The following is a 72,089-nucleotide window of genomic DNA, read 5'->3' on the forward strand; positions in this document are numbered from 1 at the left end:
GTTGATCCACTTTATGTGCCAGGAATCAAGAAGAACCTTTTGTCTGTATCTGCACTTGCAAGACTTGGTCTTGTTGTCAAATTTGTGGATGATAGATGTATAGTTTATGATCTCAGTTTTGGTGATGAAATTTTTGCATTTGGTATTTTGTGTTGCATGATGTATAAGCACACTTTGTATGACAAGTGTGGTAAAATTTTGCAAACGCAACTGTGGATTCAAAGGCTATTTCATATATGAAACTTTGATGTGCACGTTTTGGGCATCTAAATTTTGGCACTTTGCAATGTTTACAAAGATTTGATATGGTTGCTTCTTTGACACCTTTTGAAGAACCTTCTAAGTATGCTTGTGAAGGCTATATGTTTGGATAAGATGCAATGCTCAAAGTTTCCAAAGGATGGTTGAATAAGGACTACATGTAGGTTTCAACTTGTGCATGGTGATGTTTGTGGGCCTATGAGAACTCCATCCTTGGGTAATTACCTAAACTTTGTGAATTTCATTCATGATAACTCTAGGCATGCATGCGTATATCCATCCTTGGGTAATTACCTATACTTTGTGACTTTCATTCATGATAACTCTAGGCATGCATGGGTATACCCTCTTAAAGCTAAGTTCAAATCAAGGAGGGGAGTATATGTCTTTCTAAAAGAAAAAATAGGTTGCTTATAGATATGGCACAATGTATGGTCAAGATTCAAGCTTTACCACATTTGTTTTGTCTTGAGGCTAACAATTGTCCTACCAAAGCTTAGCAATCTATGACTCCTTATGAACATGGCTTGATAAGAAGTTATCTATTGATCACATTCATATCTTTGGTTGTTTAGATTATGCTTTGGTGCCACCAATGTAGCACAAAAAATTAAATGATAAGGCTATCAAATGCATTTACGTTGGTTAGAATCTTGAAAGCAAAGGTTACAAGTTATACCATCCACAATAAAATGTATCTAGGTTTCACGAGGTGTTGCATTTGTGAAAGATTTTTTTCAGCCTTTGTTATCATGTACCAGGGACAATAATGTAACCTCACATGACATTTATGATAGTTCATTGTGTCTTTTTAATGGTGTAACTTGAACATAAGCTCCAATGAGGAAAAGTACAACCTATGTGGGTTTTTGAAAATGTTACGGATCAGCCTAATACTGATACAGATGTACATGCTGTACTTGATGTGGAAAGGGTTGAGAATGAAAAGGCTAGGGGTAAGTCAAAATGACTGGTGCATACTTTGTGTGATAGTAAATTGGATGCACCTATATCTAGTCGTTCTTGTCTAGGTTTCTTGCCATGCATCATATGTGTCAGATTGTTATGATTTGGTTGTTTCTAGTTTAAGTGATGAAGAGGGACCTCGTTCTTTTAATGAAGCACAAAATTCAAAAATTTAGATGGCTGCAATGCAGTCAAAATATGATGCACTTATAGAGAATGAAACATGGACTTTATGTGATTTGCCTCCTAGCAGAAAGGCCATTCAAATGAAGTGGGTTTACAAGTTGAAACATAAGCTAGATGATGGTGAGATTGATAGCTACAAGACTCGACTTGTTGCAAATATTCCACAAAATACACACCTTTATTTCTAACCCGTATCTTACTCACTATAATTTTGGCATGAAAAGCACTCGGCCCAACATGGAAGCTATGGAGTCCACATAGTCATGAAGCTGGAGAGGGAAGCCCTTGAGTGTAATCCACATCGGGTAGAAGTTCTATTAAAACATGCCTCCAAGAAGTTTAGAAAAGAAGAGAGCGGAGGAAGTAGCAGATGCAAACAAGATGTGAGGCCACAAGCGGATGCAAGCAAGATGTGGGGGTCATATATGGTTGCGAGCAGCAAAATCTATGAGTGTGTAGGAGAGGAGCGGTGGTAGATAGTTCAAGGGTGGCATGTAGATCTCGGATCTAGGTTGCACAATTATGATTGTTGGGCTAAGGAACTGTGGAACATGTGCAGTTTAATAGCCCTTGTCTAGCATCCGAAAGCTGTCATCTGCATGATAATAGAGAGGGCAATCCTGACTTTGTAGAGCACTTTCATTTTGCAAGTGCTAAGTGCACCTATTGGGTGCTTCTTGCAACATGCTTTTTGTTGATGCAAGCATGATTACATACTTTTTCTTAGCCCTCTTTGTTTTGGTGATCTTGCAAGTGCAATTTAAGGCCTTATTGAGCGCACTTATAGTCTTGGAGCTTAGGGGGAGTTCATACAAACTTATTAGCGTACATTTTTGTTGGTAGCTAGGAGCCTTTGCTTCCACTTAGCACATCCATTCTTGCTTAGTTGCTTATAGAGCCTGACTTGGGGGGGGGGGGGGGGGGGTTCATTGCTGGTATGTACCCCGATGGGGTGATGTCAGAAGTTCAAGACGACGTGTGGGTTGGGGGGGGGGGGGGGGGGGATGTTGTCGGCGGATCCCACTGGTCAGGGTAATTTTTTTTCTTCATATAACGAAGGGTAAGAAAAGGGCTTCTAATCTATACGTAAACACCTCCAATCTGGAAAATATTCTGAAGCATTCTCACTTTGGAGCTTGTACATTGTCAAAGGAAGTCTTGCACGGGTCAACTAGGCCAACTCAAAATAAAGCTGAAGACGAGTACATATTGTAGGGAAAGTTCAACCCAAAAGTAGCACTATAGAGCATATAGACATGCTGTGCTCACTCGACAGTGCTCTATTTTATGGGCTATTGAATGAGACAAATAATAGAAGCGTGATCTCTCGAAAAGACTTCTATGTGGTAGGTTGTGTGTGTGATCAAACTGTCCAATTGCTGGTTATGAGAGGAGGCATATGGGGTGCCCCCTGCTTCACTTGTACTATGCCTTTGACACCCATGATTTTTGTCCTGACAAAGAGTTCAATTAAACATATTTTCCTCTAAGAGTAAAGTAAGTAATTAAAACTTTAGCTAGCTTCTTTAATACTTTGTCATAGGTCCTTTTTCTTTGTGCATTGTTTTCTTTTTTTGTCTTATTGGTAGTCCTCAAGGAGGTTCCTACTCTTCGAAGTGTCCAAAGAAGTCAATAGTCCCTCCCACCCCCCCTTGGAAGGCAATGGAGTCTTGTTGGATTAGAACATGTCCATCAGGTAGGTGGTGTGTGATAGATGCTCATTCTTGTGGCAACAAGCATCAGAAGAAGAAGGGGCATGGCCCCCTGATGGCCTATTTTGCCTCATGTTGGTTGGTGGTTGTGATTTTGGTGGTAGCATGGGACATTGACCATGATGCATGGCTTCCCATAACAACCTATTGATCACATCCCAGGAATTCTTTGTTGGTCGCTCAGATTTGGTGATCTATGGTTGATGGATTCCTTATACAAATGGTGGTAGAGTGCTCAGCTCCCCCCTTATTGTGGTGGTAGACTCCTCTAGTCATCTTCTATTTTTTTGGCAGGGTGGCTCCCTTATTGGCTAGGTGATGGGCTATTTGAGGATTGTATTAGGTGTGGGCTCCTTGTAAAACCCCAAGACTTTGTGTTGTTTATGATCTTCTACGAGCTGATTGTATCTCATGGAACTAATGGTGCATGGAGATTGTTATATACCTTTTTTGGTTAATTAATCTAGCACTCAAAAGTTGTGAGCATTGCCAAAAAACAACTCTCTAAAAAAGATGAGGGGATGGTTTGTAGTACATTGTTAATAAAGTCAGCCAAGTGGTTGAGACAAAAATTGCAAGAAAATGATGACATACTAGGTGAGATTGAAAGTCAGCCTCCTACAAAGACTGTTACACAATGTGAGGTCAATATTCCTGCCAGGAACAAGAAATCGTGCCTTTTTTTAAAGACCGAGGTGGAGAATGATGACACCAAAGAAGCTAAACGGGGAAGATAATGGCTCGTGGTACAAAAAGGATTGTCTTTAATAGTACCTTTGACAAATTTTGCGATATAGTTTATCCAAGTTACATGAAAAACTACCTATCATATTACATATCACTATATAGATCTTTGAAAGAAGAACCTAACAAAAAATTGTTCCATAAGTTTTGGCCCAAACAACAAAATGTTTATTGATCCCCCCTCTTTCATTGGTATAATTAAAATTGATCCTTTTTTTAACCACAAACCACGCTTTTACTCAAACTTCATTTGTTTACTTATCATGAATGTTTTCTAGTCCCAATTTATAGATAGATTTCTCAGGCCAAGGAGACGCTTGAGAAATGAAGTGAGCGGTTTGAAAACAACATTTGGCAGCAAGGTTTGTAGAAAAAGGGATCAATGTGGTCTTGTTTACGCAAAGAGTGTTTGGTGACTCCAAAGATCATGAAAAATTGCAACCCTATTTGGGCAAGAAATAAAAGTCAATCCTCATGTTTGTTCATTCTTTCAAATAGGATGTTTTATGGAATGGCAATCATAGTCTTTTTTTTTTTTTTTTTTTGGCAAAAGTCACAATTGTGAGTGATTGTATTATAAAGTCACCAACATAAATACAAATCAGTCTCAAGCTTAGGCCGAGCCTTGAGAGACAAAGCGTTACAACATACCTTAATTACTAGTACCTAGTGGCTAGCTATTGCGTTGAGCTCAACCGGATGGCGAGGGATGGCAACCATAGCTTAATGGCATGGACAGTGCTACTAAAGAATGGATTTCTCATAGTATGGAGAAGCAAGAAAGAGTGGCTTTCTGATAGTTGGGAGAAGCAAGCAAGGGTCTTGTATACTATCTTTGATCCTTGCAAGGTACTATGGATTGCTTTATTGTCAACACTTCGAGGTATGAACTAGTAAGTGACACATTAAGGTCCTATGGATTGCATTATTGTCAACACTTCGAGGTATGAACTAGCAAGGGACACATTTTATGCTGGGCATTGCTACTCAAAGCTAATTACTTATATTTTTCTCTAATTTTTGTAGTTTGAATACTCATGCTCTTTTCCCTACATCGGTCTAAAAAAGCAAAAACTCAATTAATTTTTTCAGAAGATTCCAAAGGAGGAATCTTCACCTTGCAAAGGAAAAGTTTTACTCTAGTCGTCGCCATCAATGTCTCTGCATAGCCAACACCCCGTGCGTTCATATTGCCTCTTCCTTTCACCCCTTCTCTCTCGTGAGGTCTGAGTTCCATCTGCCATAGAGCTCCTCAAAGTCTTTTAGTGGAGCCCCATCGCGATCCCTATGATCTACTTCGCTTGTGCTCCCCGTCTGCGTGCACCGCTATGTCCCTCTCCCTCCCTCCCTCTCTCTCTCTCTCTCTCTCTCTCTCTCTCTCCGCCTGCGATCTCCCTCTCACCAACTCGTTTGTGTCTCTTTGTACGCAGCTTGCCGCCAACACGAATGTGCTCCTGCCGCCTCCGACCTCCTCTGCTCCAGCACCACGTGACAAACTGTCGCCTACAAATTGCTATCCGCTAGGGAAACACTTTGGCCCACTCTACTTGAGCAGGTTGTGCCCTTAATAAGGGCGTGGTCACACGAGTCATAGTTATCTGTAATAGATAACTATGCCAACTAAGGGCATTTATATTAAAAAATTAAGTTGCTTTAGGCTTGAGTGGTCATGCGAGAGTCTCAGCATGCGGAGAACTGCCAACTTGAGGTTGCAAGGCGGCGACTAGCCGGTGGCTCGGTAGAAACTGGCGACAACTCTGAGGAGCTATGCTTAGGCATAAAGCTGCACGCTGTTGCATGCCTTACATGGCAAGAGCAGAATGGAATCTGGGCTCCGCCATTTTTGAGGCAAAGCTGGAGAAATGTCTGCTTCACGGTTTTGCTTCTGCACGCATTAATTCACTCCCCTTCGCATTTTGCAACTATGCCAATTTTGGCATAGTTGGCCACGGCATGCATAGTTGTACTAAGCAGGCTTAGTTATTAGCGTGTGACCAAAAAGGAGGCTTAGCAACGAGTGCAGATAACTGGAAACTAAGCCTCACGTGACCACCGCCTAAGCACCTAAAAAAGATTGGCACGGCCTACTCAGGCTCTTTCCCTACATCATTAAAGGATGAAATTGAGAATTTCATGAGTATATGTGAAGTGGATCATAATTCATTACACAAATTAACTATACAATTTGGCTCTACATACACATTATTAACATAAATCTTTCCAGATTCTCTCCCCCTCTATTTCACCCTTTTGCAAGCGTGGCGTCTTGCACGCTCCGCACCCCCTTCCTCTTTCACTCCTGCACTATCGAGCTCCGACGCCCGCCGATAGTCCACTACAGCTCCTGTCCACGCCTTGCCAAGCTCCTCACACCCCATTGCACAATGCTCCACCCAAGATTCTCCCTCTAGACCTCTCCGAGTGCACTTGGCATCTTCTGCGCTGCAGGCAACTTGTACTTTTCAACTATAATCACCCCCTACATATCTCCTCCCGCTCCATATACATCCAACCGTCGTGCAAGTGAACTCTAAAGCAAATGGTGTTTCCCTGTCCCTTCTGCACAGACCCCGTCCAACCCCCTTCTCTAGCACCTTTGCATTGCTCCGCTGTAAGCGCCCTCTAGGAGATACAAAACTCTAAAAGCCCCTTTTTTCCATGCATACAAACTTGCATTCACCCTTGTCCTTGCCATGGACAAATTAGCACCATTAAAACTGCACTAAAGCTTAGATACAGTGTTGTGTGTTTTGGTTGCTTCCGCATCACGGCTCTTGTCGTGCCTGGTACAGTGCCCTTCCACCGCGTCGTGATAGGGTTCATTTTGGAGCTGTTGTTTCTCCCAATTTGTTATCATCTCATTCTCGATTTCACATGTTATCTGTACACAAATAGCAAGATCTTCCAAAAAACATTAATTTCATACATAAATCAAAGTCATCTTCGGGAATTCCTATTTCAAAATTATTCATTCATAAATTCATAAAACAAAATGCTATCTCTCATCAATATCTTTTTTGTCAATTTTCTATTCACTATATGTTCTAGAGCGAATATCTCCTCGCCCAGTTCTATTTTCAACCTGCCAATCGTTCTCATTCTTGTGCCTTTTTTGGGCTCTGCGTAGATATATGTCCTCTTTCCCCGCATTCAAAACACTTTTCCGTTTTTAGATATTCGTCTTTATGTTCCTCTGTCAACTGGGGTCGTGTATCTTTCTGTTTTCTTCTTCTGTCATCCACTTGTAATCTCGTAACTCTTTGGGTAGTCCACAACAGCATCGCTTGATTTGTTGCTTAAAATTGATATTTTTAAAGGATGGATTAGGTGGAAAAAGATCCCAAAATCTCTCGGAATAAGTATCCAAAGTATTTGCCTTCACCATCCAAAGATGATTCCAGGCGGTAATCGGGTCACGTTCATACTCTTGAGTGAGCCGCGAAGAAATAAAAAGTCTCTTGAACTTTAGCCACTTTGTCGGTGCTTCTTTTCTTAACAAAAGAGTGGACCACCATGTTCGTCATTTCCTTCAAATAGGATGTTGCCCTTCTAATTTGGCGTGCTCTATGTAGCGCCCTTCAGAAAAAGTTATGTCAAATTGTTGAATAAAAGAGAGCACATTGTGCGAATCTCAAAAACCTAAAAAGCTTTCAAATTTTATTGCTTGTCCACCCTCCTTGAATTGTTTCGTCTTCTTGCTCTTATCTTCAAGAAAGTCGTATTGATTGGCTCTATAAAAGTGTTTCCTCTTAGAATAAGACATCTGGTCATCTAAGTCCGAACTCTTAGAAGAGGATGAATCCTTGAATTTCCAAGAACTGCGGTGGGATCTGCTTTTCTGGGTCTTCTTTTTGTTCTTTGCATGTTTTTGGTTCTTCTGTCGTTCCTTGCCTTTTTTTTCCTCATCGCTGGAGTCAAAAGAGGAAGAGCTGTCGGAACTTCAGAAGAGGATCAGGACAAATTGCACAACCCTTGAAGCGTACACACTTCTTCTGTTTTCGTGCATTTGCAAAAGAAGATCGTCGACCCAAATAACCGGGGTAATCTGTTCCTTGTTGTGTTTGTTTGGAGGCTTTGTGGCTTTCAATATTTGGTTGACTCCTCATTCGATCACATCATCAAGTTCATCTTCACCGTGGAACAAGTGGTTTCTTCAATGCCGACTTTAATGGTGACTCGATGGCCGTACGCCATCAGGAATGCACCTCGTCAATCAGGTCAAAAATTTCACATATTGGAGATCCTTCAAGTACTATAGAATCTACTTGGCAAAGGCATCAACCTTCTATTGACGTTGCATTTCCATCCAATCATACTTCACAGGCCGTGGAGGCTCGTATTCTTGTTCCGATTGTCCATTTGAATTTTTTGTACTTTCACCCGATAAGTTCATCTAATTCTTGCGGGAATCGTCATTTGAATCGATGTGTGTCGCGATAAAAGGATTAAATTTCCCGGTAGAAGAGAAATCAATTGAGCTCTAATACCACTGTTACAAACTTGTGCACCCCAAGTTGGGGATCTAAAACGACACACGAGAAAATCATTGAAAATACGTCACAACCATTAGGAAGAGGATGGGGTCTAGGAGGGCCTCTTTATTTTCCATGAGATTATGGAGGTGATTAACATTCTGACGAATAGATGTATGTCATGTGTGCAAGAATAGTGTGTGTGTGTGTGTACGAGAGGTGTAAGGATGGTCAAAGGATGCACTTTTCTCCCCGAAAAGAGGATGGACAACTTTATGATTTTTGACCTTCCATAACTCCTACATATGATCTCCGATTTGAGCAGAGATTATAGATTTGGAATCTACACACCGAGCTCTTTCCATAGGTATGCTACATGATATACTTTTGCCCGCTAGATTTTAAATTTCATTTTGGGGGAGAAATTTGAATTCAAAATAAACTAGCCGTTTTGCCTATTTGAATTCAAAAGCCATCCTTTGATTACTTTCTTAATACTAAAGGTTTGACTCCCTTGAGCTACCAAATAAAGAGGCTCTCCTAGACTCCATTGTCTTCCTAATGTCTTATCACACTTTTTAAAAATAGAGTTGACACGGTCCGGTGTAGTTCCGTGCCTAGAGGTATTGGCCCCAAAATCTAGCGTCCCTTTTGGTATTTATTCTTATATTAACGCTTGAGCAAAGCTACAACTTCCATGAGACCTCTGCTCTCGGACTCTGCGTCCAGATGCTTTGCAGAGTGAGGCCCCAAAGGCTCTATTTATTCTTACAAGGAATGCCTCAAAAGAATTAGTTTAAAAGCAGACAATCCCAAAAGCATCTGGTCCAAAAACTGCCCCCAAAAGCAATTAGCACAAATTGCAAAAATCCATACAGCCTGCCACATGGCATGTCAACACAAAACGGGGGTCTATACTCCTGCTAGGTTAGCATGCCAACATGAAGAGCCATGAGTTAGCCCAACTCTTTGTGGAACACTTATACAAATTATATGCTTTGCCCGACGAAATTGTCAATCATCGAGATCCAAAACTCACAGGTAATTTTGGTAAACGATCTTCTACAAATTGGAGACCCATTTGTGCATGTTGTCCTCGGATGGACAAACCGAACGCACAAATTAAACTATGGAGGACATGTTAGTGGCGTATGTCTCTTGATGTCAATCTAATTGGGAACGATATCTCCCACATATTGAGTTTGCTTATAACAATACAAAGCACTAGGCTACTAGCGATAGCCCGTTTATGCTTATGTACAATTATGAGCCAAAAGCACCAATTGCCATTGGATTCAAGGGGATCAAGATGCGATCATTAGCCGATTTATTACATGATATGCAAGAAATGCTGCAGATTGCAAAAGAAAGCACTGAGACAGCAAAAGATCGTGCCATTTTTTACACTAATCAGCATCGACAACCCTGCAAACTCTAAGAGGGTATGTGGGTGTACCTGAGGATATCGAAGGATTTTGAAACGATCCAAACTGGTCCTTGCTCAATGTTATCTTCTTGTTATTTCAGATCATAAAGAAGATAAGCGGGGCTACTTATAGGTTGGATCGGCCTCAAGCCACTATTGTGCGGATGGCTAGGATAGGATGACTTAGTCATTCCTCCTGAGAAAATCTCGAACTTAGAAGATACCATCCGTTACATTGGACTTGAACCCGAATCGGTTCTTGATCAAAGGGTCCACAAGTCTCGCAAGTCTTCATAACCCGAATATTTGATCAAGTGGAAGCATTGTCAAGAATCCCAAGCCACCTAGGAGTCAATTAGATTGTTAAGGAATCATTCCTCCGGTTTTGTAACCAAGGACATTGGCGAATAAGCAGCTTCTTACTTTCGCTGGGGCTTCCCCTTTGGCTTTCCTGAGTTTCATGTGTAAAGGAAGATGGTCTAATAGGCCCTTCGTTGTCAGCACCTTCATCTCAAGAAGCAACATGACCCAATCATCTTGGTGAGAACAGTAGCACTTGTCAAGCGGAGAAGCCGTGCAGGCATATTGTAGGCTTGTGTATATGAATACCAGTGTGTTGTTCCAAGGACCCATCTCCTATATGTCCATCATAACCCATTTCTCATAGAGACCCAACCATTTAGTTTTTTCAAAACCTGCCAACAAACTGACTGTGCCTATTCTATCCTTGCTCTTGTCCACAATATTAAAGTCACCTATCAATAGCCACTCTCCTTCAATAGGGGAATCCTTAAGATGCATCCACAATTTGTCTCTATTCTTGGAATTGCAGGGATGTTTACTATAGTGATAGGTTGATGTGCCCAAATGACTCTCACTCCTAGGACTCTCCCAGGGGGGTGATTAAGGACCACTTTGGGCTCTAGATCCTTGTCCACAACAGAGAGTATGCCACTGAATCCATCCACTCCCTCTCCATAGAACACCAACTTCTTCCCCAATGCCTATTTTATTTTTCTACAAGCATCCAGATGATGTTCATGGATGGCCCATCAGTTAACATCCTTATCCTTTCTAACTTCATCCCAGAAGAGGGGGGGCGTCTTTTGGGTCTTCAATCCTTTCATGTTCCATGATTGTATAGCTAGGACTATTATCATTGGGAGAGAGGGACAAATTCCTCTACAATTGATCCTTGCTCGGAATTTGCATTCGTGGCCCCAAGGGAATCTGAAGGTTCTTCAGAGTCGGGGGATATCTTTTCTTGTAGCACCTCAAAGGGGTTGTGAAGTGGGATGACACAAGTCACACTTTTAGCTGAGTGGGGAGGGGCAGAGGAGCCTATCCATTTCAAGGATCCATTAGCCTCTAGTGGTATGGATTATCTTGCCACCGCCTTCACCCTTTTGTCTCTCTTCAATCTTGAGACTTTCATAGACGATGTAGTTCTTATTGTCAAAAGCTTAGGTGCAGGTGCAGGAAAAGCAAACCAATTTTCTTTCCAGGGGCGGGAATTTGCAGTGTGAAATTATGTACCTCAATAGACTTCTCTTGCAATTTGTTGACGTCATTGTCACAAATCATAACCTCTTTTGCCTCCCCTATACTTGTCCTTTCGCAGCTCTTTACCTGTTTCTCACCCTCTTCCACTGTTGACTCCTTGATAGTGGGGTGATTGACTTCCCCTAAACTCGAGGCCTCGGATGTATAGTTGGATTTAACTTTAGTCCTCATGGGGATTCCTTAGCAAAGTGCCCAAATTTGTTACACTCAAAGCACACCGCAAATTAAGTCCTAAAATTGAGCAGAATAGTTACAAGTCCAACTCCAACATTGATCGTCATGCCTTTTTGGTGGTATCTTAGCCACATTCGAGCCTATACAAACCCAGTTAGAGAACCTTCCTAGGCCCCTCTTGCTAGGAACAAACATGAGGGTGCCCAATTGACTTGTGAACATCCTAAGATTATCCCAGAGACAACTTGGCAACCCCGTGAACTTGATCCAAACTGGATGAATCCCCTAGAGGGATTTGGCTGAATCAAATGTAGACTCCCATGGTACTACACAGATAGTTGTTCTGATCGGGGGGGCCACTTAATAATTATATGAATATCAGGTGAGTGGACCAAAAGGGGTTATTAAGTTTTTCTTTCTCTCACATTTTCACATACATAAGGGTACCATAAAATGAAATTGGAAAAAAAATTACAGTTTGAATAGGAAAAGGGTATATTTTATTTGAAAAAAATCACAGACAAGGAATTTTAAAAGTAGTCCTTGAACGCACGTGATATACACAATTAGTACATAGTGACCCCCACGAGTTGTCTTGTTAAACAACAAGGAATCTTTATCCAAGATCTTTGCAATGTGTGAGTAGTCCTTAAATCTTACTGACCAGAAGCCCTTAGCGAGGTATGTATTACTTTCAATTGCCCCTCCATGCCGAAGAATTTGTGGTCCGTAAATCAATTTTGTCAGCTTCTATCTATTTGGATTCTCCCATTGAAGCCAAACACAAGTGTAAGCTTTGCTTGCATGGATAACTGTTTTTGTATAAGTGCCGGTGGATCTCAACCGTGATAGCCTCCACTTGATATGCTCGATCGGCAAGCCCATCTTTGAGTAACCCACTAGATTCGGCATGTGAGCTAGTTCTTTTTCTACCACTAGGGCCAATCTCTGTCTGTCTGTTATCTTCTTTTATTCCATGTTTGAACCGCGTCTTTACATCCATCAATTTTTCATGCCCTTCAACAGTAGATGCCTCAATAGTTGTGACTTTGTTGTTGTCCATAGGCTTGGGACCCTTGAGAATGCTCACAAATGAGATGCCTGGCCTAAGGGAAGCAAAGCAGGTAGCACTTGTTGACATTCGTACAAATGGTTCCTTGAGGCACCCCTATCTTAAGTGTCTTTACCTTAAAGTTAAATCCTTTAGTGTTAAGGTCGATCGCTTTATATTTTTCTTTAATAGGGAAGATCTTCTAAGCCAAAAATTCTTTATTTTCTACATGTGTTAAACCCTTTGTCGATGTTTCACCTATCGTAATGTCGATTCTTGTTGATCGAGATGCCGACCCAACCCTTACATCCATCCGCACAATACCTTCCTGCAACATCAATTTTCGAACCGCAAGCATCTAGGAGACTTTAGAATGTCCTCCTCCAAGGGCACCATCTCTGTATCCATGTTAGAATCCACAAGGGAGCAACACTTAGTGGTAGGGGGGGGGGGAGATGGTAGAAAGAGCCCAATCAAGTGGGGCTGGTCTCTTCCTAAGCGCACAATAAGCAAAAGACTAGTGCCGAAGATAACAAAAAAACCAACACCAAAGATAACTTAAAGATTCACGTCAGAGATAAATCAAGACTAGTGCGCAAAAGACAAAATACAATGAGAGCGCAAAAACACCTGGCAGGGGTGTGTGAAGGGGGAGCGAGGGCGAACTCACGCTACAGGCACTGGCGGATCCTGATTTGCATGAGAAGGAAGGGCGGTAGGGTTCTCGAGCGAGCTTGTGGTGGTGTTTTTTTAACTTATCAATGGATGTGAGCCTTGGGGGCTTTGTGTGTGTTTGTATTGAAATAATAAGACTTTTTTGCCACTTTATTCTTTGATAATTGTGTTTTGGCAAATTCAAGTTTTTTTTTTTTGGCAAAACTCACAATTTGTGAGTGGATTTATTAAGCACATCATAATATTACAGAACCAACCTCAAGCTCGAATCAAGCCTTGAGGTGCAAAAGTTTACAAGGTGGACGTTTACCATCTCGTAGTGAGGCCTATCACCAGTGAATGTGAACAAAATTTCTAGGCTTTTCTTACCGTCCGTTGACAACAAGGCATGAGAAGTCCTAGACCAATCATCCAAGTTTTTCTTGCACCCAAGCGTCCATATTAGCACTTTGCTTTCTTGTATAACCTCTACGAAGCTTGCCACCTTAGGATCTCCTTCAAACACCCCGGCGGTTCCTTGTCTGCCATACATTATGGAAGAAGAAGTACATGACAGTTTGAGTGCTGATGAGGAGGGAAGGACTCCCAACTTCTTACCTCCAAGGAATAAATCAGTCTTGAAATAACCAATTTTCCATGTTCTTTGGACCCACTTTCATATTTTCCATGTGAGACCTCTGATAGGTGGGCATTCCAAGAATAGATGGGCCAAATCCTCACTAGCTAACCTGCACCCCAATCATTGATTTGGCCTAATCCCTCTTTCTTGTATCTTCACCCCCGTCGGAAGATCACCCCACATTACCTTCCAAAGAAATACCTTCATGTAGTGCGAAAACTTTGGCTTCCACACGTTCTCCATTACTTGCTCCCACCATTCCTTCGGCCATTGTTTTTTCCATTTCTTGTTAAGGGGGCTAGACCAATTCTTCTTTTGCATTATTGTATGATATATGCCTTTAGAACGAGGTTTCCATAAGAGACTACTTCTGGGACATCTCCAGGCATTCCATTCAAACTTTGATTCACAGATTGGCATCACTGCATTGTTAAGCTCTTTCATCACTTTGTTGACTAGCAATACCTCCAAGCCATTAAGTTGGAACCGGGTTACCAGAAGGTCAATGGTTTTCCATCTCTTGCTGTCACCATCCCAGAAGTGCCCAAGTCAATTCAGACCCTTATTATTCAGTTTCCTGGCTGTTTCTATCCACTAGGGACTTTGTGGTGGATATACAACTTTAGAGAGCCAGGGGACTACTGCAAAATGAAGTTCTTGAAGTATCTGGTTTCTTCCCCCCCACTCTAAGACTCCCTCTGCTCTGTTGCATTTCCTTACCAATTGAGATGCCCCCCTAGACTTAGGGTAGACCACGTCGGGGCTACTAGTTTGTCATGAACCTCTACCCCTTTTCACTCACCACCTTTTTTACCAAGTTTAGCTACTTCTATCATATCTTTGATCATGATAGCCCAAGCTTGATCCTGTTAGCCAATAAGACTACAAATTTTTTGCAAAGAGCTTCTGCATGGGCCATAGGGTTGAGAATTTTGAGGTCTCCTTGATCCACTGGCCGGGCGACTAACTCCCAAATGGCCCATTGCCATGGCCTAGAGGATTTTGTGTTTTTTTTCCATAAAAATCTTTTTAATGGTTTTAAGAGCTCTTTCGAGTGGCACTTAGCCATCTTGAGAAGCGGCTAGTGAAGGCAATATAAGGGAGCATAAATGCATCAATCACTTTAATCTGGCTTGGGAATGGGAGAAAAGCATAGTCCCACCTACTCATTTTTGTTCTGATTCTTTTGAGGACCCACTGAAATCTTTGTTTGTGAGCTACTTCCACCCCCAAGGGGGTCCCCAAAAGTCTAAAAATATTCCCTTTTGTGACAATCTCCCACAACCAGTCAGAAGGGTCAAAGGAGTCATTTTCCAACAGGGAGATCAGACTTGACTTCTCTTTATTACATTGGGACTCCGAAGCCACTAAGAACATTTGCACAATCTCTTTCCTGACAACCTAGGGGCACGTCTTCAAGAAGAGGAGAGAATCGTATGTAAATAGTTTTGCTAGTAGTTGGCTATTTCTCGATAAAGCTAGGACTTTTAACTCCCCTTGCTCAACACTAGCTTCAAGCATCGTGATTAAAGGATGTGATCCTATGGCAAAAAGTAGGGGGACCAGAGGGCATCCATGCTTAATAGACATTTTGACTTCAAAGGAGCCCACTCTTGTATCGTTAAATAGGAGGTCTGATTGGCTACCGGCCCCCAATGTACGTATAAGGTGACATAAGCGAGGCCCAAAGCCAAGAGCTTTTATGACGGCTTCTATATATGACCATGTTATTATGTCATAAGCCTTATCAAAGTCTAGCTACAACAGAATGAACTCTTGCTTTGTGTAAGTTGCATATTCAATGCCCACCATTGCTGCTAAGATGTTCTCATAAATGGACCTTCCTTTAATGAACACATGTTGATGGGGAGAGATGATCTTGTTAAGTAAATGGGCTAGTCTAAGGGCTACTGCCTTGGCAATAATTTTGTAGGCTGCCAACATCATCGTAATAGGGTGCCAATTCTTCAGTTGAGAAAAACATGTACCTATTTGGGGATGGGTTTGATAAGCCCTCTCTTCACACTTATCTCCAACGACCCTTTGCAATGGTTTTGTTGGCTAGACTCGTGATTGGGACCTTGAGATCATCCCAAAATTCTCTAAAGAATTCCGCCGTCATTCCATCCCAACCAGGGGACTTTTTCTTGCCAAGGGCTTGCAATTATAGTGAAAATTTGTCTTCAAAAAATGCCCCTACCAGGCTATTGGCTTCCAGGCTATCTCTTTGTTAGCTTGCCAAGCGGCCTTTAGAATGCTGAAAATGGTGAATCTAGTTTCCTTGCTTATTGGAGGTTTGAATACTCAAATTGGCAAGGGTTTATATTGTACATATGTAGGCATCATGGTTTGGATATCTAACCTAATGATTCCATTTTGTAAAGGCTCTTGAAAAGAATCTTAAATGAGTACCTTGATTAGGGTAAAGGAGCCAGTTTAGGGTAAAGGATCCAGTTTAGAGACACTCAAGAAAAAAAGTGTAATTTTGGGTGGGATTTTGCAAATTTGGTCAGATTTGAATTTTGAAATGTGCATGAGATTCCTCATGCAAAGGCGGATTAGGTAATACCAAGATTGATATTTTTTTGATTTAATTTGGGCAGTCAATTTGAGAAAGTTTAAATTTTGAGGTCTTTTAGGGGTTAGAAACACCCAAGGCCCAGTAGTGGTACAGTTTTCAGCAAATCACAAGTTGACACATAAGCAAGATTCCTAGCATATTCCAAAATTTGTCTCTAAATTGGGGCATGCATAACTTTTAAAAGGCACATGTGTTACAACTGGCTCCTTTACCCTAGAGCGGACCACACCTTGTTTGAAGCCTTTTTGGCTTGCAGAAGGCAATAGGGTTGTTTGTGGAAGATTGTTGTAACAACGAAGCCGCTTGATGTTTTGGTGGGATGATTGACACATGGATAGGGTCACTAAGGATCCTTTGCAAACTTTAGTGAGTCCTTTTTGCCCTACTCTTGATAGAGGAGGTGGCACATGCAGGTCATGTTCATGTGGCTGTAGTCTTGCAACGACCTTTTAACGCTTATGGCGGGCGCCATCTAGAAACTCTTCAAGATTGTTTGAACCACCTTCTATTATGAGTAGTTGCATTCAATGGTGGTGTTGTGTAGCCTCAACCTTTACTTATGTGTGGTGAGCTCTGGTTTGTGCGATCATGCTAGCATTGATTTCGTGTTCATTGTTTGTGGCCAACGGGGACGTGTTTGGAAGGTAGCCCAATATGTAAATTAAAGTTTAATAATCCTCCTTTGCAAGTCCACTCAGTCTTGCAAAATTATGTTTATGAAAATTTGTGTCTCATTCCTGCACGATGTTCTCTTGAGGCTTCTCTCTAAGGTCTCCTACAGAGGGCTCCACGTGCTCTTGTACCTGAAATAGAAGGCATGAATCAGCTATATTGTAATTTGTAAACTGCACTGTCTAATTTCAACCTCTCCCAATAAAGTTCTCTTGTGTAAACCCTTATCTCGGTTGGTTGTGATCCTACCAAGGATGGTGAATCAAACATTTGGTGTGCTGCTTTGGTAAGTGTGCTAGCAAGTCATCTTTTTTAACAACTAAACTTTGAGGTGTTGTTGTTTCGTGAAAACTCATCTCTATAGTCTTCAATTTATCTTGAGAATGCTTGTCACCGGTATGCTATAAAAGGTATATTTAAAGTGACTCTGGTTAGCATATACAAGCATGTGGGTTATTCTCTTGAATGCTGCTAAAATTGCCATGGTGGCTTGTGTAGATTTGAAGGCTTGTGAGGATTTGGTGTGAATTCATCTCAGAACTTGTATGTTGCACCTTCAAGTGCCTGCCTCAAATTTTTTTTTGGAGCTCCTCTATTGTCATGGCATGTTGTGGTGGCATTGCTAGTGGTGAGGGTAGCGCAAGAAATGGCTCACCGAGTGATGGTGAGAGCATGGACTCCTCCGGAGGTTTGTTCTACTGACTTGTTGATGGATTCTTGTCATGCTCTTTTGTATGGTGAAATCAATTTGTTGCTTTTCTGATAAAAAGACTTGTCTATGGTATCGGCTTGGCCCGTGCTAGTGTTAAGTTTTTGTTGTTGGTGCTGGTCTTATTTTTTGCCTGCATGTGACGCGTTGAGAATTTTGTGTTGATACAGTTTGCTGTTTTCTTGAGGTGGTCTTGGCTGCCATTGACGAGTGTTGTTTTGCTTACTTATGATGCATGAGAGGTAACACTGGCTAAATTGGTTGTTTTTCACATGGGGACCAGCCGTGGCATGTTTTGAGTTGAACTATGCTGTTGTGAACTATGATTTTGGTTTCTGATTGGGTTTGAAGTACGCATGATTTGTTCTAAGGGCTCGCTCATGCTTGCCGATTTCTTGTTGTGCTTCCACTACCTCGTTCTTCGCAACAGCCAGTCAACCAGTCCCCTTGGGTTTTGTTCCTTGGGATTTTTAGCTCGGCCTTCTGATGTGGTGTCGCAAGTCATGCTCCATACCTTCGATAGTTTTGTTTATGTGGCCGTGTTTTCCTTCACTTTGGCAAGTGTGCTGTCTGTTGGTTGTTTTTAGGGTCTCTTTGCCCTGCTCAACCTGTCAATGTTTTGCTTAAGTTGTGGCTTCATTTTCTTGTTCTCTTGTAGAGTTGCACATATTCATTAAACCTCCTCTATGCCCCGCAAGCAAGCGTTCGTCGCACTCGACACTAGCGAGCTCTGCTGAGTTGCCCCCTGAGCCCGGACTTCAAACAAAGTGCAATTGGAAAGAGGTGTAGGTGTGCCTTGTTTGAAGAAATCCCTGCTAGCCATTTAGTTACTAGCACAAGTATGGCCAACGTAGGCATTTACTCTTTGCGAAGCAGCCTTGATGTGTCTATGTTGTGGTCTGTTGCAGTCCACTCTTCAATGTGGAACCGCATTAAGATGGTGTTCTAATTTTTTTTGTGGCCAAAGAAGATTTGCCACTAGGAGAGGAGTGCAAACCAACACCATCTTTGTCTCTAGAGTAGCTTGCTTCTCCAACTTGTGAATTAAGCACAACTCCAACCTCATTGCCTAAAGTCGACCAATCTTTAGCTATTCACAATCCTTTTGATGGTTGCAAGCTATTGGACAAAGGGAAAAGCCTGGTAATCAGGGAAGCCTTGCTGTTGTTTGTGATTGCTGATATAGATGAGTATAATAACTCTTTCTCCATACAGGGAAAAATCTTGAATTGGTACGACACATTCCGTTTTATCTCCCTCGGGAAAAATAAAAATGCACGTTACTTCAAATTCAACATCGTCAATGCGGTTTTCATCGACACGATCATCATTGTAGGTCCCTTCATTGAGACCTACACTAAGGGGCTTAGGATCAACTTATTCGTCAAGATTGACTATCCGCTTATGAGGGCTAGAAACCATAATGCCATGGTGGCTCAACTTTATTTTCCTTGCATGTCGATGCATCAATAACCATTCGAGCCTATGATCCATTCCTTGTATCTTTACCTTTCTAGCCTGAGACCAGGATAAGCACATTTCTTTCTCATGCTGCAATTTTTGAGACTACTAGCACACATCCACCTTTGACCACACTAGTGTTTGTTGTTTTGAAAAATTGCAATTTCCATGAGAGATTTAGAACTAAATTCTGAGGTTTTCTTGTGGCTGATGGCCCCCAAAAGACAAAGAAGTTGTGCATATGAGAAACATTAGTTTTATATGTCCTTTCTTTCAAAGTTGGACAAGCCTTTTGTTGCATGTAGGTAGCTATGTCAACTCTTGGAAGCATGACTACAATCAAGTCATGGTTCAGATGGCTAGGGAGGACATTGTTATGTTTGTGGCTAGGAATATTGGTCTCTTTGTTGGCAAAGTGTGCACATTGTCCGTTTTAGACATCACAACTTTGGTTCCCATGCTAGGATTGTGCTTAAAGCATGAACTGACAACAGTATTTCACATGCAATGTGAGATTCTTGGGTACAATAGAGAGGTGACTTTGCATGCTTTATATTCAACTAGATAAAGACATCCCTAGTGGTCTTCACACTTTTGTCTTTTGTAGGTGGTGGGGAGTACAAGTGTCAGGGTCTATGGTGGATCATCTCCTAACCTTGCCAAGGAGCTTTAAGGAGATCTACATGGAGATCATTTCAAAAGGCGAGGGATATTTTATCAATGCCTAGTGTTGAGGGTGTGTTCAAAATTGGCACAAATGGGTCTATAATATCTTTCACCCCTCTGTTGGAAACCTAGATGCTTTAAGAGCATCTGTTTGCCATATTTTTTGGCCTTCTACCACGAATAACTACACTTGCTTGTCTAGTCCCCTTCAAAGTCAGTGAATCAAATTTTGCCTTGTCCATTGTATATCCCAGTTTCATATGAGAATCCTTTGCTTTTTTTGCAGCTCCCTCTCTCTCTCTCTCTCTCTCTCTCTTTCTCACACACACACACACACACACACACACACACACACACACACACACACTTACTTCACTACTTGCTTGTAGTTTTTTCAAGCATCAAATTAGGTTGTATTATGCCATAGATTGTCGACACTCTGGGTTTAAAAAGACCCACACCTTTTTGCTAGATATGGGATAGGACCCTTAAAATGTTATGATAGTTACAAGGTGTGGCTAAATTACTGCTTACTATCCTCATTTACTATGCCGTGAGGCGCTATGGTAGCCCTCCTGTGCCGGACTGCATCGGAGGCGGCTACTCATCTACAATTCCCCAAGGGGAGCTCGATCTACTCAATACACTTTGCAAGCAACTTGCCATGAGTGATGGCGGCCTTCCTTCTTCTCTTGAAAGAGGTGAGGGCGCATTCTACCCCTCACTTAGCTTTGCATGTGTTCTACTTGTGTTAAGTGTGAGGACTGCGTGCTTTTTTACCCCTGTTGCACCAAACATGGAGCTTACAACACAACCAACTCAGGTCGGCCACTAAGCTTAGCTTTAATGATCTCGTTTCTGTCATTTTTTTGATTTAAATGGTAAGCACTATCGCATAAAAAAAGGCTATAATTAGCAATGCTATACTTAATGGTCGGGTTGGCTATATACTTAGCAGTGCATGATATAATTTGGATGGTTGGACCATTGTATGGTTGGCTCGGTTTGACAATAAAAAGCATTACTAAGCGGTGTTGTTCACGTTCCTTAGCCTGGTAAGGTCCACTACAGTGGTCGGCTATGATTGGCATCATATGATTAATAGTTGGAAAGGTTGTTTTGGGGCATGACTATGGTATTGTTACTAGTTTTTTTACCGTTGTTCATTATTCATAACAAATTGTAGGTTCATAATGCTCAAAATTTTTTGGGGGATAAAGGGGTTTTCTTATTGGTATTCATTGTTTTTTACTGATGATGATGGTACATAACCAAAACTTGAAAAAAGTTATTGGGCGGCATAACCAATCGCTTAACCTAGTATAAGAAACCACCGTGTGGTTGGCCTTGCTTAAACAAATTATGGCACTTCTGAGGATTGTTGTTCCTTATTGCTTAGCTGTGTAAAGACCACTAGGTGGGTTGGCTAGGTTTATATTGTAATGGCTGAATGGGCTAGCAAACATGAGTTGATATATGATCCCGCTACTGCTTACGGTGACTCTGCATTGAACATTGGTTGGGGGTTAGCCGATTGGCTTGTAGCATACTAGTTGTACCTTATTGTTTATTGGTCTTTTTTGACTTGATAAAGGTACTAGTTGTTTTCTTTCACTTATCGCATGAATTACTGTAAGAAACTGGGTTTGTTTCCCGATTGCGTACTGGCTTTCTGGATGAAAATTGTTTGGTGGATTATTTTGGGTGGGGTCCCCACCGACTGCATACTACCACTAGACTTGGTGGTTTACTGGTTCTTTTGGGGGTAATGCTATATTGTTTCAACATTCCTTTGAACGGGCTTGAGAAAAGTGCATAAAAAAACACACTTCTTTTGTGCACCTGGGCTGGCTAGATACCGTGCTTTATCTAAAGATATCTACTAATTGGCTTACTCATCAAAGAATGAAGGTAAGTAACATACAAAATTTGAGGAAGGAGAATGCCATAAACCCTAATTAGTGGTAAACTTTATCTGTCATAAATAATCAAAAACTTGTTTAATACTCTTAAAGGAAATTTTAGGCTCCTTTTGCTTTATGGAAAAGTGAGGATGGAGCTTCATTAATGGAGCTGATTCACTTGGTTTCAAAGGTGGTATGGCCTTCTAAAAACATAATAAATAACCTTAAACTTTGGGTATAATTTTTTTTTGAATCTAAATACTTTGGACTAGGCTTGAAAGTTTCTAAAAGAACTTTTTAAGATGGACATAAATTACAATTGGTATAGTCCATTTGATACCTATAAAACACATTCAAAGCTAACATATCTGTTGTCTTGTTTGGATGGATGCAGGTAAGGAATCGATCTTATCTTGGGAGTTTTTTTTTTGGCTTTGAGCAGTTGTCCTTACATGATTACACATGCACCTATGGCAAGGGAAGTACTTCCGATATCTGTATACTAGAATGAGGCTTCATTCATATAAACATTGTACAAAGATGATTCTAAGACTGAATTATTTTTGTACTTATCATTCCTTATCTTTAGAGCCAGCTCTCTTTTGAATGTAAAAGTTCAATTATGTCTTAATATTTATGGTAAAACACACACACACACGCACACACGCACACACACAAGACGGCTAAATGTTTGTGGTCTTCGCTAGGGTTCGCAATGACCCGTTCAATTGACTACGATGTCAACACCGTTTTTGTGTTGCATTTTTTGAACAATCCAAACATTTTTATTGCGCTTCACCATCTCCAAAATTCGACAGGTGTGATGCATAAACTTAGATCAAATTTACTCAAGAGCTTGCTTGAGAGCTTCTTGGTTGAAAGACACATTGTCCCGTGTGCATGTCTCTTCTTTCTTGCCAATAAGGCTAATAGTGCAATGAAAGCCACATAATTCTCATCTTTGTAATCAACATGCAACAATTCACTTGCTCTTAGTCTTGATGTATTGATGGCCTTTACTTACTATGTGAGCTGTAGATTAAAACTATATTTGCAAAGAAATGACATCATGAGAACAATTATCTTGGGCATGCCATCGGAACCATTTCTTGCAAAGGGTATTTTGCTTTCTGAAAAAAAAGGCATCACATCCCTTCTTGTCTTCGTGGCGCGCTCAAGCCATCCGCATATTTCTTGGAAAGAAGATGAGGTGGCCACTTTGCATCACTTATGTTTGTTGAATGGTGTCTTGCTTGATGTTGAGATAGTCCGCATGTACCAAGACAAGGACACAACCCACGCTATGAAAAGCAAGCTTTCACGTCTAAAGAAAGACCTAGGGCTATTCATTAGTGCTCTGATACGGCAAGCCAGTGACAGGTTGAGAAGGCCCATTAAGAGATACATCAAAACCATCAAGGACACACCCATTACACCTTGTGAAAAATGTGGACGCTTGTTGTTTCACCATCAACTAACACGCCAGCTTTTTCCTTTGGGTGCAGAATCCACTTCAAGGAAGCAGAGACGATATGGGAACGCATTCTCTTGTGCCTAGTGCAAGAAATACTTGGCAAGCGATAGCATGCTTCTATAGGCCTTACAAGACATAGGGCTCAATCCACCACTTCCATATGTATCACATCTAAACCCCATAGAAGTACTCTTGGTCTCCATCTGTATCGCCTTCGCCAAGATCCATGAACTGACATATGATGAGCAGTATGGGCTTATAGGTAGTGTCGTCAATGTGATTCCCAACTTGGAGAAGAGTCATGCTATGCTGCCTTGCTTCATTCAGGACAAGGCTTCTGTTCTTGTGGGAATCAAATGAAAACTTGAATTCTATAAATGTTACTTAAGCAGTGTTCTGTGCCCTTTGCTCACAATATGTGTGATCACTACACTGCTACCCACAGTACTTGTCATTAACAACAAGTGGCTTGAGACTCTTTTTAATCCAAATATGTCTCCTGCAAATACACTTAGATGCTATAGTAGGAGGTGTGGAAGGCCTTGAAAATACATAACATACTTCATGGAAAACATCAGATCTACATACTTGGCTAATTCTACATCACATAATCAAAGCTACACGTGATCAAAGAGAGATAGAGAATGCAAGAGGGTAGAAGAATGTGTGCAAGTGCACCTCCAGAGTGGAGTGCTTGTTAACCCTCACGGCTCACGGACACCCCATCACCTACGATGGACGTGTATTATGTATTTGGTAGAGTCAGGTACCGGACTTGTCGGTCCAATAGGAAAAGGGTAAGAGTGATCGCCGATGAGAGGCGCACTCTAACTGGGACATTCAAGGGATTAGTTGGCTAAGCATGGGCGCCCAAGTGTGAATGGGGCAAGCCCATATAAAAGTCATTCTAAACCTAAAATGTAGGATTCTCTCATTTGTGCAATGCAAGAAGAGTGCTCTTGCTCCATCTCCTTGTGTACTAGTGTGTGTGTGTGTGTACTTGAGAGTGTGTGTGTGTGTGTGTGTGTGTGTGTGATCGAGCATTGCGGTGGCACGACGGCGGTGAAGCGGTTGAGCGCGACGTAGCGGCGTCTCCTTCTTCTTCGCGGCGAGGAATCTTCCACGGCAGGAGCATAGAGCGGTGAGTGACACACCATTGCCCTCTTTTGAGCTTACTAGTTAAGCTAGTTGTGTGCTTGGAGCCGTCTATGGCTCACACACAGTGTTAGGCAAGTCCCTTAGTGCGGCAAGGAGCGCACATTTTTGGTGCCACTACCGGGGAATCGCCCTGCACTAAGCCCAAGAGGCACTTTGTGCTTCTTCTATGAGTTGTTTGTAGTAGGAAAGAAGAGGAAGAGGAAGAGGAAGAGGAATGAATTATTTTTTTGCAAGTTGTTAATTTCTGTATTGTCTGCAAGTTCTGTGATTTCTACATAATCTTGTGTTTTCTGTTTGCACACAGTCTTTGCACAATTAGTAGTCGTTAGCTTGTTCACAGTGAATGAGTAATTAGGTAGACAGTTAGCAATTTCTGTTTGTACACAGTCTGTACACAGTTTTCTGTTAAGGTTTGCCTGCACACAGTCTTTGCACAGTAAGGTAGTGAGAGAGGAAGTAGGTGGACAGTTAGCTCACTGTCAGTAAGCAGTTAGCAGAGTGGTTCACAGATTAGTTAGTAGATTAGTTAGTGGTTAGCAGCACTGTTAGCAGCACTGTTAGTAAGTAGATAAGGTAGTGAGCTGTGAGCTGTTGACAGAGAGGTTAGGTAGGTATTGACAGTGTGTGTGGCCAAGAAAGGGTCACCTAAACCGCGCGCGGTCATCGCCTAAAAAATAAATAAATAAATAAAAAGTAAAAAAATACACAAAAATAAAAAAAAATAAAAATCCGAAAATATTTAAGCGTGAGTGACTGGGGGGCTACACTAAAATTTTGATCGGGATCATTTCCCCAAGCCCAAGCCCAAGCCCAAGCCCAAGCCCAAGTCCTCAGTCCTCAGTCTTATGATATATACTAGACTCACTCTTATATATATACCCTATCCCCTCAAGAGGGAATGAGAGCATGTGGGGCAAGTCCTCCACTCTCCTCCCTTCTCTTCCCACTTGCACCCTTAGACTTTCTAATTTGGGCCTAGTTCCCTACTAGAAATTGACGGTTTTAGGGATTCCGAGGGCATAAAGTGACCAAACGGAGGGCTGTAAAGCAAGGCACGTCCCTCTGATCGAGACGCTCGTTTTGAGCTATCATACGTTCTATTCTATAGCTGGGTCAGAAAAAAAGGACCAAAAAATCAAAAAAAAGAAGAAAAGACTTGGGTTGCAAAACACCCAAAAATACTAGGTGAGCAGCCTTCACGGGCACTCACTGACACTTCTAGGGGATCCAAGTCATATGAACCTACGCTCTGGATGAGTGTTAGAGCACGAGCATATTGGTAGTGCCTACATTTACGCGGGCACCCATTATTCCTCCACCCTAGGTTCTGGACCTTCGGCCGGGAATCAAGGTAGCGCGACCCAAGGTCCTCATATCGCGTCTAGTGATTCTTCCTCTGACTACGAAGTCATGGAGGGGTATCCTACACCAAACCTTGATAGTTCAAGTCAAGACATGCATGCCATGGGCCCACGGCCCGGGTCCAGCGTGTTTAGCCGCTTAAAAGAGACCCTTAGTAGAGCTACTCGCTCCGAACATGCGGTTAATGAAATAAATGAAGGGAGTGGGGAAGTAAATTTGTCATTCATGCCTAAAATAAACCCTATGCTTCTTGAAAGTGTGCATGTGAATGTTCCATCCACTGCACCTCCTGATCCTTTAGGACTATCTCCATCTGAGGTTCTACTACCCGATGGTAGGAGTCTTGCCGAAGTACAAGAGATCGAACGCTATATGCAAGCAACAAGGGAGAGGGAAATTGAGAACCTACGAAGGCTAGAACAAAGTCGAGCCCTAAAAACAAAGGCTCCTATGACAACAATCATGCCAGCCGAGCAACCGAGTGCTCCCAAGGTAGCAGTCACGGAGGGGCAAGCAATGGGGAGCAATAATGCTTCCACTTCGAGGGAAACCTCCAGCATGCCAGGCCTAGATGGGATATTCCTAAACGAAAATTGGGAGTATGACCTACAAGCAGAAGCTTTAAATGATCGGTACACAGGACACACCTATCATGTGGGTTGGTTAGATGTTCTACAATCCACATCGGGTGCTACTAGCATAGGTGAGCAACAACAAAAAGTCTGTGATGTCCTCCATAGGATTGTCGAGTTAGAAAGACAGAACACAGGGATCAACATGCCTTCAATAGGCCTAATGAGATTCTTGGATACGGGAAAGGCCAACCAACCAACCCTATCACAAATGGAGACTCCCTCAGTGAGCCCCATTGATCCTCCATATGTTGTTTCGCCAGGAGCCTCAGTACAATCTGAGCCCACAAGTGGCAGCTTTACTTTCCCAGATCTAGCTCATCTTTCTCTTAATGACACTACGGCTACCATGCATATCCCAGTGGTGAGCATGACAAGAAGTACACCATGGAGTTCATTTGTTAATACTGCGCCGATGCCTAGTAGCACAGTGTCCCCAACTATACCTACATGTATGTATCAATCATGTGCACCTGTCGTACCTCAGCCTCATGTAGCTCCTACACCTCCGATTATTCCAAGAGCTTACAATCCACAATGGCATTATCCAAGCTCTTATACAAGTGGAGCCATGCCATTTAATAATAACATGCCATATCAGGCACCCCCTATGCCTAGGGCCACGCCTGTAAACTTTGGACCACCGTCTGGTACACCACCATACGAAATATGGGACCCAAGAGCCGCGCGTATGCCAAGGCCAAGGCCGACTCCCATCTCACATGTGGTTCCAGGAGCACATACACCCATTATACCTGCTCAAATAGGAGATTTGGCAGCATTTGCTCAAACTATCGGTCGCTCTATTGCGGAAAACATGCGTAGTGCACCTGATAGAGAGCCTAGGAGCAAGGCAGTTCAAGTAGCTAAGCTCACACAGAAATTCAGTGGAGATGGAGATGCTAGAAAGCATATGGAAGTCTTTGAACATGTGTGCGATTCCTTGGAAGAGCACAATGAGCTACATAAGTGTAAGGCTTTGAGTTTGACCCTAAGCGGAAAGGCTGGAGATTGGTATAGAACCTTAAGAGTAGAAGAGAAAACGATCTACTCTACTCTTACGAGATTGTTCTTGAAAGAGCACATACGAGAGGGAGTACTTTGGGGTGTAGCCTCTCAGCTCCAGAAAGCCCAACGAGAAGAAGGTGAATCCGTGAGAGACTTCATTAGTCGCCTAAAGAATTTGAATTCTCGATGCAATCCAAACGAGCGATTCAACAACAACCAATTGCTCGATAGATTCATTAGGGGACTACGACATGAAAGTATCTATAATGGCCTAGTCATTAGAGGTATCACTACATGGGAAGTAGTCACCATGAATGCAATCCAATTGGAGGATAATTTAATGATTGCAGGAGAAAGAGTGTCTGCCGAGCCGAAGTCTAGTGGCTCGCAAGCGTCAGGGCATGAGCCAATGAAGATAAAGCCAATCGTGAAAGAGCAAACGATATTTGAGATGACTTTGGCAGATCTCACCAAGGCCATCCAAGAAAGCCTTATGGGTAATCGTGCTCCACAAAACACTCATATGTATCCAAGAAGGGAGCAACAATGGTGCTCAATTTGCTTGGGCCCACATACTACGAGTGAATGCCCTACTTTCAGAGTAAAGTTTAACGGGACTTGTAATGCGTGTGGTAGGTATGGCCATCAAGCGAAGGATTGCCTAATGCTTAAATGCATCATGGAAAATAGACCGCCTATAGCTTGGGCAGACTCACCTCGAGTTCCTGCACTGATGCCTACCCCACCCATGCAGCAACAGTTGCCATTACAGCACATGGTCCCTAGAACCCAAAATGTGGTCCAAACCACACCATTGCCACCTCCAGTGCTAGGACCGCAACCCCCTCATCCAAGAGTTACACCTATGAACCAAATAGGTTGCGAGTCATCTAGTACTTATGTAGATTGCGAAGAGGACATAGACTCTAGTATCACCTATGGAGTCGACATGCTTGAGGAGTGTCCCATGTACTATATGGAAGACCATTGGGGACAAATCAAACCGGTATATCAAGCTACTGCGCTAGCAGCAAGAGGCCAAAACATTAATAGTTTTGTCAGGAGACCACCTCTTCAGTGCTACGAATTTGGTGGACCACATCGAGTAGCTGAGTGCCCCATTAGAATGCAAAAGAATGCTGCACTAATGCAAACAAGTCAAGGGAGTACATTGGCAATGCCAATACTCACTTGTAATCTTGTGGCATAGATCATTTGATCGCACAGTGTCCTAACAATCCAAACGCACCGAAAATCACACCATTGAACTTAATAGAGATTGTTGATGGGACACCACCAACTATAAACATAGCACCAATGAATGCACTCACACGGTCGATGCTCCAAAAGCAAAATTACATCCTCGAAGAGAGAGATGCTGCATCCATTGGCCGAGCGAGAAAGAAGAAAACACGAAGAAAGAAATCCCTTAATGCTTCTAGCTCAAAACCTAGTTCAAAGACTAACATAGGGACAGGAGAGGATCCCGTGTATATGAATGACCCTGAGGATGACTCAGATTCGATAGAGACCACGGAGACCAAAACTGTTACTACAAAGGAAAAAGCCAGTGAGGAGGATCACGAGAGGGAATTACGACGAACACCAAAAGAGTATTCAAAGTTAAACCACCCAGTTGCGAACCCCCAAGATAAGCCACGAGAGACAAAAAATGAGGATTGCAAGAGAAATATTAGAACCTATCCAAACCCAACAGTGGAAATTGAACGAGTCCAACAACTGAGGGGTTTGGTGGAAGAAACTCAACGAAAATTAGAACTTGAACCCAAACATATCCAGATGTCGGACACAGTGTTTCCCACACAAGTTCAACCTCACAAGAACTACAGGCCGTTAGCTATACCCAGTATCATTCGAGAAGAGAGTGAGGGTAGGACATCTGAAAGTGGACACACACCTTTCCTACTAGAGAGAATGTTTGGTGAGGGAATGCCCGACCCCCTTGAGCAAGTGGAGATTCTATCTTCACCATTCTCTTGTCAGGGTCCTACATCCCACAAGATGCCATTAAATGTTGCCAAGCTGATGGATTTCATGTCCTCAGAAATACGTACGACTATCATATCTAAGTTATACGGAGATCCAGAATTATTCCTAGCACTGTGAGCGTTTCTCAATGGAGAATTACAGGCCGGATTACCACAGTTTGCACATATGAACAAACCTGACTCGGTAATGAATGATGAGGAACATTTAGCACCACCATCTGACCTAGCGGGACATGAATCTGTAATTGAAATACCCGTTAACAAGTTGGGGCAATACTTTGAAGGTGATGAATCTAATGCTACTCTACCAATCACTACTAAAGGATTAACTGTAAAGGGCGTCCTTGACGGTGGTGTGGGAGTCAGCATGGTGACAAAGAGTTGTTGGGAGTCTATGGGGAGACCTCACCTTGAAGCCACAAGCGTAGTGGTAAAAATGGCTAATGGATCTATTGTTACGCCTATTGGAATGCTAAAGGATCTCAGGATCAAGGTCTTGGGACATAAGGTAAGGCAGACTTTCATTGTTATGGATTTTTCCAAGCATCCTATGTCATTTGAGATGATCTTAGGGTGTCCATTCATGAGGGAAGCAAAAATGGTGCATGACTGGTCCAAAAACCATGTCTACTTACAGTTCCAAGACTCTGTCATTCGAGTTGATCTTTTAAGTGGTCGAATGCATCCTCTAGGAAATAAATTCATCATTGATAATCGATCAGTCACAACAATTCACTCAGCTCCATTACAGTATTGTTACACGTGTAATGAAGACACAGATATTGGGGAGAACTCTCCTTATATGGATATCCTACCCGGAATGGCTGAGTCAGATAATGTCGATTGGGTACACCTAGCGGCAACTATAGATACATGGGGAGCTAGAGGAACAACCTGGGTAACACCAGATGGGGAAGAGATACCACACATTGCACCACTAAACATGTTAGGTGTAGCACATGTAACATCCGATGATAAGAAAGAGGCACACCTACCTGAGAGTGAAACTGATGATTCCTCAAAGGCTTCAGGCCAATACACATCAGAAACGGAATCTCAGGGAGAAATGGATTCAGAACCTGAGGAAACATCGAGTGAACCAAGTATAGAAACTAAACACTCAAGGCCTAGTACGACCATCTATGGTAATTTATATGAGAATGAAGAAGATACAAGCGAAGACCTATCAGGCGAGTCGAGTTCAAACATTTACCAAAATCAAAACCTTAACAAGAAACAAAGGTCATATAAGAGACGACGATATCGAGCAAATGTGAGAGCTAGGATAAACAAGGAAAGATCTATTGCAGAATGGCTTAGCTATCTGGGGGCATGTGATGCTCATCGAAAGCTAGTAGACAATTGGGGTGAACATCTCCAGAGTGTCATGTGGTGCAGCCCACAACCCATTGACCTCGCTCAATTGGAGGTTACAGAGCCGAAATTGAGTCGAACTATAAGAAGACGTCAAAACCGAGAGTTAGCACAACAACAAAAGGAGGCAGAACTAAAAGAAAGGTCTCTGTCAGGACAAGAGCCTGCTCACTTACATACGGCTCCTGAACATTTTAAATCTTATACCACGGGGGAGCGAAAGGTTCTGTATGCCAAAGCCCAACGAATACCTCCCAAGGGAAGCAGTGGAGTCTATGATGGTCCAGCGGTAGTTAAAGAGATAGAATTAGCAGAACCAGGTGAGGAGTCTAAACCAGTCTTTATTGCTCAAGACCTTACCGAAACTGAAGAGGCTGTACTTAAGGAGCTCCTCAAGGAATACAAGGATATCTTCGCTTGGACATATCATGACATGAAGGGCCCTCCACCTTCTGTGGTGCAACATACAATTCCCATGATCAACATTGCTAAACCCGTCCAGCAACGACCCTATCCAATGAATCCTAAGGACGCCAAAATTTTACAAGAGGAGATTGAAAAACTTATCCAATGTGGATTCATATACCCTATTGAGCACTCAGAATGGGTTTCTCCAATAGTCATTGTGCCAAAAAAGAATGGGAAACTAAGAGTGTGCGTGGACCTCAAGAAATTTAATGCAGCTACTAGGAGGGATCATTATCCCTTGCCATATTCAGGACATGTGCTTGAAAGAGTTGCGGGCAAGGAAGCTTATAGCTTTTTAGATGGGTACTCTGGTTACAATCAAATCACAATTGCATTAGAGGACCAAGCTAAAACTGCTTTTATCACAGAGTTTGGAGTGTTTGCATTTCGTGTTATGGCTTTTGGCTTAACAAATGCCCCTGCTACATTCCAACGATTAATAAACACCGCGTTTAAAGAATTTCTAAGGGAGTTTTGCGAAGCTTTCCTAGACGACCTTTGTGTTTATTCTTCTTGGGAGAAGCATTTGTTATCTATGAAAAATATTTGAAAGGTGCAGATTTTATCGCATCTCATTGAACCCTTTCAAATGCCAATTTTGGGTTAAGCATGGAGTCATTCTAGGGCATATAGTGTCCAAGAACGGGATATCCACAGATGAGAGTAAAATTAAAGCCATTGCCGATTTTCCACCACCTACGAACTATAAAGGAGTTCAAAGATTTATGGGCCATGTTGGTTATTATCGAAGGTTTATTTTAAACTTTGCCGAGATAGCGCGTCCATTGTACAAGCTTCTTATCGAGTTTCACTGGACGGAAGAATGTCATCAATCTTATGAGTTATTAAAGAAGGCCCTAACAAGTGCTCCAATCCTGCGAACACCTGATTGGAATGTACCTTTTCATGTGCATATTGATGCATCAAACTTTGCTATTGGGTGTGTTCTAACTCAACCAGGAGAACATAAATTGGACTACCCTATTAGCTTTGCAAGTCGCCAATTAAATGATGCCGAGATGAACTACACTACTACAGAGCGCGAAGGTCTAGCTATGATTTACGCAGTAAAGAAATTTCGCTATTACCTTCTTGCTACCAAGTTTTTGTTTTATGTTGATCATCAAGCATTGCTATATTTGGTAAACAAGACGTGTTCCACAGGTCGAATTACATGGTGGTTGTTAATTCTTCTTGAGTTTGACTTCACCGTTGTTGTGAGGCCTGGGAGGAAACATGTCATGGTGGATCATTTATCTCGTATCCCTAATGGCGAAGCTCCTACGGGGGTTGATGATGAATTGCATGATACTCCTTTGTTCATTGTTGAGACAATGCCTGAATGGAGTGAAAAGATTGTTAACTTCTTAGTTAATGGTTTTCCACCCAAAGAGCTGCGAAAAGATATAGCTCGAAAATTAATCAAGGAATGCGAACCCTATTGCTTACTGGCTGGAACTCTCTATAAGAGAGGAAAAGATGATGTTCTTAGACGCTGTGCCCGCGAGGATGAGTATTTATATATTCTACAAGAGGCACACATGGGCGTAGCTGGTGGTCACTTTTTAGGAAAGTTGACAGCCCGAAAGATCTTACAGTCAGGCTATTGGTGGCCCACTCTGTTTAAGGATGCATCACTTTTTGCAAAGGGATGTGATGAATGCCAATGCTTCAAGAAGCCACAAAGAAGGGATAGGATGCCTCTACATCCCATCAAGGTAACCCAACCATTTGAAAAGTGGGGCTTAGACTTTGTAGGACCGATTAGTTCGGCTGCACGTAACACGCAATCACGATATATCATTGTGGCTACCGACTATGTAACCAAATGGGCTGAAGCAAAAGTAACATGAAAGGCGGATGCAAAAACAACAGCTAAGTTCCTCTTTGAGAACATTATCACACGTTTTGGATGCCCCTTTGAACTTGTGAGTGACAATGGAACTCATTTTATAAATGAAGTAATAAAAGAACTCACATCAAACTTCATGATATCTCACCACAAGTCTACACCCTATTATCCTCAAGCAAATGGCCAAGCTGAGAGTACCAACAAAACTCTCATCTCCATTTTGACAAAGACAGTGGAGGCTCATCGCACTGATTGGGACCTAAAGCTTACATCAACTTTATGGGCTTATCGTACTGCGTATAAAGTTGCTATTAATTGCACACCGTTTAAGACGGTGTATGGCCAAGAAGCAGTTATGCCATGGGAGTCTGTCATTCCTAGTCTTCGAGTAGCTTCTCAAGAAGGTTGGGATGGTATCCCCTTAGTGGAGCGATTATATATCCTGGAAAGGCTAGTAGAAGAGAGGCAATTAGCTGTGCGAAATGCTCTAGTGGAGAAGGATAGGAGAAAGAAGTGGTTTGATAGCCATTTAAAGGATAAAGACATCAAGGTTGGTGATAAAGTTCTTATGTACGGGGTAGGTAATGAAAATAAGAAATTGAAATACGATGGTAAGGGACCATATCGAGTGTGTGAAATTACCCCGCAAGGTACCATTTTTGTGGAGACTCTAGATGGAGTTGAAACCATTGGATTCCTTAATGGGAGTAAATTCAAAAGATATTATGATCCTCTAAGCCAGGAAGAGTTGGAAGCCATCCATCAAAAGAAGGCTGCCAAGGAACAAGCAGAGCTTAGAAAAATCCAAGCAAGAGTTGAGGCTCGAGAACGACAACAACGTCTTAGACGCCAACGAGAGGCTAATCTGGGAATCACGCAAGCATTTTTCGAGGACACAGATGACGACTCATTAGAACCTGAGCCACCCCTACGATACCCAATTGAGCTAAATAGCCCCTATGGGAAAGTACTATACAATGCCTTATTAGATACGGGAGCTAAACACAATTTGTTATCCTATGGAGTTTGGTGTCAATTAGGGAAACCGACCCTATCCCCGAGTATGATGCAAGTCAAGGGCATTAATAAAAAGAAAACTGCTATTCTTGGAGTCCTTCAGACCCCTGTTGTCTATGACAATGGAAGCATAGTGCAGAGGTTTCTAGTCATGCCCGTGGGAGCTATGGAAGGCAACGTAAACCTGGGATGCACGTGGATGTTGGCAACCAAATGCACTATGGATTGGGATACTGGTAGTGTCACGACGCGACCACCGACTCTTACCCCTATCATTCAAGCAAAGTCACCTACGTTGCAAACTCTAGCAAAGTTGAAGGATAGCCAACATTCACAAGCCAAGGTGGTTAACTCGTCTTTGCCGGCTACCCATGAACCTATCACTTCAACACTTGTAGTTGCAGCAAGCAGTAATATTGCAATTACTCAACCTGCACGACCTAAGACTACATATGAATGGGTCCCCAAGGCCTTACTTCCAACTACCTCAACCCTCCCATCCATTTCAAGAAAAAATTTCCCTGGAAAACCAAGAGCGCGCTCTAGGAGAGTCAAGACCAAATCACGATGGATTCCAAAACGACTATTAGAAGCCCAAGGCTACTATGATGGAAATGAGCAAATTTGGCTACCTAAACGTAAAATGTGTCCTTCCCTATCGACAACAAACCCATATGAGTCAAATAGTGTAACGCTAAAGCCAATGGCAGACCGTGGGAAGGGAAAGATCACAGAATGCTACACACCTAGTCCAGAGCTAGTTTGGGCTCCAAAGCAAAACCAATTTATTCCACCTAGCTCAGGAAGGGGGGAGTTCCATGAAGCTTCTAGCTCCTCATGTAATACATCCATAGAGGTAAAAGCTTCTACACAGCCTCCACCTACAATAGTGGACCTCCATGAAGCTACAAAGGAATCCACACCTTCCAGTGTTCAAGAATCACCTGATGAACCACTTCAAGTTCGATCCTGGGAGAGTACCTTACCACCCTTGCAACTCGACGAGGCACCTAAGGTAATAGAAAACTACTGGCAAAAATCTTCACCTGTAACAACTTGGAACAACTGGTTTCAAAGGGTGACGACATCATTTCAAACGATATGATCTTCCCAAGGAAGGGGGGAGTGTTTGTGGACATCCATTATTCACTTGCTTCCCTCTCAACCTTTCTCCCTGACCTCTTAATCTCCAATCTTAGGGAATGTATATATAAAGCCTTATACTCACAAAAACAAGATAAAAAAGTAAAAGAGCAAGAGCCATAACACAAAATCATAAAAACAAATTATGCACAAGAGCACTACCCTTGTAATATTTGCACTCTAACCATCATCTATTTGCGTGTACAGATATGGCTAGTACACTAGAGTCATCCACTCCTGCCTTGGGTGAGAGGTACCCTCATTACTTTTCACAAATATTTCACATGGTCTTTCCAGTGCTTGCATGTGAATGGGATTTGATAGGTACGCTAGCATGTGAGAGGAATTTTGAGGAGTTAGAATGGTTGATACGTCTCTTGACCACGTCTGATCCATACTTAGTAGAGAGCGTTTCTCCCATTGCACAAGCCTACCCTTTTGACCAAGATGACTATAGGCGTCTAGTGACCTTCTTAGTAAACATGGGCACCTATGATGAAGAAGAAAATTTACATGACTACACGGATGGCACATATGGTCTCATGGATGATGACTTTGTTTATCTCGACGACGAGGATAGGGGTTTAGCCTTAGGGTTTCCCCCCAACCTCTACAATATCCTATTCCCTTGACTCTCTAGGGGGAGTGCAAATAATTAGGTTAGGGTTCCTTATGTTTTTTTTTGTGTTCAATAAGTGTTGGTACCTTTTCCCACTAATGTGCCTCCTGGAGGTATTCCTTTTGTTTCCTAGTGTGTACAGGAGCGTGTTGCTATTGATAGGATTTGGACCTTCATGGAACCTTTCTCTCGTTCACACTTCAGATCAAGCGCGACCATCAACACAAACAGGTGTTTTTTGTCCATTAGCATTGCCCCTATCTATTTTGCATCCATGTTTGTCTGCTTTAATTGTGATTGGTAGCCTAATATTCACCGCATTTGCTTAGTATCAAACATTTAATTCAATGTAATTTTTTGTCATAATCACTTGTTTAGGTTTAAAAATCAAGCAGTCCGACTAAGCTAGTTTGACCAAGCTAGGTGTTACAAATCTTCTCTTAATACCATGGGGAATGCCTTCCTAATAAGCAATGGTTACTTAGGTTCTTAATCCGATTTAGGCAGCATTGTGTGAAATGTACTAGGGCTTTCTAGTGGGCTTGACCCTATTGACCTTTAGCTTAAGTATTATAAAAGGAGTTTACTAGTGTGATGAGCCTGGGGAGGTGTATCAGAGTTATATGACCCCCCAAAGCTACAAAATTAAAATGATGAAAAAAAAAAAATCAAAGTGCCACAATGTAAAATTTTAAGCTGGAAGAGAAATCCCTGCTTAAATTGGTACTCCACTCACATGTATCGCCTATGGTACTAGAGCCCTAGAGGTTCCCAGTGTGGGCGCTTTTCCTTGAAAAGCAAAAAACCCAAGGCATACAAAATAAGCACACGCATCAAAATTGAATCAATGTGAAAAGACTTTGGGGGGTCAAAGCAAAGGTAATCAGTCAGGCGATGATTTCATGAGAAATTCCTTTTATCGTAGCTTAACTACAAGGTCCTCTAGGTATAGCCTCTAGTCAGCCCTCGAACATGAAATACTTGGCTCTCGCGATTAAACAACTTAATTAACCAGAGAAAATTAAGAAGCTTACCCATGGTATTAATAGTCGATCTCTAGTGCCTTTCGATCGTTAAATTAGCGACCCCAGACTTGTTTAATTTTTTACCTTTACATCTGTTTATGCATTTGATTATATTGCAATTTAATGTTCATTTGCTGACAAATTGTTTAAATTTATGTTACCAATCGATTTGTCTGTCTAAAACTGCATATGCTTTTTAATCGCTTATGAGAATGCAATTACTGTACCAATGTTGTTTGATTTTGCAGTGATTGAAGAAGGCTAAGGACATTCATCTCAAATGCTCTTCCACCTCGACGAACGAGCTTCAATTCAATAGCTTTCGAGGACGGAATCTACATCAAGACGGGGGGCATGTTAACCCTCACGGCTCACGGACACCCCATCACCTACGACGGACGTGTATTATGTATTTGGTAGAGTCAGGTACCGGGCTTGTCGGTCCAATAGGAAAAGGGTAAGAGTGATCGCCGATGAGTCGCGCACTCTAACTGGGACATTCAAGGGATTAGTTGGCTAAGCATGGGCGCCCAAGTGTGAATGGGGCAAGCCCATCTAAAAGTCATTCTAAACCTAAAATGTAGGATTCTCTCATTTGTGCAATGCAAGAAGAGTGCTCTTGCTCCATCTCCTTGTGTACTAGTGTGTGTGTGTGTGTGTGTACTTGAGAGAGAGAGAGAGAGAGTGTGTGTGTGTGATCGAGCATTGCGGCGGCACGACGGCGGTGAAGCGGTTGAGCGCGACGTAGCGGCGTCTCCTTCTTCTTCGTGGCGAGGAATCCTCCACGGCAGGAGCATAAAGCGGTGAGTGACACACCATTGCCCTCTTTTGAGCTTACTAGTGAAGCTAGTGGTGTGCTTGGAGCCGTCTGTGGCTCGCACACAATGTTAGGCAAGTCCCTTGCTTCGACAGTGCGGCAAGGAGCGCACAGTGCTACAGTGGCAGAGTGAGAGAGGAGAGAAAAGAAGAGATAAGAATAGACACAGGCACTGGGTTCAATCTCTCCTCGTGCTAGAGCGAGCATTTTCCTCTTGCACGTATTTATTTATAGATTTCTTGAATGTTCAAAGTAAATACATACTGGCCGGCCAAACAAAAATGGCCATAGATCATAAAAGAGCACTTGAATAATAAAATATACATAAATGTGGTATCCTTTCGGATATCCCATAGCTCGGTCATGCTTTTTCCACCTATCAGTTGTACTAAATAACAAAATATTAATTTCCATACATTAGCGACACTGCACATGATGTTGAGCTTGATGATGAATAGACTGATGTCATGCTTCATGGGGTCATAGTGTCGCAAATGTTGTTGACTATAGTGGCAAGATTCTTCATGCTTCACGTTGCAAGGGAAAATCTTTGTTGAGCATTTTCACAACCCAACTCTTTTCTTTAGGTCCCCTAGAAGATAGAGGGAAGCCGCAACGAAAGTTACCAAACTAGTGCAAAGTGGGAGCTTGTGAATGTGGACAGAAGATTTTCATTAAACATCAAGAACTTATTTTTCAAGTCTGTCAAACTTATGTTGGGACAAGTTGCTTCCTCTGTTTGGGTGCGCATGCGCAAAGGGAAGCTACATCATACATGGTGCAAAGCTGACTGCAAGACAAGTTGTAGAAGACACAAACATAGAGAGGCTTCTCAGATCAAGGTTAGGCTTTAGGGAATTTGAGGCTCTTTGCACGTCCCCCAATGACAAGGAAAAGCTAAAAGGAATGTCTTTGCAATGATTTGACAACTTGGACCACCTACATTTTTTGTCATGTTCTCCTCCATAGAGCGGAGATGGAAAGAGCTTCTTGTTGCATTGAAGATGCTAGTCCCACTAAGCCAGGAGCCAGGAGAGAGTCTAAGTTCATACCAGCATTTGCTCATTGTGTCGATCCCATTACGACCACACGTTTCTATGTCAATAGATTTAACGCGATGAAGCGGTTGTTGCAGACTTAATCCTCCATATGCGGAAAAATATGGGACTTCCTTTGCATTGTGGAGTTTCAAATCCGTGGGAGCCAGCATGATCATGGTTTGTTGTGGCTAGATAATGCTCCATCACTCACCACCCACTCAAATCAAGATGTTGTGTTGTAATTAGATACCCACATCAGCACACAGATGGAGCTACCTTGCCCAATGAATTATCTAAATCTCATAAGCACAATCATCACATGACTTTCCAAAAGAAGAACAAAAGCTTCCGTTTTGGTTTTCCGCGCTTTCCCATGCCATTCACAATTGTTGTGTGGCAAGGAATACTTGAGCTGAACATGGCTAGACAAGATAAGCTCTACTTGTAGCAAGTCAGAAGAGAACTTAGCCAAATTGATTTACAAAATGCACCTACATTTGAAGAATGGCTAGAATATACACAACTCTCCTTGGAATAGTACTTGCTTGCATTGCAAGCGACTATCTCAGGACCCACTATTTTCCTCAAACGCAAACCAAAAGGTATATTCACGAACAACTTCAGCAAATCAATATGTTCACTTTGGGATGCAAACACACACATATAGTTCATGTTAAATGCATGGAGCAACAAGCTATTTCACTTCATACATGATGAAAATGGACATCACATTGATAGAAGCAATCAAGACACATGTTGATCATTGTGTAGCAAACAATGCAATAATGTTGGAGAGACTAGGAAGGGTTGGTTAGCACAATCCTTAACACGTAGCAATTTGGTTCACAATAAACTACTTACATATGCCTCTCACTTCCATTGCATAGATCCTCTAGAGAATTCATGTACATAAATATTAATCCACCTGAAGAGCTCGCTCTGGTCCCCAAAAGGAGAAATGCCTTGGAAAATTGCACCTTGACACAACATAATGTTCTCTACTCCATCATTGTCAAATATGCCTCTAGACCACACTCCTTCCTCGCCATGTGCTTGGACCAGTTTGCATCCCCAGTCAAAAATCCGTCCAGGCAAGCATGCTACTACAAAAGACACACATCATACGTATGTTAGGTACAATAAATCCAAAGACCCTGACAACCACTACATAGAACAATGCCTTCTCTTGTTGCCATGGTTAGGACATGAAAATGAGCACCTAACCAAAGGCTTGTCTTGGATTGATGTCTATACTTCAAACATTAAGATGGTGAAAAACAACAAATCACAGTTTGTTTTAGAACCAGCTCCACTAGAAGAATTTGCAATAGCCATTACATTTTCACATAGCACAAAAAGTACAAGTTTCTTAAACGATTCCAGCAATGTCAATGTGATGATCAATGCCCCAATGAAGCAACCAACCAAGAAACCATTTGCTTTGCATTTTTTCAAACACATTGGCATGACCAATGAGGATTTTCCAAGTGTCCTTGAGGAGCTCCATAGATTGAGAACAAAAGCAGCTTATGTTTCCATCCAAAAGCAACTGCAACTACACCAAGAAACACATTACATCGTGCAATCACTCAACATTGTCTCCCTTGAAAAACATCGTGATGACAGAAGCCTAAAGGCCTCGATGTCCTCTACCTCCAAGAGACTCGACTACATGAGACATCCATTCCAAGATTCCACATCATATCCTCAACACAACTACATGGCATCTCAATTCTCCATAAAAGCAGCCTCATACCTGCACAAATACACATCTACCTAAATCAAACACTTGAAAAAATTCATGCAACTTTCCACTTCATCAACATGCGCATAGCAACAATCATCTCACTCTATAGAGCATCAACATCATCCCTGCCTGAATTCATCGAGAGCATCTCCATTTTGCTTAATTCAACCCATAGCGTGTGACACTGGTCATAATGGAAGATTTCAACATTAACGCACTTGATCAAGGTAACACGTACAAAACACTTTCCAGCCTCCTCCACCAGCACGGATTCCACCAATCAATACACCATTTAGCCACAATACACAACTTTGCACTAGACCATATATGAATCAGTAACGATCTGTCACAAACCATGTCCAGCACTAACTACAACTACTGGTCCGACCATTCCACTACATATCTCCTCATCCCAAAAAAATGATCATTTGCTGCCTTTTGTAGGCCACCGTGAGTCCTCACCTTGTTTTACTGATATTTGAAAGGATTGGCCTATTGCATGTGTGCCATAAACTAATTAAAGAACATTTTAAATGTCCAAACAATCTGGTAGTAACTAGAGAACAAAAGAGATTAAGGGTGCATGTGGTATCAAAAGTGGGTGAATGACACCATGCTAGAATTGGTTTAGGAGAGGAGGACCAAATCAATCTCCCAGGTAACTTTTCAAAATATTTTTGGGTTAGATTAAATTGCAACAATCCAAAAGGAAAGGAGAAGACTCAATATCTCTCCCTTTGAAACATGGGGAAGAAAAGTTTTAATATTCATCACGGCTCTAAGGGTTGTACTTTTCTAGGTATACTTATAAGACAACTAGTTTTACTAGGGTTATGATTGCAAGTGCTTTGCTAAAAAGATAGGAGCAATCCTTCATAGGAGGCTCATGTGTGAGGCTATGGAGTAGTTATCTGTTAGTTTTCTTAATTTATTGCATAGGTTTGGGGACCTTTCAAAGACATCACTTCTATGTCTCACGAATGCCGAATAATACCTCCACATATATAGTATGTCTACATTTTAGGCAAGCTTTAAAAACCCACACTCTAATTTGATAAGATGTATACGTGTTATTGCTGATGTAATGGGTTTTCTCATTTTAATATAACCTCTCACATATTGTGAGATTTGTTTTAAAAAAGAAGAAGTATAAGTGTTCTAGTATAAATAAGGTTTTTTTGTAACATACATGTAATAGTGGACATGTTTCGAAAAATGACGTCCCAAATATCACAGGAAGTTTTGGACAAATTCTCACAATATTTCCCACATTGTGACTTACCTCAACATCATGAGCTTCTGTGAGGGAGGAGCCGCATACATAGCTAGGTACGATTGGGGACAGGGGACCACCGGCGGTGGTTCCTGCCCCCAATCGTACCTAGCTAGGTATGCGGTGCCTCTCGAGCAGAAGCTCATGATGTTATGTATTGTATGAAAAACACTGAGAAAGACTCCGTTTTTCTACATGAGAAAATTTCTAAATCTTCTTGTGTATATGTAGTGTCCTTGGCAATCTCTCTTCTCATGGTGTCGTACCATGGGATGCTAAACTTGTCACGTATGGAATGGATGCTCAAATGTAAATGTGTTATGTGCACTTTTGTTTTGCATTTTTTAAATTTATTTTGGCAAAACCCACAATGGTGTCCAAAAAGAATTACAATGGCTAGTAATTGGTTTTGCATATTGTTATCACTATACTTGTTTTTGTTTTAAAAAATTTTGCCGACAGAAGAGGGAGCAATTCATTGTTCCATTTGTCCTTCCTTAGTGGCATGCGGTGTTGATATGTGAGACAAGAAAATGGCTTGTCATTGGCTGGGAGCTGAAAATGTCAAACTTTACAAGCTACATTAGGGAACAATTTTTAGCCCCTTGTATATGGGAAAGGATAAGCTCGAGATATTTTAGTATGCATTGAAAAGCCTTCAATATTAGATTTCTACGATGTGTTGTGCTCATGGCCAATGTTATCATTTTTGCTAAGTTGTGTTTATGTGTAGAACTTAAATCTGAGAGCTACCTTTTTTTTTTTTTTGGGGCAAAACCTAGAATAGGTGGGTGGAAAGATTATATTAAGAAAACCAAAAAAAATACATCACCGGATCTGCTAAACTCGAGCCAAGCCACCAACCAAGACAGACCAGATCAAAGACCCAAGGTACATCGGTTAACAAGGGGTGCCACCCCATCTCATCACAACATACCTAACTATCAAGCAAAGGGCAAAGAGAAGAGATTACAACCACAGAAGGGCGGAGTCCTAGCCTCCATCACCAAAGGCCGGTAGGGGTTGCCACCATGAGACTCTCACTGCCACCGGAAGACACCATGACCCCGACCGCCAGGCCAACATATGCCAAACCCCAAAAAAGATGCCATCAAGTCGCAACCAGCAGATCGAACCCTCACGAGCCCACTGGATCAAGACCCACAACCAAAACTCCCACATCTAACAAGACACCCAATCCATGCATCTAGTGCACCATCCCGAGTCATAGCACGACCATCGCAGATGACCACCAACCTGCTAGTGGCACCGAAAAGAAGCCAGGTGAACAGCATCGAGCCCCACACAACATCTCTGCAAGACCTCCCCAACCAAACCTTGCGAACGATTAGCCCCTAGAAGAGGGGCGGGGAACCGCACAGCCCGGGCATAAAAATATGAGCTTCACCTGAGCCCCCCCATCTTGCGATGCCGGGCAAAAGCAGCCGAAGCCTTCGTCTCCGAAGCCTTCATGCTCCCGAACCCAAGGAACCCCAGCTCAGCAGACCCTGAACCCGCAGGTCATTCAACACTTCGCAAGCATGCATCGCCAAGCCCCTAGACAACCCACCTAAGGGCCCCCCAACCCACACGACACTCCTGGAGTTGCTCGGCACGACGCACAAGCAAAACAGGGGAGGCATCCAAACCCTAGCTCGTAGGGCAAGCAGTTCTGCAATTCTCAATAATTTAAGAATGAGAACTACCTATTCTAAAAAAGAAAAAAAAGGAACATATCCTCGTGAAAACACAAAACTAGTAAAGTTGAAATTTTATTTTATATTACACAATTAAGAGACACTCACCATCAATTTTTGTTAATTTTTTGTCATACGCTTAATTTTTAAGCTATTAAAATAGAGTGAAGATAATTTTGTGAGAATTTGGGTTTCAATTTAATTTTCTCAAAATTCTAATGAGAGGTAGATATATGCGGTCTAATTTTATTTTTTATGTGATTTTTAGTTAATTTTAGAATTCTAGTAGAAAAATTACAAGGATAATTTAACTAATTTCAAAATATTTATGATAGATAGACGTTAACTATTTATCTATCTATGGTACTCTTAGAGAGCCTACTTAAATCATATGAATGCAACTGCATTTGATAGCTTTAGTACATTTTTGGCTCATAAAAAAAGAAATGGACTCATTTTTGGACCTTTTAGCTATAGTGAGAGAATGCCCCTTAGCCAATAGGAAGAAGGATAAGTTACGTTAATTTTTTATTTTTTTTTTCATCTTTGAAAATGTTCATCAAAATCATGTTACTAAAATTGTCATCGTCACCAAAAAAGTTAGGCACTTGATAGTGATAGATGTTGTTGTCTCGCACAAGCATCAATCATCTTTTTGTGAGGTACTCACAATTCAAACTCGAACAGGTCGTACTTGGTAGCAATTGATATGTCCTATTTAAGACTATGAAGAGGTCAAGAACCAAGCGACTAGAGGCCCATGGGGGGTCTCTTGGGCCTCTACTCGCTTGATACTGACCTTAGGAGGCCCTAGACTTAAAAAGGATGTATCTTGAGTTAGAGATGTCGGATTTTAGTGTTTTAAAGTGCTATCCTTAGATTTTTTGACGTTTTTGGATGCATTTGGAGTGTTCGTTTTGTGTTTTGTAAACATCTCTTATGTGTTTTCTCTCACATCACATCACATCACTTGGAAATTTTAAGCTGCGTTATATACAGTGTAGATTTTTATTTGTCTGAGATTGGGGAGATCTAAATTGGACATGTTTCAAAAACTGACATTCCCAATATGTAATGTCCTTGGCAATCTCTCTGCTAAACTTGTCACATATGAAATGTATGCTCAAATGTAAATGTGTTATGTGCACTTTGGTTTTGCGTTTTTTTTTGGGGGCAAAACTCACAATCGTGAGTATATTAGCATCCCGAAAGAATTACAATGGCTAGTAATTGGTTTTGCATATTGTTATCATTATACTTGTTTTCTTTTAAAAAATGTGCCGAAAGAAGAGGGAACAATTTTTAGCCTCTTGTATATGATACCTACTGGGTCTATTCCACTTTATTAAGTGGAATCTCAACAGATCCGGTTTCAGACCACTCTCCGTCCCTCTCACAAGGTGATGCTTCTCAAAGATGCTTGATTGGAAGCCAAAAAAGGGAGGGATAGAGCTATGGAAGAGGGATGATACAAGAAAGGTCATGCTTCCTCAATGGTCAGCAACGGTCTGCAAATATCAAATTTTGTCAAGGAAAATTTCCAAGTGGTTCAAGGCATCAATGAGGACCACATAAGATATTGGGAGAAATGGGGGCATCAAGGATTTTGGGTCAAGTTATGAAAAAAATATATCAGTCTTCCATAATTTGACATAAATCTCAATTGCAAAGACAAATCCATGATTAACATGCTTTGGGATTTTCACCCTATTTGGATTCTTTGGTTGTCTCTTTCTTACCGATGAGACAACAATCACATTGACACCCTTCCATACTTGTGAAATCTCTTACATTAGTCTCCAATGCTTTTCTTAAAAAATTTCATAAACTTCAGCATTACTCACACCCTTCTCATTGCACAATGGTGCCTAATATTGAATAAGGCCCATTTTCCTTAAGTTAGCAGAATTAAGATCAAAATCAATGTCCAATTGAGCAACACCTAGTTATATTGGGTATGCTACATCGAAAGGTCATACCAGGATAAAATCCCCTTTTGACATCAATCACTGGTGCAAATGAGTCCTCGGACCTCTATTTTTGGGGACCACAATAGTGGCCATTATACTCCTTATAGCCCTCAAACTCAAAATCCTCTTGCATCTCTAAAGGAACCATATATTGAGTTCCTTGTAATGGAGGATATAATATTTCATACACGTGTGCATTTGTCAAAGAGGGTATTTGTAATTCAAGGGCCATTTTCTTCCATAGTCTCAATACCACTTGGCTCGTTGGAGGTGGATGGCTCTAGTGCACTTGAGGGACCTATTGGATACTTTGATAAGTAGCTAGTCCTGCTTCTCATATCACGCTTTCCAAGGCAGGCATCGGGGTTGTCTTGGAGCATGTGGAGAAATGTAGTGAACCATCAATAATAGAAAGGTGGTGCCAATCTTACCCTTGTGCATTGCAGCCACCACCATGGCATCAACGGTGATGTAGTGGCATTTGCTCATAGCAACATCCCAAATACAAGATAGACACTACATAGAAGGATGGTTGCCTTTTTGTGAATGTGGATGAGGAGGTTGCATGGTGTCCAGTACTGAGATTGAGTGGGGAGGGGACATGTATCTTACCAGATACATGTTTATGTAACCGTTGATGTGGTAGAAGGTGTTTTGGTGTTTCATAGAGGTCAGGAGATGCAAAAATAACTCACTAAAGTCCTTGTATCATGACTCCTTCAAGAAGTTGATGAAGCTCTCCTCCATGGCTTGACTGCCAGAAAATGAAAATGAACCCCCTCCCCCCGCCCCGCAATTTTTTTTTAAAAAAAATCCTAAAGCGCATAACTTGATGGTGGACAAACATTAGCTTTTAAGACGCTTCCAACAAATTATTGCAGCACAATATCCTCTGAATTTCACAAGCCTTGCACTTTCACTCTAGACTGATTAAGGGTTGAAGCTTGTGCTTCAAATGTGTACAACAACCAAGATTAAAAAATGATCGTGCAAGTTGCACGAAGGGTCCAATGCGTAGTTACTAGCACTATTTCAATTTGGCCATGGAGAAAGAGAATGTCCGAATGAAAAGTGGATATTTGACTTTTAAAAACTTGGATTGGAATCCATTTTTTTGCTTATCATAAATAAACTCCACATAAAGAGTTGATCTTTGTTTTTATGTATTTCATGTAAAAATGGTGGTTGGAGATCGCCATTCTAGAAGCTTTTTACATGCTCCCATTTTTCGCTTAAGACAGCGCTTAAAGCATATAATGGTATATCTTTACAACTAAACATAGCAAGTCTTTGAAAAAAATTGTAAGGTACTAAAGGAATGTACAAATACATGAATAGAGAAGCACCAGCTTAGGTCCATGACAGGAGATTTTGTTAGGTGTCTCTCTATCATGGTGCCGCCCCCCCCCCCCCCAAAGGGGGGCCCTTTCTCTAAATCAGGCAATGATACAATTAAAGAATCAAAATAGAGGTTCCCCTACCATTTTTTAGATGATAGTTGAGAACACCACTCTCTTATCATTGACCAGTTCTTAACCTTTCCTTAATCCAAAGAGCCCTTTCAAGGTCCAAATTAACATGTGGCACCCTTTTGGTGGATTCAAGGGGTGTCATTTTGAGAGACCCAGTGCAAGCAACCTCCTCATCCATGATACCGTTGCATGCAACGTCCAAAAGAAAGGAGGGGGGCTTTCCTCTAGCATGAACCATCGTGATGTTCAAATCTGTCCTACGAGGGGACAACACATCCGCCTTCTTCTCCCACACTTCTTCCTTCTTTGATACTCTTTGCCCTTGCTTTTGCACTGTCGGTATAACTCTTTCCCTATAGTTGCTTAAGTTTCACAGTCCATCCATTAAAAAGATAGCATTCTACTAGCAAGAAGTGCTTGTGCACATGCCATGGATGACTCGATATCCATAAGTGACACATCAACCTTTTATTTGAGCATTGTTTACTACTTAAAAAAGTACAATGTGAGAGGAGGAGAAGCATGTGCTCTTGCTATTGAAACATGTGGAAGCTCAAGGAAGAAGTACACTATTCTTTCTTGGGCGATAGACACCGCATTTCTTCCTTCGACAACATTTGTCTCTCTCTCTCACTCTCTCTCTCTCTCTCTCTCTCTCACACACACACACACACAAAGAGGCAAAAAAGTTGTGACATTTCAATGTTTCCATGGGACACAAGAAGTTTTGGACAAATTCTCACAATAAGTCCCACATTGTGACTTACCTCAACATCATGAGCTTCTGTGGGGGGCCGGTGGTCCCTTGCCCCCACTCGTAGCTAGCTAGGTATGCGGTGCCTCTCGAGCAAAGTCTCATGATGTTATTCATTGTATGAAAAACACTGGAAAGGACTCCGTTTCCCTACATGAGAAAATTTCTAAATCTTCTTGTGGGACTTGGTCCAATGTTTCCATGGCGACTTGGAGTGGCAACATTAAGGATTCAAGTTCGATTAGAAAAAGTAAAGCACGAGCAATGAAGCAACAACCTGGTGTTGTATTGTCGCCTTTGACAAGGATATACAGGACTTGACCAATAGATTATTTTGTAAAGGCATGGGCTTGACTCTACTGTTGGCATTTTGAGAAAGACAGGTAAAGGCTTGGTCTTGAGCAATAATCTGCTCGTTGACGGATGGAGAGTGTAAAGGAAGGAGAGTTGCAAGAAGCTTGCGCGCGTGTGTGCGAGAGAGAGAGAGAGAGAGAGAGAGAGAGAGAGAGAGAGAGAGGCAGAGCGGAATGTTGAACGAGAGCGTGCTGGTGTTGGGGGTGGGGGGAGTGTTGGGAGTGGTCGGCCTTGCGCTGCTGCTGCTCGCCAAGATCTGTTCCACCTCTTCTTCTGTTGGTAATGACGTCGAGTCCTCTGCACCGCCTTCCGCTTCCCCATCCAAGCAGCCCTCCGCCCCTCCCGAACCCGCCGCCACCCCAGGTATATTTTGTACGTCTCGTCTTGAGTTCAAAACTCGTCTCAGAGGTCTCCTGGGATTGTGGTCTTCTCAGCTCTCTCTCTCTCTCTCTCTCTCTCTCTCTCTCATTTATCTTCATCACTACAATTGTTTCTAGTTGAAAACGTATAAGAAGTCAATTTTTTTCCCTTTTTTAAAAGAAAATATCATGTTTTAGGAGCAACTGAAATTACATCCAATCGGTTTTTCTTTGTTTGCAGGGATCCCATGCTCTTGTAATTATGCACCCCACATTAAATGCTATCATTATTACTATGTAACATAAATCTTCATGCGGCTTAGTTGCAACAAATCCAAGTGGAATAGCGGAACTAATATTGGAGTATGTTGTACGTGTGGCTAGAGGGTTCCCTTCAAGTAAGATGAGTTGTACTCTTGTCCAAAGAAGGGGTTAGCTTGGTTGGTTGAGAATTCAACCGTCCGAATGTGGTCAAGTGACTGAATGATACCCATGGACGTCCTTTGTATCTGAACGAGTGAGAATGCTCGTACTACTTTAAAAAAAAAAAGAGAGATCAATTGTACTCACTTTTAAGAGTTTGTATAGTCTTGGACTTTGTATAGGCTTGGACGGCCTAAAATCAGCATTATACGTTGAATATGGAAACCTACTTTCAAGTTTCAAGAATTAGCGGGCACACAAACACATAGCCGATACCACATTGGAAAGTCTTGATCGTGAAGTAGTCTTACAAAAAATAAGAGTACTTTTTGCATAAGACTCTCTTCGTTTGACTTGTAACGCCTTGTCAAGTTTTCACAACTATGATCCTAATGAAAACTTAAATGTAGTTATTGCATTGCTTATCTGTTCAAAAGCTATGTTGCACATCAATCATGCACTCGTTGAGGTGTTTAATTTGATTTAATTTATTGGTATGTTAGGATAAAGGCGGTGTGTGTCTCTTATCGAACAATATGTACAAAATCTATGTTTAACATCAATCATGCACTTGTTGAAGTGCTTAATTTGATTTATTGATAAGTTGTTGGGGGTAAAGACGGTGTGTCTCTTACCTAGTGATTAACCTTGGGTGAAACAAAAGCCATCGACAAAGACATGAACAATGCAAAACATCACATATATCTTTAGTTGAGTAAACACAAAATATGGCTTCCGAAGTTCTAGAGACTCCAAGATGCTAAAATGGCCCTTGCACTTAATACTCAACTGCATTCATGGATTTTTTTTGCAGGGATGAAATGTTTTTTGGTCATAGAACCTCCTTGCTACATTGGGACAACAAGTTGCTATATACATGAAAGCCAACAAATTGATCTTCTTGGGTTCATTATATGGTTTAGAAACCTCAAATATGTTTGCAACCTCAGATACAGTTTCAATAGTACACTTGCCTCATAACCTTGTGGTTTGGAGAGCGACACCCTAAGAATTTTGAAAATAACCTAGCAAGGACACTACATTGCTTAGTTGTATTGTGTTTTCTCAAGGTACCCAAACTCCCTCTTTCTCTTTGTATTCAACTTCTCTCTCTCTCTCTCTCTCTCTCTCTCTCTCTCTCTCTCTCTCTACTTGTAAACTCTATCTTTGACCATATTCCTATTTTTATATATACATTACACACACACACACACACACACAACTATATAGTACACATACATACACACATTGTGTGTATGGATAGATATACTCACTGAAGACCACATATGCACAAATACATATAAATATACCCAAAGAAGTATCAATAATTAAATAAAGAAAAAAAAATGTGAGGAAGGGGATTTAAGTTCCACATATGCATCGTAGATTGGTTATGGGTGGAAGTATGGTTTGGTGGTACCAAAAGTGGTGTCATTGACCCTCCATTGGAGAGTGATTTACTCTGCCTTTTTGGTATGGGTCTCTAGGAAATTTTAGGAATATTACAATGTCAAGAAAAAGGGATCACTTGACATGGAGCTGTAACTATCTCCACCTCTCTCTTCACAATAACTAGTGCACCACTCCCTCCCCCCCTCTCACTCTCTCAATATATATATATATAATATATATATATATATATATATATATATATATATATATATATCGATTTATTTTTCCAAAGAATTTGTTCCTAGAGAATATACCAAAGCTTCACTCGCAACATCCATTCAAAGTAGTGGCCTTCCAACCATAAACATGAAATTACAGGTGTCTTGTCCGCCTCACATCAATCCTTGACCGAATGATTGATGTGGATGCGGAGTCACACGTACTTTTGTCCGCCCCAACCAACTTTGTCATCAAGACATGCATCTCTAGAAGATCTTACGAGCAAGCTTCTCAACACTTATACAAGCTTTCGACACCTATTTAAAATGTTAAAAAAAAAACCTTGCATACAAAGTAGAGCCACCCTTCAAATGGTTTTCAAAAACAATAGTAGTATCTTGGGGAATTAAGTGGTAAATGAGATCATACTATATGTCATAATAATCAATATCTTATTCTCCTAAATGATTTTCTCATATTAAACTGATCATTTAATGTGGGGAAGTACCAGGGGAGAAAAAGCTAGAATATTGGTTAAGCTAGCAGACCGGCCAATGGGCTAAAAAGACCCTAAGGTTCAGCCCATTAAGACTTACAAAATGCTAAGGTTCCAAAATTCAAAGGTTGTGTCCAAAGGGTTAAAGCTTAGGGGGAATTGGATGCTTTGTGTGCTCTCCAAAAGTCAACACATATCCCTACATGGGAGGGGGCGAGCCCTTCTTCTAGGGGATGAGAGAGAAATCCACACACACACACACACACACACACACACACACACACACACACACACACACACACACACACACAAGCCCCCTTTACACAAAGGGAATGAGGGACACATGTCAGCTCCCTAGGCCAGATGCCCACAAGGTATGCCCAATTTCTATTGGATGACCCTTGAAGTGGACCAATGAGAATTAGACTAGAGTAAATTTAGCGTAATTAATTTTAAAACACTTAATAAAAAGAACCAATGAAAATTAAGTCTCCTAGATGACTATTGGGCAGACTCCCAAGGGGTCCAATGAGCATCCAGGAGCCCAATGGCTTGCCTGATTCCTATTGGCCAGGAGGCAAAGGGGTCCAATGAGAGTTTAGTTTAATTATTAAATTACCTAAAGCTCTCACAAAAGGGGAAAGGGGGACACATGTCAAAAGGCTATCACTTATGCTGCTTAATGGTCATTGGCTTGACTTAGGGAGGGTCAATGAGACTAGAGCAAGAGCAAATAGCAAGGGGGCTCGCCCAAGAGAGAGAGAGGGCTGATTTTTGCAAGGCATTATCTCACACACACACACACACACACACACACACACACACAATCTCATGTGTGAAGGAAGAGAAGACTATCTCTTCCCAAGCTTTAATGGAGAACTCATCACCTACTCCAAGCTTGTGAGATAGAAGCCTACATCAAGACTCTCTTGGCATGTGGATGCAAATCCAACCAAGAGCCAATCTTCAATGCATGCTCATCTCCTCTACCAAGCTAATTACTAAGCTAAAGCTATGCTAATATGAGTGATTATGTGAGGAGATGCACATCTTTCTCGTAAGATACTCCTTCTTCCTCTCAATCTACTCTCATACCCTGCTAGCTCTCACCATCTTCGAAGGTGTGTGAGGTCTTGGGTCTGAGAACGGGGATAATTAAATTTGTGTTTGTTAAGTGTTTTGCTTAGTGCATGAAGCTTTCATCTTCATTGCACTAGCTAGTCTTGAAGGAACACAAAGAATTGTATTGTACAATGTCTCTCTTGATGGGAGAAACCATAATACAAAGCCTTTTGGAGGGGGGACCGGCTCCATGCAAATCCGGTCCTCAACTGTTGTCAATAGCTTAATTTCTCTCTCTTTTGAAAGTATTGTTGATGCTATCTAACTAGGTGTTATGCTGTTTGGTGCTCTCTCTCCACCCAAGCACTCTTGTAATTCTCATTAGGAATCTATTCTAATGAAATGCCCACTATGTTTATGTTAATTTCCGCTACACATAAGTTTTTAGACCATTAAATGTTACATTGGTATCAGAGCACAAGGTTTCTCTTTTCTTGCTCAAGAAGGGAGGTGCTCAAGCTAGCTATAAATGGTTGGTATTATTAATTGCCTGTGAGTAAGTAGAATAGGGATTTTTCAGTCTTGCAGTGCGCCTACCTTCGTGCAGTTAACGGGACATCACCATCGAGAGCTATGGTCTTAATAGTGGAGTCCTACGGGGCTTGTGCCTATGGCTTAACCACTATTGAGCTATTAGAAGCTTGATAGGAGCCGGTGTTGTTTGGTGTCAAAAGACCCTCTCTTCTATTCCTTGCAATTAATGGTATTCGAGCCGCGGGTACAGTAGCTTGAGTGCTTTTTCTAAAGTGGTAAAGAGGAGTAGCAACTAGGGCTTGAAGTGCCAAAGTACACCTAAAAAGTTTACACCTAAAAGTTGTTAGAATGGCTGACAATAGTAAAGAGAGTGAAATTAATGTTGATAACTTTGATTTTGCTCATGAGCAAGCTACTACTGATGCTTCAATGCTTGTTAACTATCTTGTTTCTAGGCTTCAACAAGCCATGGGCAATCCATCTCTCCAAAGTGAAGTGCAACGGCAGCTCCGTGCTCACGGGATTCTCCAAGCTCATCACCATGACGAGAGAATACCTAGGAAGCCTCCTTGTGAGACTCCCAAAAGAGGTCTCTCTCCAATTCGGGAAGAAGAAGAGAATCCATACGAAGGGCTCAAGAATTTACTTCTTGATGATGCATCTCCTTCCCAAAGGAGAACTCAAGAGCCTCCACCGAAGGAATGAGAAAGAAGTGAGTCTCCCGCCACCTCGACGGAGATGGCTCCACGAAGACGGCGGGCTAAACGCTCTCCATCACCACCAAAGCGGAGAAGACCATCGTATTCTTCTCCTCACCACAATTCAAAGAGGGATGATAAAAAGCAAGAGAAGAAAAAGGCGAGAAAGAGGACACCCTCTTCTCCATCTTCTTCATCCTCTTCCTCTTATGAAAGTGATGGTGAAGACGACAAAAATCAAGACAAGAAAAAGGCGAGAAAGAAGTCACCCTCTTCTCCACATTCTTCAAATTCTTCACCTTCTGAAGAAAGTGATGGTGCAACCTTTGAACCATAAAAAAGAAGAGGCCATAGGAAATCCCATGCCGCATGGAAGAGGTCGTCCAAGCTGAAGAAATTTAAAGAGGGAGGGAAGAGCATCTCTTTCCTTACCTATGATGATACCTTTGGTGCTACGGACAAAGTCTTGGCCTTTATCCAACAATTCGATGCGGCGTTCGGAGATGAGGGCTTCACGGAGTCCTCTAAGCTACGCCATGTAGCTATGCACTTTCAAAAGTCCGCCAGGCAATGGTGGTCTAGCCTACGAGCCAACGGTGAAGCTCCACGAACATGGAAAGCTTTGAGAGCTTCCATTATGAAGCAGTTTTTGTCCACCGATGCCAAAGATAAAGTACTCACCGAATGGCGAAGCTTAAAGCTCTCTCCCAATGAATCCATCCACAAATATGTAGACAAGTTTTGGGACTTACAACTCAAAGCCACTGTCTTCAAAAAGTTGGATTTTGGAGAGCAAAAGCAACAATTTTGTGCGGGCTTAACCGAAGAAATGGCGGAGTATGTCAACTCCCAAAGGCCACGTACCATATCGGCGGTAATACACCATACTATGGTGGCCTCTCGAATCAATTTCCAAACGGGGGTTAAAAGAAATAATAAGCCCCCGGAAAACAAGGGTTCCAATGAGCCTGAGGGGAAGGACAATGTCCAAAAGCCTCCTAAGGGCAACTCCAACAAAGCTAAAGAGAAGGGAGTTTACAAAGGTAAAAATAAACTCTCTCCTGAAGAGCTTGAGCGTTATCACAAGGATAACCGGTGTTTCAAGTGCGGCGAACAAGGGCATGCGTACCGCGCTTGTCCCCAAAAGAACAACCGCCAAGATACTCCTAGAGCTTCCTTGGTTGAAATCCAAGAGGAGGAGACTCACCAAACTCATCACAAAGGATCTCCTCTATGCCATGCTTGGGGAAAGGTAAGAGAACATGATGCTTTTATTCTCTTTGACCCTGGTTCTACTCATAATTTTATATCTATGGAGTTAGCCACCAAGCTAGGTATACAATCCTACGAGATGGGAGATGTCCTACCTGCAGACAATGCCTTCAAGGGGCAAGAAGCTTCAGTCACTCCCTTAATCGGGAAATTGAGGCTTCATGTCCAAGGCTATGTGGACAAAGAGGACTTCTTTATCTCTCCTCTCAAGCATGAGGATGTAATCCTAGGGGCACCATGGTTTGACCGCCTGGCTGCCGATGTTAAATTTCCTGAAAGGAGAATCTCCTTTAAGTTCAGGGAAAAAGACATGTATATAGATGCTAAGGAAATGGGTAACACTATTCCCATTGTACATACACCAGCTTTCAACAAGTCAATAAAGAGCTCTATTTCCGTGTACATGATTTTTGTTAAAGATTTTCAAAATGAACCTAATACTTTAGCAAAAGAAAATAAAAGCAACCAAAAGGAATTAGAGTTATCCAATTTTCTCAAGGGGTTTCAAGATGTTTTTATTGACGACATCCCTTGTGAGCTACCTCCTAAACGAGGTAATGATGACTATGCAATTGAACTTCTTCCAGGAAGTTCACCGCCTAACAAACCTCCTTATAGAGTTTCTCAAGCTCAACAAGAGGAGATTATGCGGCAAGTGCATGAGTTAGTTGAGAAGGGCATGGTTAGGCCTAGCTCATCTCCATTTTGCTCACCTGTGCTATTAGAGCAAAATAAAGACGGCACATATCGTATGTGTGTCGACTATAGAGCACTAAATAGGATCACTATCAAGAATAGGTTTTCCGTTCCACGGGTAGAAGACCTATTTGATAAGCTACAAGGATCGACCTACTTCAGTAGGATTGACCTAAAAAGTGGCTATCATCAAATAGGGATAGTTGATCAAGACATTGTAAAGATCGCATTTCGCACCACATTTGGTCTTTACGAATACATTGTCATGCCTTTTGGCTTGACCAATGCACCAGCCACATTCAACCGCTTGATGGAGAAGCTGTTCACGCCTCATCGAACCTTCACTGGAGTGTTCTTTGATGATATTATCATCTACTCTAATTCATTAGACGAACACAAGCAACACCTCCAGGTAATATTTCAAGTTTTGAGAGAGAATAAACTTTATGTTAATCGAAAGAAAAGTGAATTTTTCTTGCAAGAGGTTCAGTATTTAGGTCACATTATCTCTCAAGATGGCATCCAAATGGATCCATCAAAGTTAGAGGTAATAAAAGGATGGCCTAAACCAAGGAATCTTCATGAACTAAGAAGCTTTATAGGTATGTGTGCATACTATAGACGCTTCATAGAAAAGTTCTCACAAATTGCGGGACCATTACATGACCTAACAAAGAAAAACGTTAGGTATACATGGTCTGCTAAGGAGAACAATGCTTTCGAAAATCTTATCTCTCAACCTGTGCTTACACTACCGAATATCTCAAAACCATTTGAGGTCCAATGTGATGCTTGTGGTGACTGCCTTGGAGCTGTTTTGCTCCAAGAAGGGCACGCCATAGGCTATGAGAGTCGAAGGCTCGACCCTGTTGAGCAAGCTCTAGGCATATATGAAAAGGAACTCCTCGCAGTTCTACATGCGTTAGACTCATGGAAGCACTATTTATTGGGAACTCCTTTTATTCTGCGAACAGATCACCAAAGTCTTAAGTACTTCATGACGCAGACCAAGCTCTCCGACAAACAGATGAGGTGGGCAAATTTCCTTTCGCAATTTCATTTTCATATTGCTCACATTGCTGGCAAGCATAATCAAGTAGCCGATGCACTCTCAAGACGACCGAGAGTGAATGCGGTTTCCATAGCCACTCACAATGATCTATCTTCAATGATAGATGAGTACGCTATTGATCCCGATTTTAAAGATGTGATTTCAGCCCTTGCATTAGGGAAGAAAGAAGAACCATTTACTTTACAAGATGGTTATCTTCTCTATGGCAATAGACTATGCGTTACTAACTCACTACGTGAGAAAGTAATGTATGAATCTCATGCGCTACCTTATGCGGGGCATAGAGGGATTCAGTTTACCTTAAAGGGAATTGAAACATATTTCTATTGGCCTACCATGAAAGTGAACATACAAGAGTATGTTTCTAAATGTGTCATATGCCAAAAGACAAAATTTGATAGAGGGAATCAACTTGGATTGCTTCAACCCTTGCCAGTCCCTGATTCACCATGGGAGAGCATATCCATGGATTTTATCTTTGGATTGCCTAAGTCTATCCATGGGAATACGGGAATATGGACGATAGTAGATAGGTTTAGTAAACAAGCTCATTTTATACCTGTCAAAAAGACTATCAAAGCCCATCAAATGGCAACCCTCTTCATTTCACAAATTTTCAAGTACCATGGCTTGCCAATGTCCATAGTGTCGGATAGAGATCCTAGAATGACCAGTAATTTCTGGAAGGGTCTCTTTGAGAATTTAGGGACAAGGCTAAACTTCTCTTCGGCCTATCATCCACAAACGGATGGCCAAAGTGAAATAGCTAACCTAACCATTCTCGATCTACTAAAAGCCTATGTAACGGAAGTAGATCAAAGATCCCAATGGAAAAAGTACTTACCCTTAGTGCAGTATGCTTACAATAACACTGTACATACTTCCACGGGAAAAGCACCTTTCGAGGTAATTGAGGGAAGATAAAAAAGTCCCTTGCTACTTAAGGTACATGGGAAGATCTTCGCTGCAGATGAGTATAGCCGAGACCTACAAGAATCTTTTCAAAAGATTAAGGATGTTATCTCTATCTCACAGCAAAGGCCAAAGGCTGCTGCTGACAAGCACAGAAGAGCCCAAGCCTTTAAAGAAAACGATTGGGTCTTGTTAAAGTTTCCCAAGGCTCGATTAAGGCACACGACGGGCAAGAATCCTACGGGCCACCAAAAGTACTATGCTAAACTAGCAAAAAGGTACTATGGTCCCTTCCAGATTCTTAGGCCAATCAATGTGATAGCCTATCAACTCAAGTTGCCCAATCATTGGCTCATACACAATGCTTTCCATGTGAGCCTATTAAAGCCTTACAAAGGAGAGCCACCTCAAGAACCAACTATTGAAGACCCACCGGAGATCGAGGACCAAGAGGAGGTGTTGCAGCTCGAGTCCATTCTCCGACATGAAGACAAGGTATTAAGAGGCGGTAAGACTATCTGACGATATCTTATTAAGTTTAAGAATTATCCTTTTGAAGATGCTAGATGGATGCAAGGCATACAATTAAAAGATAACCTAAACCTTGTCAATGCTTACAATGCTTCCCAAGAGTAAGCAAATGTACAAAATGTTAAAAATGAACAAAGTTTTTGTCTTATAAGACTCTCTTTTTCTTTATTGTGCACAAAAATGAAGTAGTATGCATGCTTAGATCAAGTTTGCGGAGACGACGTCTCCCAAACACCAAGTAGAGCTTGTGACTCTACTATGGAAGACTGATAGGACTAATGTGCAGACATGCTTGCGGCAGCCTCAGGCTCTCAAGCACCAAATGGACTAGTCATCCATTGTGGAATGATGTTGTAGGGTAACATAGGGATTCTCTACCCGCTAAGAAAAGGACTCATGAATATGCTTTATCTTCTCTACACCATAGTCGAGGACGACTATGATTTCAAGAGAGAGGTAATGTCATAATAATCAATATCTAATTCTCCTAAATGATTTTCTCATATTAAACTGATCATTTAATGTGGGGAAGTGCCAAGGGAGAAAAAGCTAGAATATTGGTTAAGCTAGCAGACCGGCCAAAGTAGGGATCCAAAGGAGGGAAAATAGGGATCCAAAGCGGGGGCCATGTGCAAAAGAGCCATGTGCAACAATGGGCTAAAAAGACCCTAAGGTTCAACCCATTAAGACTTCCAAAATGCTAAGGTTCCAAAATTCAAAGGTTGTGTCCAAAGGGTTAAAGCTTAGGGGGAATTGGATGCTTTGTGTGCTCTCCAAAAGTCAACACATATCCCTACATGGGAGGGGGCGAGCCCTTCTTCTAGGGGATGAGAGAGAAATCCACACACACACACACACACACACACACACACACACACACACAAGCCCCCTTTACACAAAGGGAATGAGGGACACATGTCAGCTCCCTAGGCCAGATGCCCACAAGGTATGCCCAATTTCTATTGGATGACCCTTGAAGTGGACCAATGAGAATTAGGCTAGAGTAAATTTAGCGTAATTAATTTTAAAACACTTAATAAAAAGAACCAATGAAAATTAAGTCTCCTAGATGACTATTGGGCAGACTCCCAAGGGGTCCAATGAGCATTCAAGAGCCCAATGGTTTGCCTGATTCCTATTGGCCAGGAGGCAAAGGGGTCCAATGAGAGTTTAGTTTAATTATTAAATTACCTAAAGCTCTCACAAAAGGGGAAAGGGGGACACATGTCAAAAGGCTATCACTTATGCTGCTTAATGGTCATTGGCTTGACTTAGGGAGGGCCAATGAGGCTGGAGCAAGAGCAAATAGCAAGGGGGCTCGCCCAAGAGAGAGAGAGGACTGATTTTTGCAAGGCATTATCACACACACACACACACACACAATCTCATGTGTGAAGAAAGAGAAAACTATCTCTTCCCAAGCTTTAATGGAGAACTTATCACCTACTCCAAGCTTGTGAGATAGAAGCCTACATTAACACTCTCTTGGCATGTGGATGCAAATCCAACCAAGAGCCAAGCTTCAATGCATGCTCATCTCCTCTACCAAGCTAATTACTAAGCTAAAGCTATGCTAATATGAGTGACTATGTGAGGAGATGTACATCTTTCTCGTAAGATACTCCTTCTTCCTCTCAATCTACTCTCATACCCTGCTAGCTCTCACCATCTTCGAAGGTGTGTGAGGTCTTGGGTCTGAGAATGGGGATAATTAAATTTGTGTTTGTTAAGTGTTTTGCTTAGTGCATGAAGCTTTCATCTTCATTGCACTAGCTAGTCTTGAAGGAACACAAAGAATTGTATTGTACAATGTCTCTCTTGATGGGAGAAACCATAATACAAAGCCTTTTGGAGGGGGGACCGGCTCCATGCAAATCCGATCCTCAACTGTTGTCAATAGCAAAATTTCTCTCTCTTTTGAAAGTATTGTTGATGCTATCTAACTAGGTGTTATGCTGTTTGTTGCTCTCTCTCCGCCCAAGCACTCTTGTAATTCTCATTAGGAATCTATTCTAATGAAATGCCCACTATGTTTATGCTAATTTCCGCTACACATAAGTTTTTAGACCATTAAATGTTACACTATAAGCACCACATACCATTATTGAGAGCTTAAGGAAAAAGCATAAGCAGGTAAAACGGACAAAAGGAGTGTGCAATCCAAAACTTCTCTGGTCAATATCATATGATATTCCATGATTTTGAATCAACAAATATATCAAAAGATACCTCTGTGAAACTCTTTAGGTACAAAATGTCTCCCTCATCAAGCATTCAACTAAGGGCTACTATGGTTGTGGCGATGTCAACCTACTCCCCTACCTCATGAGAAGGGAGGCTTGAAGGAGGAGGATGTCCTACACTGGTGTGATGCGTTGTTGCATTGAGGAGGTGGCCTACGGGTGTGGAACAGGGGTCGGCCCTGGGTGGGAACTCGTCCCTTCGAGTCTTGACAATTCAATGCCAAACGTGCTCTTTTGGGGGACGTGGTGGAGGGCACCCCACCCACCCTGCTTGCTAGGATACAATGATACCTAAATTGTGTAAAGAATCTCTGTTTTTTTGTCGTTGGTGTGTGCTGCCAGAGGGTGGACATTATGTAATTTGGTCAAATGGCCTTGGCACATCTAGTGTGCTAGCAACATTTGGGTAAGTTTGCTTGAGCTGTCTAGGAATGGTCGGCTAGCCTCCTTTTTTGGTCTCGTGTAAATTGGAAGTCCCTAACTAGAGATGGTGAAGCCCTCGAGTGGCAGTTAATTGCTCCACCACTAACAACTCAGACCAAGATAGCCTTCCTTCTGTGTTTAATTGTTTTATGCTTCTGTCGGTTATGTCCAATAGGGTGGCTCCATGTAAAGCCGAACTTGTTATGGTTTGTTGTTGTGATCCCATGGTAGTGACTTTGAATGGGCTCACTTTGTACGTGGTTGTTTTTTACATAATACATTCACTTTATGTGAGAATTGCAAAAAAAGAAAGGTGGATTTACTTGAAGCTTGTCTGGACATGTCCATTTATTGGGTCCTCTATCCTACTATGGTTGCAATCATCAAGCTGATAGTTTCTCACCACTACTCTACCCATAAGTTCTAGCCTATATTTTCCCTCCTAAAATTGGAATGCATCTCCTCAACTGCAATCACCTTGGACCACCTCATTTGCTTCAACAATTCAATGCAGCTAATTCCTTTTTTGACATATTCACAAATGTGAGTGGAAAAATTATATTAGAAAACATTATACGATGCTCACTAAATCTGTGCAGGAGCATCCAATAGTATAAAAAAATTTACATCATGATCATTCATAGAGCAACTAGGATCCAAACTTGACTGATAATAACGACAAGTATCCAAGCATAGAGCTGATTCTAGGGTTGGGCCTTGAGGCCCCATCACCATAGGAGGTCCCCGGGGTGCCGCCATGCATACGTTATCATCGACGAACCACTAACATTGCAGAGCAGAAAGCAAGGTCCAAAAAAGAAACCACACTTGGCACATCGATTAAGGAGACCCACAAATAGAGTTGAGCCATTACTTTGGACAAATGCTGAAGAAGAAGAGCTTGAAGTGCAGTATCCATGCCCCCTTGGACCAACGGGCTATCCAAGGAAGCCTTGCCCTTGCTCAAGTCGCCTTTTGTTTCCACATAAGCTACCTCCGTCTTCGGGGAAGCTCGTGGAAGCACATCCGAGTAGACCTGCTCTCCCAAGGAGAAAAACGGAGGGGCAACCTCTCTCAAGAGCCAAAAAGAGACGTCCTGGAAAGGGAGGGTCTTCATCACTACAGGTGCGGGGCCAGGCTGCCATCTAGCACCACACTTAGGCCACCCTCCCGCAAAAGCCTGTCTGCCCCCCGCCTTGCCACAGACACACACATGAGCTTCCTACTCATGTGGACTCGCAGGCAAAAGGGCGCAAGAGAGGAGTCGCTCCATGAACCCTAGAAATCAACTAATGCACTCTAATTTTATGTGTTCTAATTGAAGACCTTGTTTAAGTGCAACAATTCTTGTGGGCAATTGTAACTTCTCAAGTTTATATATTAGCTCACAATTGTGAGTACGGCAAAAAAAAAAGCAAAGATTTTGAGCTTCAAGCTAGCTCAAATTGCAAGCAATGGGAATGCATGCTTGGAGGCAAATACCCAAAGCTTTCAACATGGCGATGCACACAAACCTGTAGCTCTCTCTAACGCAAAGCTTGGGAGAGCAGTTGAGCTCATGTGGACATATATCTCTCCTCTCTTATGTAGTGTTTGAAGTTTGCATTCAATAACCTTGCCTTTCTCTTATATTGTGTTTTGCATCCTTAATTTAAAAGGGTGTAGCAAAACATTTGGATTTCAGTACAATGGTCACTTTCGATGCAGATCTTTTTGTGGAAGGTACTATGGGGGGAACTTTGATAAGCTTAAAAATTCTTACCAGAGGTATTGGCTCAGATAGATACTCAACGTGCAAAATGGCAAGCGAGTACCTCTCACACTTATTCAACGACAATATATGGCCAAGTAGGGAGTTTTTGTAAATGGATTTAAAAGACCAGGAAGATAGGGTTTTTCAAGAACGATTTGGTTTTAGGAGGGAAGGTGATGTAAATGCAAGCGCTTCTAATTTATACACAAAGTGTGAGACTCTATTTTTTCAAGCAAGTTTGAAAAGCCAGGAACCATCGAAATTTTGAAAATATCATGTCTACATTTAGCTTTATAGAGGTTCTTCAAGAAAGCAGAGAAGTACGCATTGCCATTGGTAAAAGAAAGAATTTGGCAGATGAGCGGAATAAGGTATCTGGCACCGCAAATTGCTAATGTAGGAATGGGGTCTTGGGTGATGCGTCTTTGTGTGGGGTCCTATAGTTGTTGTATGCATCGCATTTTCCCTCAAGGCTCAGAGCGAGATTGAGGTTGCTTTATACATTTATTTTTGGAATTTGATACATCCACTCACAATTGTGAGTCTTGAAAAAAGGTGTAGCAAAACTATTTTGGAAGATTGTTGTTGAGTGTAGTACTTTTTCAAGGCACTTAAGGTTAAAAGGAGTTGGGAAACCATGCACTCACTCAAGAATGACAAAGGGACTGTAATGTAAGACCTTGATGAGATGGCTACGATGATGCTCGATTACTTAAATCATATCATAGTCATCTAGAGTCCCAGTCTAAAGAAGTGGACGAAACCAAAGCATCACTGCTCAATAGTGTCAAAAGAACAGTATCACAATCAAAAGAGAACCTAGCGGAGAAGGTATTTACCAAGGATGATAAAGATCTTCTCCAATAGTAGTGTCAAAAGAACACTATTACAATCAGAAGAAAACCTACTAGAGAAGGTATTTGTTGAGGATGAATGCTCGCTTGGGCTACATTCATTAGGGAAGGAGAAGTCCCGGATGGGGATGGTTTAATGACAAAGTTCTTCAAGGAGTTCTGGGAGGGTACAAATTCCCCTATCACACACAGGGCAACTCAAGCCCTTGTTGAAGGAGTGTTTGATACAAGAGTAAAAAGGGGTCTCATTAAAATCTATTCCTGAGCATGTTTTCTATTCCCAAGTGAAACACTAGCCTATCACAATGATGATGGTAGCATACAAAATTATTGCCAAAGTTGTCACCGTTAGGCTCTCTCCCCTCTTGGATAAATCTATCACCCCTCACCAACATGGATTTATCAAAGGAAGGTCAATATATGACAACATTCTAGCAGCAATGGTTGGCATCGAGTATGCAAACTTCAACAATCAAGAATGTATACTTTTTCAAATTGACCTAGACAAAGTATATGGCCAAATTGCCCGGTCCTTCATAAAATTGTTGGGTTTTGGACCTTGACTGCATCGGTTGGTGCATACCCTTAGATCAAGCAGCCACTTTGAGCTATTGTTTAATAATAGAATTGTGGGCACCTTTGATGTCAAAAGATCCATCAAATAGGGTTTCCCTCTTGTTCCATTGTTATTTGCTATCGATTCTCACCCTCTTGTTTCCATGCTAGAATCAAGTGTTGTAAGAGGGAAGATCCAAGGGTTGCTCTTACTAGGTAACAAACAAAACTTGGCTAAGCTCATTGTAGATGACTCTTTGCTCTTCTTAAACCCAACCTTCAGATGCTCAGAAAGGCTATAGAGATTGTCCAAACGTTCACCCACCAGCCTTGGTTCAAACTGCAATGTTGAGAAATCAAAATTGATTTTTCTTACACAAAACAACTTGTTTGACTCATTTGAATGATCGGGAGAGATTGTCTTGAAAGGAAAGGCCTCCTGCCACCTTGGGGCCCAACTAGGGGTTGAAATCACTCACAAGTAAAGGTCCTAGTGGGTCTTGGACAAAGTGAGGAGTAAAATGCAAAGGTGGGAGTATGTGCTCCTTCTCTTCTAGAGCAAGGTGAAGGTGTTTATGCTACAGACGAAGGTCGTGGATGCCCTGCGAAATACCCAAAATAACACAATAAACAACATAAAACAGGCTAATCGGCATACTTGGCACAATCACGTGGTTGCATGATCGCAAGATACACGAACAGACAGAGACAGAGAGCGAGAGAGATTGAGAGAGCACGTGCAGGCGCACCTCCTAGAGTGGAGTGCTACGTCGGCACGGCGAGAGAGAAGAGGGGAGAGGTGAGAAGAAGAACACAGACACTGGGTGCAATCTCCCCCTGTGCAAGAGTGACCATTTCATTTATAGATTTCTTGAATGGTAAAAAAGAGTACAGACTAGCCCCCGGTCATAGATGGCCAAAGCTCATAAAAGAGCACTTGAATAAATATACATAAAATGTAATTTCCTTTTGCAATAGCGTAGCTTGGTCAAGCCTTTTCCATCTGTCAGCTGCAATAAATAGTAAAATGTCAATTCCATAACATACCTCTCCGTTGGAAAGCAACTGTCCTCAGTTGCGAAGATAAAAATCTGCAGACAGTACTTGTCAAAAACAATATTAGAAATCTGTAATAAAGAAAAATCCATAAAATTAGACACATTGGTTATGCCTGCCGTCATCCACATAATACCTATTCTAGTGTCCCATACCACTAGAATAAGTAGTATATGTCATACCCTGATGAACCAGGTTATCATTGGTCACACTCATCATCAATTCCATAATGTCAAGTCTCATCACATAAACACTGCTGTAATAATTACCAGATACCAAATCCCAATCCAATTCCAATTCCACAATATAAGTCCAAATCCAAATCACTTTCATTGTGTACCCGGGTAACAAAATCATACCAGTTACAGTGGTGGCCAGCCACTGCAGCATGATTTCGTGATCGGTGTTGCCTCAACCGGAGAATCTACACCAATAAGACATGCTGCCTAGATCGGTGAATCTGCACTGATAAGACGTGCTGCCTAGATCGGCGAATCTGCACTAATGCTGCCTATATCGGCGGATCTGCATTTACCATTGTGAATAGATATGTAGTTTGTCAACGTGCTGCCTAAATCGGCGGATCTGCACAGATAATTGGTGTTGCCTAAATCGGCGAATCTACACCAAGATGAGCATTTACACACTGCCTAAATCGGCGGATCTGTGTGCATGTGACCAATGGACTAGACAAGACATAAAAACAAAACATTGACTACCTGTGTGACTCCACATTGGAGTATAGTCGAGTAGCAGAGTACTTACAAATTTTTGTTCACTATTCGAGAGCACCTTAACTCATATAAGCAGCAGCATAGCTTAATGATAAATCAGCTCAAAAATATAATTAGAAGTGATGACCTTAGTAGCAGTGTCTGAGTATTCATGTTAGAGCACAATGCAGAGAAATGAAATATGAGAAGAGGAATGACATATTTGACGGACATACCCGGAGGGTAAACTATATTTGAATATAAAGACCACCAAAGTATACCAATAGATCCAAAATGTTTTATCATGGGGTGAATAATTGGTCAGGAACTTGCAATGGCAACTTACCAATGAGAATAGTCATAAGCATACCTTCAGACACCAAAATCCCTTCATCATCTTCCATTAAAAATAGGTGATCAACAACAAATGCAACAAGTGGTGTGCCTTTAAATTTGCATAACAGACACTCTAATTTCCATGCAAGAGGTGAAAAAGAATGTGTTGACGTAAGTGGTGTTATGTGGCGAGTACGTGTATGTGCGTCTTGCGGTCATGAGCAAAGAATAGAAGTGCAATCCCTATGTTTCTTGTGAGCTTTAATTTCTAAACTACATTCTAAAATTTACTCAATGCAAGAAGTTAAAGCTAGTTTTCTTCTTATACAGGGCATTGATTCTTCTTATACGGTTACCTAGGGGGGGTCAAGGGCCCGGGTGGTTTGGGAGTAGTGCCCTGGGAGCCCGAAAACTAATGTATTTCGGGAGATGCTGCGTATTTCGGGAGATGCTGCGTATATGCTATTGGCCAAATCCTAACAAGAAATAGCGTGATAGAACATAAAAGGAGGAGAAACCGTTTGCAAATGAGAAAGTATATAACATAGGAAATAAAAGAGAGTTGAAGAGTGAAAAATTATCTGTGTATGGTCGTCCATAGATTGAGGAGCAATGAGCACTTTGTGACAAACCATGACTGCCGCCATGTGTTAGCTCGTTGCTAGAATTGTAGACTAGAGTTGTTGCATTCCGAGTTGTTGTCCACAAGTGAGAGGTGAGAACATTCCTTGGCAAAGAGGAGATGAGAGCAAGTTCCATTGGTGGATGGCATGTGTTAAGCATTGTCTTACTTTTTGTGTTGGGTGGCGTTGTGCTTGCAATCCCGGAAGCACAGCTGCAACAAGGAGACTTATAGTGAAGTTGATATGACTGACGAGGGGAGAGGGATAACTTCTTCTGAGCATGGGCTCTGGCCACCCTCCATGCAATTGTGGTGCTTCGTGTCGATTGAGATTCGTAGCCCGAGACGGTGCCAGATCATTGACTACTCAAAGCCTTAGAATACAAAGTTGAACCGGCAAGGGGCTCAGAGGGCAAAATTTTTTTTGATCAGCAGTTGGCTATTGCCTAATAGGGGTGGCGAGAAAGAAAAAGAAATGCGAACTTGTAAAGCCGCTTGAAGACCTGCTTGGGTGGCAAAAGCACTTAGTGCTAAAATTAGGCCACAAAGCCTGGCATGGGCAGGGCCTCTAGGCCGAGAAAGGAGGGAGCAAGGGCGGCGCCAAATCCACTGGCACTGAACAGAGGTGCCCTAGGTCCCTCGTCAATTTTCCTCTACTTCTGCACCCTGCGTGAGGCCCCATACTGCCCTGCGTGAGTGAATCTTTCACCCCTCCATGCTGGTCCACGCCATCGTTGCCCCTAGGTTCTTCTTCTTTTCACATTTTGATGCCCTTGAGCCCTAATTTTCACCCCTTTCAAGAGCGAATTCCCATGCATGCAAGCACATTTTGGAGATGCTCTTGCTACTCGGAGAGGTTGACTCCTTCCTTCCTCTGCATGATGCCCAATCCCGGTTGCATATGCTTTCTTGGACTGCCCACCTTGTTCGCGCTCCCTCCCTTGCTTCTTGCGCTCCATGGTTACATCTTGTAAAAGCTGGTTACCCTTGCAAATAGCAAGCGAGCAATTGTGAAGGGGTTTCAGGATAGAGAAGAACAATTTGTAATTGCTTTTCTTCACATGCCATGCGCTGAATGTTTCTCGTTCCACGTCATGCCTCTTCCAAGTCACCGCTCCGTCGTTGGCTACATGCACCGTGCATCATGTTTTTTTGCATGTGCATGTATCTTCTTTCTTGTCTACTAAAGCTCCATAGCACAAACAAAAGCGCCTTTGTCTTGCACAAGGAGGTATGGGTTCGAATCCCATTGGATCTGCTGAATTCACAAACTCTCGTGTTGTAACTAGTCTTCCCTCGCTTGCATGATGTTTTTGTCCCTTGCCCGATGCATGCCGCATCTTGTGCTACATGCATAAGACATGCAATCTCCCGTTGTGTCTCTGTGTCTGTTCTTCATGTGCGTGCGCCTCCTTCCCGTCATGCACAACACGGACTCTTGTCTTCGTGTCGATCACAGTGTTCATGACTGCCGTTGTTATAATCACAATCAAGTGCTCGTTAAGCACGTAACCTTGTTAATTAATGAAAAATTAAACAATTAATTACACTAATCACAATCAAATCAACGAGCAAATTGCACTTATCTTCGCATAGGTAGTCTTCCCATTGTGGAATTGGTCGGAGCGTAGCCGCAACTCTAATACCACTGCTACAGACGAAGGTCGTGGCTGCCCTGCGAAATACCCGAAATAACACAATAAACAGCATAAAACAGGCTAATCGGCATACCTGGCACAATCACGTGGTTGCATGATCGCAAGATACACGAACAGACAGAGACAGAGAGCGAGAGAGATTGAGAGAGCATGTGTAGGCGCACCTCCTAGAGCGAAGTGCTACGTCGGCACGGCGAGAGAGAAGAGGGGAGAGGTGAGAAGAAGAACACAGACACTGGGTGCAATCTCCCCCCGTGCAAGAGTGACCATTTCCCTCTTGCACGTATTTCATTTATAGATTTCTTGAATGGTCAAAATGAGTACAGACTAGCCGGCCGGTCATAGATGGCCAAAGCTCATAAAAGAGCACTTGAATAAATATACATAAAATGTAATTTCCTTTTGCAATAGCGTAGCTCGGTCAAGCCTTTTCCACCTGTCAGCTGCAATAAATAGTAAAATGTCAATTCCATAACAGATTAATTCATTTATGATCTCGTACATGTCTTTTGCTTGCCTGCTTCTCAAAATAGCTAGATGCAACTCGAAGGAGTTCTTAAAACCTGTGAAAAGACTCTTGGGGAAAAATAACACCAAATATTTTCTGCCTTGGCAATGGGCTAAATGGGATATTGTTGCTAGACCCAAGGAGCAAGGCGGTATTTGGATTATCAACCCTACAATACATGTAGAAGCCTAATGTGCCCAAAAAAGAGTCTAAATTGCAAAACAAGACCAAGCATGGTCCATTATGATAGGGGAAATGATTATCAAGGTGAACCACATCTTTCAAGGTGGGACATGGAAGGAGTTAGGGATTCACAACAAACTATTGGCACCTCAGTGGACAAACCTTAGATTAGGTGGCACCATGGGCAAGCTGGTATGGAAATGTAGAGACAATAGAATGGGGGGACATAACACACTGGTCCCCTTGGCTCTCTAAAGTGGTTCCATTATGGAGATACACTTCTAGAAGGATCACTAATAAAGGACGTCGACATCTAGCCCGATTTTGGGATGCAACAATACGAGGTGGAAAGAAGAAGGCCAATTTCCTACCCACTTTCATCTTGATGGAATTGAAAGACTTCTTATCAACATAGAAATATTGAACAATGTTTTGATGCCTATATGCGAGGCTAAATTTAAGTGGAAAGCCTCATAGTGGCCCAAGAACAAATACTTCTCTAAACTACAAAAATGAATGAAATCTATCACAATCTTATGCTCAAAACAGATTGGTTTTCTTTCCTCAATAGACAATGGAGTAAGAAATGGCCAAAATCTAGGGGGAGATGATAGCAACTAACATATGGGACCCTCAGTGGCCCTTTGCAATGAAATATTCTTGTGGAAGTTGTGATGGAGGCTATTATGACCAACATAAAGATACTAGCCAGAGGGATTGGCTCAAATAAGTATTCAGGGTGAAAAACGGCAAGTGAATATCCCCCTCACAAGAAGTTCTCAATTATAAGAGGCCTTGCATACAAATATTGCAAGTCCGTGAAATTGTTTCATTTGTTGTTTTTGCGCATACATGGCTATAATTGATTGAAGTCTTGTCTCATCCAATTGCATTAGTTGGTCTATTCTTTCACAGAACTCATGCCCTGTCTATCCCAAGTTTTGGGCTACTCGTAGTGTAGGAATTAAGAATCCTATCGGCAATATGGCATTTATCCCAAACACTAAGTTAAAAAGAGTTGTATTTTGTGGAAATTTATATGCTATCTGATATGCCCGTATGCCAGAATGTAGCATGATCTCCCAATTAGACCTAGATTCACTAACAATCTTTGTGAGCACGGTGCACAATACTTTGTTGGCGCTCTTGACCTGTCCATTGGCTTGAGGGTGGTATGGAGCTAATTTAGAATGAACTATCATAGATCCATGCAGTAGAAAATCATCCATGTCATTGATGAAATGAGTGCCACGATCACTCACAATCTCAATAAGAAGGCCATATCGTGTGAGCACGTTCTTGTACAAGAATTGTGCCATGGTTCTAGCATCATTTGTTTGTGTTTCTCTAGCCTCAACTAGTATCCATGAACATACTACGCCACCAAGTCCTTGCTAGGAGTACTTCTTTTATAAAAAAATTCTATCAAAAAGTGTCCTCCAACTGGACCAAAATGAACTTGCTCAAGAATGGGCAAGTACTCATGTTCTACAACACAAATTCTTAACCTATCATCCACTCCTTTTTGATAAAGTTGGTTTTCAATAATAGTATAGTTTTTGGATTTGTGCTGAATCGATCGTATTTTGGCCCTGCTCAAGTTCTCTAGTATTCCACCTTGCTCCAAGTGCTCCACAATGTACTTTGCCCACTTGGGGGTTGTTGTTATCATGAACAATGTAGCATGTTTGATTGTCTTGTTAATTGTGTAAGCATCACATGATCAAACATAGTCATGTGCACTTTTTTGCATATGATGCCAATACACTCCAAGTCGCATGAGTCTCTAATATGTTTCCGTTGTTGCGTTATGGATACTCGTTGTTTGAATGTGAGCTTGTTACAAAAATATCTCTTTTTTGCATGGCTCGATGCATAATCTAAGTATACCATCGCATCCTTGTGTATATAATTGTCGTGCTATCAACACTAAATCTTGAGATTGCTTGATAATGGATGGTTGTATCTCGATTTACAGTGAACCAATGGTAAGAGATGGTATGACTACTCCACCTTGGTACCATCTGGATGTTGAAGAGATAAGAGTCACATAAATCATCTTCAATCCCTAAAGAAGCTTCCCATGTAGCATTTAAGAGGGCAAATGGTCTGCTCTCTGATCTATAGTCCCCTTGTTTACCACCATTATGAAATCAAAATCAAGCAAGTTAGAAACCAATGAATGATGCAATCCGTATTGCATGGTTTGTACACTCATTATAAGAATGCCTGATGATCCACAAAGAACACAAAATTGTTTGTAAGAAGGTAATGTCTACACTTTTTGACAGAGTAGATCATTCCCAAGCCCTCTCTTTTTGTGATAGTGTAACTCCTTTCCGCACTATTGAGATGTTGATAGCTGATTTTCAGAAATCAAAGAAAAAAAACAAAGAAAAAGCCTATCTTTCCTCTGCCAAAGGCTTGGCGACACCGTCGGAAGGCTCGGCAAGGCCTAGTCAACCTCACGGCCCTAGCTTTTACTGGCATGGCCTCGTCACATGCCCCCCCCCCCCCCCCCCCCCCCCCCCCCCCCCCCCCCCCCCCCTCTCGATTGGCTAACCTTATCACTCTCATGCCCTCGCTTGTCCATACCCCAGCCTAGCAGGCTGCCCTCGGTTTCACTCTCCCAAACCCTCTCTCTCCCTCTTGTTTTATTCCCCTCTCTCCGAGCAAAGGCCCAACGGGCATGGGAGGAAATATCCCACTCTCTCTCTCTCTCTCTCTCTCTCTCTCTCTCTCTCACTCATTTTCCCTAGGCACCTACCTCTTACTCTCTCTCCCTTCTCGGCAAAACGCTCTCTCTCCCTCATCCATTTCAACCATCTCTCTCTCTCTCTCTCTCTCTCTCTCTCTCTCTCTCTCTCTCTCTCTCTCTCTCTCTCTCGCTCACTTGCAGCCCGCCGCACGCGGCCCACAAGCCGCAGGTGGCTCGGCCATCCTCCCTCTCTATCTCCCTCGTGGCCTACAAGAAGCCGAAACTCTCTCTCTCTCTCTCTCTCTCTATCTCTATCTCTTATCTACACACACACACACACACACACACACACACACACACACACACACACACACACACACACACACACACACATTCGGCCTTACCTTCTGGCCCGCTACTTCCTCTCCCCCTCCCCCACCCCATTGACTCTCTCCCCTCCTCTTGTCCTTGAGCTACCATGCAAAACAGGGGGGATAAGATTCTCTCTCTCTCTCTCTCTCACCACACACCCTACCTTACCCCACTCCATTACCAAAACCCCCCTTCCCACGTTCTCTGTCGGCCCATGCAGGCCCGAATATTCTCTCTCTCTCTCTCTCTGGTGCTGTTCATCACAGCCCATGTAGGCCCGAGCCCATCTCACTCTCTCTCTCTCTCTCTCTCTCTCTCTCTCTCTCTCTCTCTCTCTCTCTC

The 72,089-nt window shown here is 42.0% G+C and overlaps 1 pseudogene; it reads right to left on the bottom strand.

The window, feature by feature from the left end:
- Window positions 1-42,998: 42,998 nt before the first annotated feature.
- On the bottom strand, window positions 42,999-43,503 carry LOC147439266 (uncharacterized; annotated as a pseudogene).
- Between the last annotated feature and the right edge of the window lie 28,586 nt (window positions 43,504-72,089).

This window comes from Adiantum capillus-veneris, chromosome 16 (genome assembly GCF_014529385.1).
Source record: "Adiantum capillus-veneris isolate H3 chromosome 16, ASM1452938v2, whole genome shotgun sequence".
Taxonomy (NCBI): domain Eukaryota; kingdom Viridiplantae; phylum Streptophyta; class Polypodiopsida; order Polypodiales; family Pteridaceae; genus Adiantum; species Adiantum capillus-veneris.